Raw genomic sequence first — 72,089 nt, forward strand, 5'->3', positions numbered from 1 at the left:
AACCTGTGATGTGTTTGTTTATTTCTCTTTTAGAACGCGGATAAAATATTGGAGAAGAGTACCCCGTTATGCAATGGTAAAGGAAGTAATGCAGATAAGGTTCAAGATAGTGTGACATCCCTGTTGGTCTCCAAGAAAGCTGATAAAAACTATATTGAAGACACTAAGACAACCCCAAAGTCCTGTCTTGATGTAGTGTTCGAGTTACTGGCTACTACTGCTGGCACCAGCTCTTCAAACTTGTTGCCTGAATCAGTTCGGCTTCTTGAGTCTCAACTTCAAGTTGAAAGACATCGATCAGATGTTATGCGACAGGAAGCCGAAGGACTGAGGAAGTCCCTGCAGAATTCACATGCATACTTTCTGGTGCAACAACAAGTGCTGGAGGACTTAAGCGCCAAACAAGAGAAAGTTAATAAGCTTGCTAAGCATCTTTCCAGCATTATGGGTACCCAGGATATTGTTTCTTGAGCTCTTCTGAAGTGGTTTCAGTTCTGCACTTGTTTTGCTGCAACGTTTATATGCTGCTGCGTTCCCTACATTTGCACTGGTGGCGAACTTTGATGCCCAGTGGATGTAATATGTGTTATATCCGTGATATCCTAGCGTAAGTTGCTTGCTTATTTATTTCCTTATTGTCTTGTTTATTTCTTTGCTTGTAGTCAGTGCAGTTCTTTTTCCGCGGTTTGCTAGTGGCCGCAATAACCTATTTTTTAAAACTAGCCCACAATAACCATGGGCTACATATTTACTGTAGTTACCATTTCCCTCCTATGGGCCGTAGAAACAATGGGCATTCTACGGGTCATAGAAACAATGTGTCTTATACGGGTCATAGACATAATGGGCCTTCTATGGGCCAGATCATCAATGGGCCTTCTATGGGCCGTATGATCGGTTGGCCAAACATGGGCCAATAACAGACCGCATTATGGCCATAAACGGGCTAGAGTTGGAATCGTCTATTCATGGGACGACCATAACGGGCCGTCATTAATCGGCCGTATTTGATGACGCTATGAAAACGGCTCAACGTATTAACGGACCACAAATGGGCTGACTGTAACATTAGGCTGAATTTAGCCCACAAGCAGAAAATGACAGTAACGGGCCGTAAGTAAACCAATGCTAGAAATGAGCCCAAGAATAAATGGGCTTTGAGAAGGCTGAAAGATAACATGGGCTGGAAATGGCCCAACGGAATAATGAGCCGTTGATGGGTATAAAGAGATACACTGTTCATTACGGGCTAGTTTCACCACAGGCCGTTAATGGGTATAAAGTGATACACTGTTCATTACGGGCCAGTTTCACCACGGGCCGTTAATGGGCCAATAGTTACAAAGGGCCTCATATGGGTAGAAAGACGTCATGGGCCATACATGGGCCAGAAGTGAATACGGGCTGGAATCATATTGGATGGCCCAGATGACGCTACTGGTCCTAATTTAGATAGGGCATAACGGGCCTTGGGTTAGTGGGCTGTAAATGGGCTATATGCGAACAAGTCGTTAACAGGCTTTCCATGGGCCGGCCCGCCACCTTTTGACCAAGTCAAATGGCCCGGCCTTCTCACAGGAATGGGCCTCTGTTGGGCCGTGCCACATGTTGACGTATCATAGGCGCCTTCTGTCCAATGAGTGGATGCCAGCTGTCCCAACGGTGAGTCGACACGTGGTTCCTCCAGCCAATGATAATTTTACACGTGGAAAATCCCCATTGGTCAGGGCTGTTAACGGGTTATCGGATCCAAAACCGGACCCGATAGCTTAACGACGTTCTGTTATGGTGGATGCCACGTGTCGGTCACCCTTGACGAAAGCACTTATGTGACGCATGATTTATCGTCATGGAAGTGGACACTTCCGTGATGATAATTTTGGTAATGTCATGGAACACTTCTACGACAGCACATGTACGACTATCTTGATTCTGTCATAAAATCGTCATGGATGTACATGCATGAAAAAAACGCGACCTACTGTGACAAACACGTATCATCATGGAAGTGTATTTTTTGTAGTGAATGTGCAATGCGGAGCACTGATGCTCGAATATGGCTGGGAAAACAGGGAAACCGACATGTGGGGCACACCTGTCGGGACGACGTAGCACAGACTAGTCCAATGGAGGAGCTGGCCCATGACCTCCTCGCCACCAACAACCGTTCATGTGGGTCGTGGGGGCCAACAACGTGGCGCAGCTCCAGCACCGCCTCTGGAGACGGCGACCGCCGTGAGCGACAAGCTCATTGTCGCTAGACACTGTCAGTTTCAGTGTGCCGAGGGTGGCGTTAGTGCTGTGGCAAAACCAACAGTATGTTTGGTTTGTGCCCAAGGTTGCCCCATCAAAGCATTGGGTAGCCAAAGTTTTGGTTGAGGTTTTGGATGCCCATGGTTTGGCTGACATTGGTAAGAAAAATGAACTAAAGTTGGCTAGAGTTCATTGGCATGCGAAAAAATGGCAACCATCCAAACAAAGACCAATCTTTGTGTCATGACGAAAATTTTGGTAAGGTGCACTTTGGCCACAATCCAAACGCACCCCAACACGTGGCTCGTCACGGATGCACGGGGCGCCGCGCCGCATCCGCGGAGTGGTGTAGCGCGGCCAACTGCATCCTCAGGACCTGAGACCATACCGAGTCATCTTGCTTTTTCAATCACATGCGGCGATTGCATGTGAGCAAAGGGCATCTCCGATGTTGCCACGACCGCAGATGACTACCTGGCACACCAAAAACCCTCGTCCCTCGCGCCATCGCGCGGTGCGTTCCCAGCCGGCGCCAGCTGCCCGCATTTATGCGTCCGTCCGTATGCTGTCGTTAAGAGGCTCGGTGCCTGAGGAACCAACTCCGGCGACTTAATGGCGCACCCGGACACTTGGCCTCACCGGAATGCACTACTTAAAGCGGCAACGCCCAGCTAACCTCCACACCATAGTGCATCGTCCTCCTACCTGGCACCACATCCGCCATGACCGCAAGCGCGAATGCTCCGTGGGAGAGCTTGTCTTCGGGGATGAAGCTCGAGGTCGCCGCGCTCACCCAAGTCGCCTCTCGCGACGCAATAGTAGCGTAGCCGAACGCGTACGCGACCGCACAAGCGGTGGCCACACTGGCGGCCGACGATGGCAGCACCGTCAGCCACACGTCCTACTTGCCACCGTCCAACGTTCGACACCACCGAGGTCGGGGACTCCTCCGAGGATGAGTAGGGCATGGGAGGCGGCAGGGCATGGTGTGCCAACTGGCCGGTCCGTATCCCGTGTTCTACTCTTCCTCGCCAGAGACCGCACCTTCACTTCACGGGTCTTGAACCCCGCCCCCATACATAGAGATTGCAGATGGAGGACGTCGGTCGCCACCGTAGAATAGGTTTATGGTCGGGTTTCTTTTATTTTTCTATCCTATAAAAGTTCGAAATGTAATGAAAATCTGCCGTGTTTGCATTAATCTCGGCCGGTGTATATGAACTTTCACAATAATATACAATATATTGTAGGAGTACTAGCAAGATGCCCGTGTGTTGCATGGAAGATAAAGATCTTGTGGGATAAAAGGATGAACGAGGGAATGCCTTATCTAAAAATGTGGAGAGGAGTGCGGGTAAATTGTCATAGTTTCCTTCCTATCCATTAGATATAGATCGGACGACCTATATTGCAGGATGACAGGCACACCATCATCACCAACTCGGCTTTTTATTGAACCGAGACAAATCTAATATCCGAAGTAAAATAAACACATAGGGTATATACATACACAATTTATCTTAGGCACTCCAATAGTACATCCACTACACATTCACGCATTTCACATCTTTCTACATCTACGGGAGCCTATGAAAGGGTTAACGTAAATTGCCTCTCTCTCTCTCTCTCCTCCCCTTATTTTCATGGTTGTGGGTCCCTCCCTCCCCCAATCTACAACCAACAGCTCACACGTTTCAATTACGTTAAATACGTAGCAGGGATTATGTAGGTGTATCATTACTCGTCCTAAAAAACCCAACTAAGCCAACCTCCCAGCATATCGCATGGGAAAAGACCCGGCCGCGCCGTTTTAGTCAGGGTTACCGGATTACTAGTAGTAGTATCGATGGATCGCGCGAAGCAACAAGTTTTTTTGAGGGGGCGAAGCACCTAGTTTAAAAGGAAAAAGGCGATATAATCACATCACCCCTGTCGCGGTCACATTGCACCCCACACCCATTCGGTCCTGCACATGGTTCACGCAAATGGAACACGCTTCGGCTTGCCTCTTCACTGACACATGGGACTGCACTTGGAGAAACCGACCATGCGCCAAACTCCCCCCGCCCACCGCGCGAAAATCCTCCCCCCTCCACCCAAAAATTCCCCCCAAATCCTAGATTCAACCGCCCTTCGGCCAACTAGCCAATAATATTCCCCAAACCCCCTCCCCCCGTCCCCCTCCACTCCATTCGCTCCACCAAAGCCGCCCTTCCCACTGCGCTGATACGTCGGCGCTGTGGTTCGTCGAGGGGACGCACGATCCTCTTGCTCCCACAGTACACTCTCATAGACTGTCGTCCTCTAGCCGTGCCGCCACCACTGGCGACGTTCTCGTGGAGGCGCACGGCGGTCAGCGCCGCCACCGCTGGCGACGTTCGTGTGGAGACGCACGGCGGTCAGCTTCTCCCACGGTACGCGCAATCTAGACTGAGGCCCCGTGTCAGGGCCCCGATTCTATGCCACACCGATCTAGCATGTAACACCTCATATCACTTTGCGGCCTCACGCACGGTATTCCCACGGGTGTCGCCTTACCATGCCCGGGACCGTTTGCGCCTTCTGGCACACGTATATGATAGTGTCGCTAGCATCCATATGACAAAGAACCCAGGCTGACATGGCTAGTCGTGAACCCAAAGTGGCACTAACTTACAGGGACATGCATACCTGACCCAACATCGAACGTGTCGGTCATCAGCGAGTGAATCCGGGCTGTAGCAACTGGGCTAGCAGGACTCCAGTAAACCGGGCTGTAGCAGGCTAACAGGACTCCGGTAGACACCGCGAGACATTTCCCCGAAGGGACAGACACAGGAACGAAGAAGGACACATGCCGGCCAGCCTAAGTGTTCCGGAGCAGTAGCAAGCTACCAGGGCTCAGTGGAAGCACTAGGAGACATTTCCCGGTAAGAGAGGCTACTAAGGATAAACAACTAGATAGTCAGATCCCACACATAGCAATACACATTACACGTACGCATAACATGCAAGTATGTGCTGTACAACATGGCATCACAGCATAAGTCAACAACTCATATAGATAAGGCTCAAAGAGCCATCATAGAATTTATTGCAAACAGTCACAAGACCCATCGTATAGAGCATACAAGCAACAAGCGGAAGCATTACATGTCTGGGTACAGACATCTACAAATGAAAAAGGCTGAAGATGCTGACTAACTACAATATCCGATCAAGATCGTAGCTGAGGTACAAGCTACTTGTTGAAGTCCATGAGAACACTAGTAAGACCGAATCTCCGCTGCAAAAACATAAATAAAGCAACATGAGTACAAAGGTACTCAGCAAGACTTACATCAGATCCTATCATACATGCATTTGTATCAAGAGGGTAATGTGGGGTTTAGTTGCAGCAAGCCAGCTTTGACTCTGTGGCTATCCTGTTCTACGACTACCAGAACTTCTTTGAGGTGATATGGCGCACACGAGTCCACTAATCACCACACAATACACTATTATGGATTCATTACCGTCTCCCTACGAGAAGGCCATCCATAGAACTCACACTTGTCTTGAGCATTTTATAGTATCCACTTCAAGTTGTCTATGTACCATGTAAGCATCCAAGAAGTCCATAACGACGGACCCGACTATTCGAATAGATCATGTTAACCCTGCAGGGGTGTACTTCTTCACACACGCTCTCGCCACTTACCACCATGTACACGTCGTGTATCTCGGCAACCTTCAAGCAGAAACCTGGCGAGGGAGTCGGCCACGACCTGACTAACCACACAAGACTCTAGTCCAGGTTTATCGCCTATTCTGGTTCCATCCGTAAGGAGATCCGGCCGGGGTGTCGCTCACGGCCCCAAACGATGTGAGCAGGGTTCCCAAGCCCACCATCCGGGTGCCACTTGGTACACCGTGCCACTGTGCCTAGTCTATCCCAAGCCCACCTGGCCGGGTGCCACTTGGTAGACTACTAACACTACCTACAAACACCAGAAACTAGTTGCAACTCCTGGACAGAGATCAAGTTGGTAAATAAGCTGAGAGGGGTCGAGTTACCGGAACCCAATGTGTGGTAGTATCGAGTCATTGGACGACATACACAGAACTCAGTGCTTAAGGACGATTCCAGTGAGACAACCCACCATGTACTCCTACATGGCCTCTCACCGCTACCTTTACCAAATCGTGTTCACACACTTCACTCTCAGCACCAGAACATATCATAACACTCCAATTCATTCCCAATGAATCAGACCTGACACAACTCTAAGCAATAGCAGGCATAGCATGGTAGGAACACAACAATGGCTTCAATCAACTCCTACACATGCTAGTGGGTTTCAACTATTTACTATGGCAATGACAGGTCATGCAGAGGAATGGGTTCAACTACCGCAGCACAAAGTAGCAGATGAATCATTGTTGTCCTAATGCAATAACTGAGAGCAGGAGCGAGAGAGTAGGATTTTATCGGAGTGAACAAGGGGGTTTGCTTGCCTAGTAGATCAACAAGGGGGCACTGCTCCTCAGACAGGTACTCTAGAACGGTCTCCGGAGCAGGACTGCGGTTCCGGTGGCGTCTTCAGCGGGCTCGGGGGAGGCCAGACGGCGGCGTGGCGGCGAGGACGATCTCCGGCGGCCGGAGATGAAGACGACGGCGCCGAGGATGAAGCAGAGCTCTCCCAGGTTGCTTGGCTCGGTGAGGAGGGAGAGGGGGTCACGGCGGAGCTATCGAGCGCGTCGGGGAGGTGCGGCAGTGGTCGAGGGCGCGGCAACAGTGGCCGGTGGCGGCGGTGGCGCTCGGCCGTGAGAGAGAGAGAGCGAGGGAGAGGAGAGGAGAGGACTCGGGAGAGTGAGAGGGTCCGGGGGGGCGCGTGGTGACGTGCAGGGCGTCCAGGGCAGCGAGAGGGAGAAGCAGGAGGTGGCGGGAGACTTGGCCGCGGGCGAGCGAGCGCGCGACATGCACAGTGCCAATAGGCACGAGGAAGAAGACAGAGGACGAGGCGGGCTGGGCTGCTGTTGGGCTGCACAATAACGGGCTGCACAGGGAGGTAAGCGCTAGGTAGGTTCCCTTTTCCCATTTCTTTTTCTATTTTCTGACATTTGTTTTGATTTAATAAAAATACTAAATCATTTTATTTACTTATGCCAATTTTTGTAGGAACTAGTGGTATTATTCCAGAGCTCCTCAACAAATGGCATAATTTTTGGACATATATTATATATATAACAAATATATATCCAATGCAAATAATTATGCATTAATTCCAAATGCCCAAAGTAAATACTTATGAGCTCCTAAAAATATTGGTTTGATTTTTATCTCTGTCCAATATTTTCAGAGAGCAACATGAGCATTTTCTTGGACCTTTTTGGAGCAATTTTTATTTGGGTTATTTCCAAAAATGATTCTGAGGGTTTCACAAATCCCCATTTCAAGTTTAAATGGAATTTAAACATGATGCACAAATGACTAGCTAGTCTAGGTCATACCAGAACTAGGGATGTGACAACTCGCCCCCACTTGAAAGAATCTCGTCCCGAGATTCAGGGGTCGACGGAAAGAAAGCGGGGTACTCCAGTCGAAGACGATCTTCTCGCTCCCAGGTAGCTTCTCTCTCGGAATGATGAGACCACTGAACTTTGAGAAACTTGATGTTATGACGTCGAGTAACACGCTCTGCTTGATCAAGAATGCGAACCGGATACTCTCGATACGTGAGGTTATCTTGGAGATCAAGCGTTTCGTGGTCCACTCCGCGGATAGGATCCGAGAAGCAACGCCTGAGTTGAGAGACGTGGAAGACATCATGAACTCTGGAAAGATGTGGGGGTAGTTCCAACTGGTAGGCAACCTCTCCTCGTTTAGCGAGAATGCGAAAAGGACTAATGTAACGAGGAGCCAACTTGCCCTTGATACCGAAACGATGGGTACGCTTCAAAGGAGTAACCCGAAGGTAAGCTTTGTCGCCAACTTCATAAGTCATATCCTTATGATGACGATCATACTGGCTCTTTTGACGAGACTGGGCTGTTTTCAAATTCTCACGAATGATGCGAACTTGCTCTTCTACCTCCTGGATCATGTCTGGTCCAAAGAATTGTCTTTCCCCGGTTTCTGACCAGTTCAAAGGTGTTCGACATCTTCGTCCATAGAGAACCTCAAAAGGAGCTTTCTTGAGACTAGATTGATAGCTATTGTTATATGCAAACTCGGCGAAAGGAAGACATTTCTCCCAATCCATATCGAATGAGATAACGCAAGATCTAAGCATGTCTTCGAGAATTTGGTTGACCCTTTCCACCTGACCACTCGACTGAGGGTGGAAAGCGGTACTGAAGGAAAGATGGGTTCCCATGGCAGTTTGGAAACTCTCCCAGAAATGAGAAGTGAAAAGACTACCATGGTCTGAATTGATCTCTAGTGGAACACCATGAAGTGATACTATTTGAGAAATATATAAGTCAGCGAGCTGACTAGCAGTGATACTCTCTCGAACAAGAAGGAAGTGAGCCACTTTAGAAAGACGGTCAATGACTACGAAGATAGCATTATTCCCTCTCTTGGTCCTGGGAAAGCCGGTGATGAAGTCCATACCAACTTGATCCCATTTCCATTCAGGAATAGCTAAAGGCTGAAGGGTGCCAGCAGGTCTCTGATGCTCTGCCTTAACGCGACGGCAAATGTCACAGTTGGCAATGAACTAAGTGATTTCTCTCTTCATCCTAGTCTACCAGAACCTCTGGCGTAGGTCCTGATACATCTTAGTACTACCGGGATGAATTGTGAGAGGAGATTCATGTGCCTCCTTAAGGATCAGCTGTCGCAGATGTTGATTCTTGGGAATCACCAAGCGATTCTCAAAGAAAACAACACCACGATCATCCATAGAGAAACATCCACCAACTCCCTTCTTAATGTTTCTCTTGATCCGGGAAATTCCTGTGTGCTGCTTTTGAGCTGCGATAATCCGATCCTCAAGATCAGGTTCCGCCACCAAGGTAGAAAGGAATCCGCGAGGAGCTATTTGAAGGTTAAGCTTACAAAATTCCTCATGGAGAAGTGGTTGGCCCTGTTGCAACATAAGATTGTTGCAATAGGATTTACGACTTAGCGCATCAGCCATGACATTGGCTTTGCCTGGAGTGTAAGTAATCCCTAGATCATAATCTGAGATCACTTCCAACCAACGTCTTTGCCTAAGGTTCAGATCTGGTTGTGTGAAGATATACTTGAGACTCTGGTGATCGGTGTAGATCTCGCAACGTTTACCAAGAAGGTAATGTCGCCAGGTCTTGAGTGCATAGACTACGGCTGCAAGCTCTAGATCATGTGTAGGATAATTCTCCTCATGTGGATGCAACTGTTGAGATGCATAGGCAATCACATGACGATCCTGCATAAGAATGCAACCTAGTCCCTGTCGTGAGGCGTCGCAGTAGATAACAAAGTCCTTTGTGAAATCCAGTGGCACAAGTATGGGAGCAGAAGTCAGGCGTCTTTTCAGTTCCTGAAAACTGTACTCACACTTTGGGGACCACTCAAACTTTTTATCTTTCTTGAGAAGTTCCGTGAGGGGTTTAGCTACTTTGGAGAAGTTTTCAACAAAGCGGCGACAGTAACTGGCTAGACCAAGGAAACTCCTAACTTGTTTAACGGTTTCAGGTGGAGTCCAATCAAGAACGGCCTTAACTCTCTTGGGATTGACAGCAATGCCCTTACCAGAGATGACGTGGCCTAGGTAGGTCACTTCTGGCAACCAAAATTCGCACTTGGAGAACTTGGCATAAAGGTGGTGCTCTCTGAGTTTTTCTAACACAAGTCTAAGATGTTCGGCATGCTCTTCCTCGTTCTTCGAGTAAATAAGAATATCATCAAGGTAAACCACGACGAACTTATCTAAGTTCTCCATGAAGATCGAGTTCATCAAGCGGGAGAAAGTGGCTGGGGCATTGGTTAGACCGAAGGACATGACGGTGTACTCGTACTGACCATAACGAGTGACAAAAGCCATTTTGGGAATGTCCCCTTTTCTGATCTTGATTTGGTGGTACCCTAACCTCAAATCCATCTTTGAGAAGACTGAGGATCCAGCGAGCTGATCATACAGGTCGTTGATCCTGGGGAGCGGATACTTGTTCTTTATCGTGACCAAATTAACGGGATGATAATCTACAACCATCCGATCCATAGCATCCTTTTTTTTGACGAAGAGGACGGGGCAAGCCCAAGGAGAAGAACTGGGACGGATGAAACCCTTTTGCAAGGACTCATCAAGTTGTTTCTTAAGCTCAGCTAGTTCTAAGGGTGCCATCTTGTAAGGTCTCCTAAAGATTGGAGCGGTTCCTGGGATAAGATCTATGACGAACTCTACATCTCTGTCAGGTGGAACACCTGGCAGTTCCTCTGGAAAGATATCCGGAAAATCACGGACTACCAGGATATCTTCAAGGTCTGGAAGAGGGCTGGCATTAAGAGAATAGAGCTGACGCTTAGCAACTCTAGTGGAGACAGTGACTATCTTACCAGATGGATGTGTAAGCTGAACAGACCTGGTGAAACAATAAATCTTGGCATGATGAGCTGTCATCCAGTCCATACCCAAGATGATGTTAATATCCGAAGACTGGAGAGATATCAAGGAAGCAAGGAATACAAGTCTGTCAACATGGATTTCATTACCATGGCTTACACTAGAAGTTTGCCATTTGGATCCAGGAGTTTGAATAAGTAGTGGGGAGGGCATATCACAAAATGCCATGTCGTGCAAGCGGGCATAGCTTTCAGAAATGAAGGAATGAGACGCTCCAGTATCGAACAGAACCGATGCTGGATGACAGTTGACGAATGCACCAAGAACGACATCCGGATCATCATGAGCGTCTTTAGCTGAGACGTGATGCACGCGTCCACGTTCAGTGGGAGCTGACTTGACACTAATCATCTAGCGTGATGGCTTAACACAACCAACAGACTTCTTGGGCTGGGGTGGAGGATAACTAGTCTGAGAGCAGTCACGTGCATAGTGTCCTGGCTTCCCGCATGTGAAGCAAGTCCCTGAAGTTGGACGTGGACCCGCACCGACAAGCGGTCTATCAGTAGGCCTGGTTGGAACATACGACTGAGCCGGTGAAGGCACCACATAATATGGTCTCGGTGCATATCCGGAAGGAAGAGCGGAGTTTGGAACCCAAATCCGGCGTTTCTGAGGACCAGAACCGGAAGAAGATCCCAAATCACGGGTTTGCTTACGAGACTCCTCGTAAGTGAGTTGAGCTGTCTCTGCATTAATGGCCTTGTTCACAAGAGCTTGGAATGTATCACAATGATGCAGGTGGAGATCACGACGCAACTTGGGGTTGAGACCCTTCCGGAACCTAGCCTGCTTCTTGGCGTCCGTGGACACCTCTTCTGTGGCATAGCGGGCGAGGTTCTCAAGCTCTCTACTGTAAGCATCAACAACCATCTTGCTCTGGGTGAAACTACATAACTCTTCTCTCTTGCGATCAATGAGAGGCAGAGGAATGTGATGCTCGTGAAAAGCCTCAGTGAAATCTCTCCAGGTAGGTGTCCGGCCAGCTGGAAGCATAGCCTCATAGTTCTGCCACCAAAGACTAGCAGGACCTTCCAGGTGGTATGTGGCATAGGTGACCTTGTCATCTTCAGCTACGTTCGTGGAATGCAGCTTATGAGTGATGCTACGGAGCCAGTCATCTGCATCGAGTTGCTCGATGGAATGATGAAAGGTAGGTGGGTTCAAGCGAATGAAGTCATGAATGGTTACAGACCCTTTGAACTGATGTGCGGTATTCTCCTCGATACGTGCCAACAAGCGGTTAGACTCATGCTTGTTCCTCTCCATTTCTAACATGAACTCTACCAACGAAGGCTGGTCGGGAGGATCCTCATCCCTACCATCTCCGTGGTTCTGGCTACGAGCAACAGAACTTCGCTTATCTGATGACATCCTGAGAAACGAGACCAAGGACGGAATCAACATCAACTATAGGCTATAGAATGTAGTACAAGGAAAAATACTATATCTTGAATTCCTAGGGCAATTACGGTAGCATAACGGCAGTAAAATGCTCAGAATGAGACATCCTGCTAAAATGAGGTAGTAACATACTCAACATCACCAGTCAAGGTTCTGAGATCATACTAAATAGGCTACACCGGAAGTACTTGAAAACTGGGGTATGAATCTGATCAACCAATCCTATGGGACTACGGAGTAGTAACACGTGATCCTGATAGACGGAAGAGAAAGCCTAGTTCCTTAACCCCATCGGAAAGATAGGATGACTCAGATCAGAAGGCCATGAGGTATAAGGAGTAAAAAGAGCCTTACGTTCCTTCCCACAATCAATTCCCTTACATAACTAAAGAATTTCTAGACTCAACTTCGACCAGCTTGGCTTGATAATCCTACAGGCAGTCAGGCTCTGATACCAAAGCTGTCAGGACCCCGATTCTATGCCACACCGATCTAGCATGTAACACAACATATCACTTTGCGGCCTCACGTACGATATTCCCACGGGTGTCGCCTTACCATGCCTGGGACCGTTTGCGCCTTTTGGCACACGTATATGATAGTGTCGCCAGCATCCATATGAAAAAGAACCCGGGCTGACATGGCTAGTCGTGAACCCAAAGTGGCACTAACTTACAGGGACAGGCATACATGAGCCAGCATCGAACGTGTCGGTCATCAGCGAGTGAATCCGGGCTGTAGCAACTGGGCTAGCAGGACTCCGGTAAACCGGGCTGTAGCAGGCTAACAGGACTCCGGTAGACACCGCGAGACATTTCCCTGAAGGGACAGACACAGGAACGAAGAAGGACACATGCCGGCCAGCCTAAGTGTTCCCGAGCAGTAGCAAGCTACCAGGGCTCAGTGGAAGCACTAGGAGACATTTCCCGGTAAGAGAGGCTACTAAGGATAAACAACTAGATAGTCAGATCCCACACATAGCAATACACATTACACGTACGCATAACATGCAAGTATGTGCTGTACAACATGGCATCACAGCATAACTCAACAACTCATATAGATAAGGCTCAAAGAGCCATCATAGCATTTATTGCAAACAGGGGTCACAAGACCCATCATACAGAGCATACAAGCAACAAGCGGAAGCATTACATGTCTGGGTACAGACATCTACAAATGAAAAAGGCTTAAGATGCTGACTAACTACAATATCCGATCAAGATCGTAGCTGAGGTACAAGCTACTTGTCGAAGTCCATGAGAACACTAGTAAGACCGAAGTCTCCGCTGCAAAAACATAAATAAAGCAACATGAGTACAAAGGTACTCAGCAAGACTTACATCAGATCCTATCATACATGCATTTGTATCAAGAGGGTAATGTGGGGTTTAGTTGCAGCAAGCCAGCTTTGACTCTGTGGCTATCCTGTTCTACGACTACCAGAACTTCTTTGAGGTGATATGGCGCACACGAGTCCACTAATCACCACACAATACACTACTATGGATTCATTCCCGTCTCCCTACGAGAAGGCCATCCATAGCACTCACACTTGTCTTGAGCATTTTATAGTATCCACTTCAAGTTGTCTATGTACCATGTAAGAATCCAAGAAGACCATAACCGCGGACCCGGCTATTCAAATAGATCATGTTAACCCTGCAAGGGTGTACTTCTTCACACACGCTCTCGCCACTTACCACCATGTACACATCGTGTATCTCGGCAACCTTCAAGCGGAAGCCTGGCGAGGGAGTCGGCCACGACCTGACTAACCACACAAGACTTTAGTCCAGGTTTATCGCCTATTCGGGTTCCATCCGCAAGGAGATCCGGCCGGGGTATCGCTCACGGCCCCAAACGATGTGAGCAGGGTTCCCAAGCCCACCATTCGGGTGCCACTTGGTACACCGTGCCACTGTGCCTAGTCTATCCCAAGCCCACCTGGCCGGGTGCCACTTGGTAGACTACTAACACTACCTACAAACACCAGAAACTAGTTGCAACTCCTAGACAGAGATCAAGTTGGTTAATAAGCCGAGAGGGGTCGAGTTACCGGAACCCAATGTGTGGTAGTATCAAGTCATTGGACGACATACCAGAACTCAGTGCTTAAGGACGGTTCCAGTGAGACAACCCACCATGTACTCCTACATGGCCTCTCACTGCTACCTTTACCAAATCGTGTTCACACACTTCACTCTCAGCACCAGAACATATCATAACACTCCAATTGATTCCCAATGAATCAGACCTGACACAACTCTAAGCAATAGCAGGCATAGCATGGTAGGAACACAACAATGGCTTTAATCAACTCCTACACATGCTAGTGGGTTTCAACTATTTACTGTGGCAATGACAGGTCATGCAGAGGAATGGGTTCAACTACCGCAGCACAAAGTAGCAGATGAATCGTTGTTGTCCTAATGCAATAACTGAGAGCAGGAGCGAGAGAGTAGGATTTTATCGGAGTGAACAAGGGGGTTTGCTTGCTTGGTAGATCAACAAGGGGGCACTGCTCCTCAGACAGGTACTCTGGAACGGTCTCCGGAGCAGGACTGCGGTTCCGGTGACGTCTTCAGCAGGCTCGGGGGAGGACAGACGGTGGCATGGCGGCGAGGACGAGCTCCGGCGGCCGGAGATGAAGACGACGGCACCGAGGACGAAGCAGAGCTCTCCCGGGTTGGTTGGCTCGGTGAGGAGGGAGAGGGGGTCGCGGCGGAGCTGTCGAGCGCGTCGGGGAGGTGCGGCAGTGGTCGAGGGTGCGACAACAGTGGCCGGTGGCGGCGGTGGCACTCGGCCGTGGGAGAGAGAGAGCGAGGGAGAGGAGAGGAGAGGACTGGGGAGAGTGAGAGGGTCCGGGAGGGCGCGTGGCGACGTGCAGGGCGTCCAGGGCGGCGAGAGGGAGAAGCAGTAGGTGGCGGGAGATGTGGCCGCGGGCGAGCGAGCGCGCTACACGCACGGTGCCAGTAGGAACGAGGAAGAAGACAGAGCAGGAGGCGGGCTGGGCTGCTGCTGGGTTGCACAGTAACGGGCTGCACAGGGAGGTAAGCTCTAGGTAGGTTCCCTTTTCCTATTTCTTTTTCTATTTTCCGACATTTCTTTTGATTTAATAAAAATACTAAATCATTTTATTTACTTATGCCAATTTTTGTAGGAACTAGTGGTATTATTCCAGAGCTCCTCAACAAATGGCATAATTTTTGGACATATATTATATATATAACAAATATATATCCAATGCAAATAATTATGCATTAATTCCATATGACCAAAATAAATACTTATGAGCTCCTAAAAATATTGGTTTGATTTTTATCTCTGTCCAATATTTTCAGAGAGCAACATGAGCATTTTCTTGGTCCTTTTTGGAGCAATTTTTATTTGGGTTATTTCCAAAAATGATTCTGAGGGTTTCACAAATCCCCATTTCAAGTTTAAATGGAATTTAAACATGATGCACAAATGACTAGCTAGTCTAGGTCATACCAGAACTAGGGATGTGACACCCCGTGCATGTCGGTGTAGCGCTGAATGTTAGCTGATAGACGCTGTTAATCTCACTATTTGCCGAAGTAGTTTACAGTTAATATGCTCTGCTTAAGAAGCTTCCTTGCCCTGTTATGCACTCAATATGCTTAGCTGAGATGGCATGCCAAGGCTGATTAGTTGCTAAAATATCTTGCCATATATTTATTGTGACGTAGATTGCCATGGTCTAGTAGCCAATCTGTTAGGTGAAATAGCTCTACACCATTTTATACTCGATCTTTGTTGCTACGATGGCCTTCGATAGTTCGTTGGCTGTGTGCTCGGCCTCATTGACTGCCGAAACAGCCTGCCATAATTTAGCACTCAAATCTGTTTGCTGAATTAGCTTTACATATGTTTCGTTACTTAGATCTGCTCGTCAAAATATCTTGTCATAGCTTTAGATATCGACCTATGTATTTTTTCTGGACTTCATAAAAAAGCATATATGTTTTTCCTGTAATATCTAGTAGAAGAACTAATTTTTATGTCTAACAGACGGACATGGCTTGGGTAACTTCTGCTCGAAGATTCTCCACTGCGTATGTTGAGGGGGTTGAAAACTTCATGAACTTTATCAGAGCTGAGTACGATGGTCCGAAATCATATGTGCTCTGCTCGTGTAGCAGTTGTATGAATTCAGTTACAAGGCCCCAGTCAACTGTGCAAAATTATCTACACTTGTATGGGATGTCGGTCACATATACTATGTGGGTTCATCATGGTGAAGCTGTGAACGTCAATGTTATTGACTACGTGGAAGCAGCAGATCACTGTCTTGATCTGCCCGATGCTCAGGTGGAAGAGGAGGAGGAGGTGGTGGTGGCGGAACCAGTGAGTTTGATCAACATTGAAACAATGCTATGAAATGCTCGTGCATTCCGTGAACTTTCACCTGCAGAAAAAAATAGTGGGCCCGCATGTTGGAACAATGCAACGTGGCTGTCACCGCAGGAAATAAGCTGTCAGTATTCTCAGCTATGGTCAACTTTCTTCAGGTGAAGACATCTGAGCAAATGACCAACAAATCATTCGATGTGATGTTGGCTGCTTTCCACAAATCTTTCCCAGATGCGTCTGAGCTGCCACACACCTACAGTAAAATGAAGAATTTCCTTCGTGCAGTTGGAATTGGATATGATATGATCCATGTTTGTAAGAATAATTGTGTTCTGTTTCAGAAGGACTATGCCAACTTAAGTGAATGCCCGAAATGCAAATCATCAAGATGGAAAGATGGCGATGCTGTGAAGAGGATTCCTCATAATGTTCTGAGACATTTTCCAATTATACCAAGATTGCAGAGGTTGTTTCATGATGCTGAAACAAGAGAGGATGTACTGTGGCATTTTAGGAACCAAGAGTACAGAGATCAAAATGTAATGAGCCATCCATCTCATGGTAGTGAGTGGAAAAGATTCAATCATAAACACAAAAAGTTTGCTGCTGACCCGAGAAACATTAGACTTTGCTTAGCTTCAGATGGATATAACCCATTTGGCCACCAGAGCGCCACATATAGCATATGGCCAGTGCTTGTTATCCCTTACAACATGCCTCCAAATGTCTGCACCAAAGAATCAAACTACATGATGGCCTTGCTCATCCCAGGTCCAAAAAGTCCTGGAAAGGATTTTGATTTGTTCATGGAGCCTCTTGTGGAGGAACTTTAACAGCTATGGAGGGGTGTTCTCACTCGAGACCTATGTAGCATCCCACTAGCTGATTTCTTTCTGCGTGCTGTTATAATTTGCTGCATCCATGATTATTCGGCTTTGGGCACTATGTCAGGGCGAACGACACATGGTTACAATGCATGTGTTCACTGTGACAGGAATCCACTGTCATACGCAATACTTAGCAAGGTCTGTTACATTGGACACCGCCGTTTCCTTGCCAAGGACAAGCCACATTCTAGAAAATACCGAAGACAGGTGTTCAATGCAAAGCATGAAAACCATGATGCGCCAAAGAGGCTCACCACCGATGAGTTGCAAGTGGAATTAGAGAAGGCCAGGCATATTACACCAGGAAACCATCCTGGTAATGGTAGCGGGAAAAGTAAGCGTGGCAGGGCAGAAGAGAGATTATTGTTTACCCGCAGGTCCACTTTGTTGGACTTGGAGTATTGGAAAGATTTGGATCAGCGGCATAATCTTGATGTGATGCACATCAAGAAAAATATATGTGACAACATTGTCGGCACACTTCTTAATATTGAAGGCAAGATGAAAGATACCTTAAAATCTAGGATTGATTTGACACACCTGGGTATCAGACAGGATTTGCAGGTGCAAGATGAAGGTAAACCACGGGATATGACACCAGCTGTGTACGTCTTGGACAAGGTAAAAAGAAAAGAATTCTGTGAGGTCCTTTCACGTGTGAGATTATCACACGGATTTGCTTCCAACCCTGAAAGGAGAGTCAGTGCAGATGGAAACAAGGTACAAGGGTTGAAAACTCATGACTGCCACGTCCTACTTCAAAGGGTTTTACCTGTTATCCTTAGAGGATTGGGCCGCCCTGACTTATACAGAGCAGTTTCAGAGTTGGGACAATTCTTCAGGGAACTCTGAAGTAGAAATATCAGGATATATGTATTGGAGCGTCTTAGAGACAAGATACCAACTATACTATGCGACCTTGAGAAGATATATCCCGCGGCCTTCTTTCATGTGATGGTGCATTTGGTTGTTCATCTACCTGATGAGGCACTAGTTAGAGGTCCAGTACAGTATGGCTGGATGTACCCTATTTAAAGGCGGCTAGGTACTTTCAAGGGCTATGTTAGGAACAGAGCTAGACCAAGGGTTCTATTGCAGATGGCCTACATTGCTACAGAAGCGTCAACATTCTGCTCAAAATACATTGAAACAACTGATCAGCTTAGCAAAGAGGTGGGTGAAGACAATCCCGGGCTCAATGTTTTCAATTATTCTGTTCGAGTTACAGGGAAGAGTCAACAAGAGGACAAACCTAAAGATTTGGACAAAATGGTTTGGTATGTGTTGAATAACTGTCCTGAGATATTACCTTATATCAAGTAAGTGCTAAGTACTATAGCTTATACATTGTAATCTACTAAACTTTTAGCACATTCTTATATATTTAGATGTTTGACTCGATCACTATGTTGTGCAGCATCTACAAAAAGGAGTTACTACCGTAAAATCCAAGAAACATTGACAAACTGGTTATGGCAGGATTTGCGAAATGGTTCAAGAGCCATGTAAGCTTTTGAATTGCACTGTCAGTTTTTTTTAATATATTGAGTACATAAGAAGACCAGCTTGTCTATTTTCTAACCATAGGTTAAGAAGATGCGGGAGGATGGGCAGGCAGTTGATGATGCCCTTTACTCACTAGCAATGGGTCCTGATACTCGGGTAAGACATTATCAATCTTGCGTTGTTGGAGATGTGCGCTACAACACCCTTACACGAGACGAAGGCAGGAAGACACAAAACAGTGCCATCATGAGCACGGATACGTATGACAAAAGAGACAACTGAAATGTATGCTACATAACAGACATTGTTCAGTTGCAGTATATCTCCAGTTTCGAGGATCATTGGTGTGTGGTTCTATTGTGCTGTCGTTGGTATAACCTGTTTTCCAGGATCACAAAACCCAGAGCTGATGATTATTTCAAATCCATCAATGTCAAGGCGGCATACCAAACCAACGAGCCTTTTATTTTGGCAAATCAAGCAACACCGATATTTTTCTTGGAAGACACATTTTACGTAGCGATGACTGGAGAGTATTGCAAAGGTTTGAGCAGAGGAATTCGTTTAATGAAGTTGCACAACAAGATGATGCTTACACTGCTCCTGATGTACAAGATAACACAGATGTTCCTAATATCTTTTAGAACCACCATGTTAATGACGCCGGCGAAAAGATTGTCTGTCGTGCTGTGGACATACAAGAGTTGATCAAGAAGAAGCCAACGTTCGAGGACGTTGAGGACGAAGAAGAAGATGATACCATGGGGAATTATGATTCAGAGTGATACACATGGCGAAGATGTTGACGCTGCTGCTGCAGATGATGATTACATTGCTTTTGTCGTATTTTCCTGTCAGAAGACGTTTTTTATCTACTATGTCAAATTGTGTCTGCTATGACATCTGAAACCTGATGAACATGTTTGTTTAGTATTTTGCTATGAGAACATCACTTGTTATGTATGCTGATTTGTGTTTGGTGATTGTATGATGACTAAAACATGATGACATTGTTGTTTAGTTGTACTCATGTTTGGCTATGAAACTTGAATTTGATGACATAGTTTGCTGTTGGACTGCAATTTGCTCGACATCTTCGAATGAGAACAAAGCTGACCCGACAGGGCCTCTCTTAATTTATTTATTTATTACCAAAAGGGCCTCTGCTATTTATTTATTTATTAGCAAAAGGGGATACCCCCTGATTTTCGTTAATAGAAATCATTAGATGTTCACAACACTACGTCTAGCCTGCTACACATGTTTCATTCATTACTAGTTTCAGCAAAGTGCTCATGTCATAGCCACTGAATACATCACGAGTGATACATAAACTGCAAATAAAGAGATAATCATCCTACAGATCACATCGATTTTGCCCATTATCTTCACAAGCTCTTTCATCTCCTCATTGCTGTCAAGGCCGTTCAGCAGCTGTTTCTCGGCAATGATCAGAGGAACTGCATCTTTAACCTTCTGCTCTGCATCTTCCTCTTCCGCGGTTCCTTCAGTTACTTGTCCAACACCCCAACCTGTTGGTATTAGGATTCCTTGGCTAACCAAATAATCAGTGTAGTTGCATTCCCCTACATCAGCAACTTCCCAGAAATACAAATCACACGAATCTTCCCTTTTCTGCACGAATCAAATTGGAAGATCATCAACCAAACTATTAAAAAAACCAGCAACTGAAAGCAGCAGAACAACACTTAAACATATTACTACCCCATGATTAGGGCATTTGTAGAAGACTCGGCCAGGGTTGAGGATTGTGGTTGAGACGCGACGGATGACTCTGCATGATTTGCAGCAGTGGCACCACACCAACGGTAGCGGGTTGCGATGAGCAACGGGCTGTGTTGCACGTGCCGACGGGGGTGTGATGAGAACCACAGGCGATGGTACGGGTGGCGACTTGGCGCATATCTGGTTGTTGCCTGCTGAAGAGCAGGTGGACGAGCATCTAGTGGACATGGTTGTTGTAGCCAGAGCTTCTGATGCTAGGCAGAGTAAGTAGTGAGGAGGAGAAGCGAATGTTGGATATGTCAGTTTCATTACTTGCAGAGTAGCATAGCACCATATATAGTCATAGTCTAGGTTTGGATTCAAACCAGCTACAGGAGCACGTCTCTCTTTTTTCTAAAACTCAGCAACATCTCTTTACTGGTACACTAGCTTGTTCTATACGCCTTCTCAAGTCTTTGATTTTCTTTCCCTTTTCTTTTGCGAGGAAGGAAGGAGGACACAATTGGGAGTTCTTGGGACTCGAACCCAAGACCTCTCGGTTGAAAACCAAGGGTGCTAGTCACTTATGTGGTGAACGTTCCCTCGGAAGAGGATGGCAGACGAACGCATTTTCCTCGCAGTTTTAGTTGCGACACAAGATCGAACGGTCGCAGTTTCGGGAATGTTATCAGGCGAACGAGCCCAGTTTTTCTTTTCTTCCTATATATAAAAAAATTTGCTACTTGGTGTCGGCTTAGTCAACAAAGGATTGTGCCAACCTTGACCGTTGGATTGACATTGAACGTCTGTCGTGTTTCTTCAGTCTCTTCTTCCTCGAGCCGCCAAAGCCAAACCAGCGCCAGCGGGACCACCTGCTCCCGCCTTCCACGGCTGGTTGTGCTGCCGCACACGCATCATGGCCACATCGCACCCAAAAACTCTACGCATCTTCCCCGGCTCCTGTCCGTTCCCGTCCGAGGGCTCACCATCGTCCTCCTCCTTGGTTCACTCGCCGCGGCACCACCCTTCGGTGTTGTCGACATGGTCAACAACCAAGAGGAATAAGGAGATGACTGTACATGGTGAGGATGATAGTAGGGACCCAGCAGCATGGCAGTAATTTTGTTTTTTCGGGACGGAGAAGGGTATCAACTGGGTTGTGCAGGACCTGTGGCCCGTCTAGCCTAGGCTTTTATTTCATATGTTTAGCACATGACCAACCCAGTTTGTTTTTTTCCTTTCTGAAAATGCCTAGCCAGTTATTTTGTTTTTTGCAGAATAACCAACGTAGGCCTACTTGCTTTTCTGCGCTCTGCTGGGCCTGAAATCTTTCAAGATGAGGAGGGATGCATTTTGCTCAGAAAATGGGCTACAAGTAATAAGAAATGGGCTATAAGTAATAATAAATGGGCTGTAAAATGAAAAAAATACAACAAACAGGCAATTAGTTCCAAAATACTTTTTTCTTTTGGATTTTGATATTTTAAATTTCATTATTTTTGTGCGGGTAAACTTTCATTGAATTTAAATTAAGGTATATTTAGTTTTAAAATTAATTTGAATCTGGCTAGAATTTTCGGGTTGTATGCTGTTTGGGATAGATTTCGAGGCTGACTTGTGGGTCTACTAGGTTGACGTGTACGAAAGGCTTTGTCAACTTAGTCCACAAATGATTCTATTAGCATTGACCGTTGGATGTTAATGCAACGGCCGTGCTGCTTCTTCAATATCTGATCTCCTTGCTCTAGCCGCCCAAACCAGCACCGATGGGACTGCATGCTCCCGCTTCCCATGGCCGGCTGTGTTTCCGCATAGGCCGCACTGCCCCAACCTACTCCATTGCTGGCCAGGCCATTCCTCTACTCACCCACACCTCCTGTTATTTTCCGGCGATGGCAGCCGGACCAGTAAACCCTCATACTGCCCACCGCGTGGGCAACCATTGTCGAGTCTTCCCCAGCTCTGTGTCGTTCTCTTCCTAGGCCTCACCGTCGTCCACCGCCATGGTGCTCTCGGTGCGGCCTGGTCAACGTGGTCAATGAACGACATCCATCGTACGTGGACTATATGTGGAGAGGCTGACAGCTGGGTCCACTGCCGCACACAAGGAAATGCATCCTTATTACACGCAAAATAATGATTCCTCCACCAGACATCTAGGACCCACCGGAAGGGCCTTTGTATTTTGCGAAAAAATGTGCCCCCCGCTGACAGGTCGGACCCACCAGCTATCTTCGCATGCAAGGAAGTTCCTCCTTATTACGCACAAAAAAATGAATACTCCCCCTGCCAACTAGAACCGAGCATAGTGGGAGGCTAACTTGTGGGCCTACCAAGTCGACGGGGATGGAGGGCTTTGTCAACTTAGTCAATATGAATGATTCTAGCTCTAGTTACCATACAATGTTCATCCAACGACCGTAGTGCTTCTTCAACCTCTGGTCTTCTTGCTCCAGCCGCCCAAACCAGCGCCGGTGTGCCACGTCTCCTACCTCCCGTGTCCGTCTGTGATGCCGCGGAGGCCTCACCGCCCCCTACTACTCCCACCACTGGCCAGGCCATCCCTCCACTCACCCACACCCCCTATTATTCTACGGCGACGACAACCTCACATTGCAGCCGAACCAGTGAACCCTCATAATCGTCTACGCGTTGATATGTATCCAATGTATCTATAATTTTTTATTGTTCCATGCTATTATATTACCTATCTTGGATGCTTATGGGCTTTACTATACACTTTTATATCATTTTTGGGACTAACCTACTAACCAGAGGCCCAACCCGAATTGCTGTATTTTTTTGCCTATTTTAGTGTTTCGCAGAAAAGGAATATCAAACGGAGTCCAAACGGAATGAAACTTTCGGGAGTGATCTTTTTGGAACAAACGGAATCCAGGAAACTTGGAGTGGACATCAAGCAGCAGACGAGGCGGCCACGAGGGTGGCCGGCACGCCCTAGGGGGGGAGGCGCCCCTGCCTCGTGGCCCCCTCGTTGCTCCACCAACCTACTTCTTCCTCCTATATATATCTACTTACCCCGAGAACATCCAGGAGCACCACGAAAAACTATTTCCACCACCGCAACCTTCTGTATCCGCGGGATCCCATCTTGGAGCCTTCGCCGGCGCTTCGCCGGAGGGGGAATCGACCACGGAGGGCCTCTACATCACCACCAAGGCCTCTCCGATGAGTTGTGAGTAGTTTACCACAGACCTTCTGGTCCATAGTTATTATCTAGATGGCTTCTTCTCTCTCTTTGAATCTCAATACAAAGTTCTCCTCGATCTTCTTGGAGATCTATCCGATGTAACTCTTTTTGTGGTGTGTTTGTCGAGATTCGATGAATTGTGGGTTTATGATCAAGTTTATCTATGAGAAATATTTGAATCTCCTCTGAATTCTTTTATGTATGATTGGTTATCTTTGCAAGTCTCTTTGAATTATCAATTTGGTTTGGCCTACTAGATTGATCTTTCTTGCAATGGGAGAAGTGCTTAGCTTTGGGTTCAATCTTGTGGTGTCCTTTCCCAGTGACAGCAGGGGCAGAAGGCACGTATTGTATTGTTGCCATCAAGGATAAAATGATGGGGTTTATATCATATTGCTTGAGTTTATCCCTCTACATCATGTCATCATGCTTAATGCGTTACTCCGTTCTTATGAACTTAATACTCTAGATGCAGGCAGGAGTTGGTCAATGTGTTGAGTAATAGTAGTATATGCAGACTTGTTTCGATCTAATTGTTGTGGACGTGATGCCTATATACATGATCATGCCTAGATATTCTCATAACTATGCACTTTTCTATCAATTGCTCGACAGTAATTTGTTCACCCACTGATTCCAAAAACTTTATGTTATATGCTAGGTTTTCACGAATTTGATGATTGCTCTTTAAACTTGCACCTTGTTGATTCCACCATTAAGAAACCTATGGGAAGGATTAATGATGTTCTTATTGTTGCAAATAAGACTTATGTGCCCATAGATTTTATCGTTCTTGATATAGATTGCAATCTTTCATGTCCTATTATTCTTGGTAGACCTTTCCTTAGAACGATTGGTGCGATTATTGATATGAGGAAAGGAAATATTAGATTCCCATTTCCATTAAGGAAAGGCATGGAATACTTTCCTAGAAAGAAAATTAAATTACCTTATGAATCTATTATGAGAGACACTTATGAATTGAATGCCAAAGATGGCAATACTTAGATCTATTCTCGCTTTTATGCCTAGCTAGGTGCATTAAACGATAGCGCTTGTTGGGAGGCAACCCAATTTTATTTTTGTTCCTTTCTTTTTTCTTACGTTTAGTAATAAATAATTCATCTAGCCTCTGTTTAGATGTGGTTTTATGTTTTAATTAGTGTTTGTGCCAAGTAGAACCTATAGGATAACCTACGGTGATAGTTAATTTGATTCTGCTGAAAAACAGAAACTTTTGCACTCACGAGAAACAATCTAATAAATCACAGACACGTGATTTTGAGTTGATTCTTTTTGCAGTAGATCAATAGAAAAATTTCCTAGGACGCCCTATTTTTGTAGGATTTTTAGGGGTCCAGAAGTATTCGGAAGTTACAGATTGCTACAGACTATTCTGTTTTTGACAGATTCTGTTTTTTGTGTGTTGTTTGCTTATTTTGATGCACCTATGACTAGTATCGGGGCGTATGAACCATAGAGAAGTTGGAATACAGTAGGTTTAACACCAATATAAATAAAGAATGAGTTCATTACAGTACCTTATGTGGTGGTTTTTCTTTCTTGCACTAACGGAGCTTATGAGATTTCCTGTTGAGTTTTGTGTTGTGAAGTTTTTAAGTTTTAGGTAAAGATTTGATGGACTATTGAATAAGGAGTGGCAAGAGCTTAAGCTTGGGGATGCCCATGGCACTCCAAGATATTCAAGGACAACCAAAAGCCTAAGCTTGGGGATGCCCCATAAGGCATCCCCTCTTTCGTCTTCGTCTATCGGTAACTTTACTTGGAGCTATATTTGTATTTACCACTTGATATGTGTATTGCTTGGACCGTCTTGTATGATATGAGTCTTTGCTTATTAGTTTACCACAATCATCCTTGCTGTACACACCTTTTGGGAGAGACACACATGATTCGGAATTTATTAGAATACTCTATGTGCTTCACTTATATCTTTTGAGCTAGACAATTTGGCTCTAGTGTTTCACTTATATCTTTTTAGAGCATGGTGGTGGTTTTATTTTGAAGAAATTATTGATCTCTCATGATTCACTTATATTATTTTGAGAGTATTTTAGAACAACATGGTATTTTCTATGGTCATAAAATTGGTCCTAGAATGATTGGCATCCAAGTTGGGTATAATAAAAACTATCATAGGAAGTTAATTGAATACTACGATCAACTTGATGCTTGACAATTGTTTTGAGATATAAAGGTGGTAATATTAGAGTCATGCTAGTTGGGTAATTGTGAATTTGTTGAATACTTGTGTTAAAGTCTGTGATTCCCGTAGCATGCACGTATGGTGAACCGTTATGTGATGAAGTTGGAGCATGATTTATTTATTGATTGTCTTCCTTATGTGTGGAGTCGGGATCGCGCGATGGTTAACTCCTACCAACCCTTCCCCTAGGAGCATGAGTGTAGTACTTTGTTTTGATTACTTGTAGATTTTTGCAATAAGTATATGAGTTCTTCATGACTAATGTTGAGTCCATGGATTATACGCACTCTCATCCTTGCACCATTGCTAGCCTATCTTGTGCCGTGCAACTTTCGCCGATACCATACACCCACCATATACCTTCCTCAAAACAGCCACCATACCTACCTATTATGGCATTTCCATAGCCATTCCGAGATATATTGTCATGCAACTTTCCACTGTTCCGCTTATTATGACACGCCCCATCATTGTCATATTGCTTTTGCATGATCATGTAGTTGGCATCGTATTTGTGGCAAAGCCACCTTGATAATTCTTTCATACATGTCACTCTTGATTCATTTCATATCCCGGTACACCGCCGAAGGCATTCACATAGAGTCATATTTTGTTCTAAGTATTGAGTTGTAAGTAAATAAAAGTGTGATGATATTGATATTAGAGCATTGTCCCGAGTGAGGAAAGGATGATGAAGACTATGATTCCCCCACAAGTCGGGATGAGACTTCGGACTTTATAAAAAATAAAAGAGGACAAAGAATCCCAAATAAAAAGAGAGGCCAAAGAAGCCCACCAAAAAATGAGAGAAAATGAGAGAAGGGACAATGTTACTATCCTTTTCCACCCTTGTGCTTCAAAGCAGCACCATGATCTTCATGATAGAGAGTCTCCTATGTTGTCGCTTTCATATACTAGTGGGAATTTTTCATTATAGAACTTGGCTTGTATATTCCAATGATGGGTTTCCTCAAAATTCCCTAAGTCTTCGTGAGCAAGCAAGTTGGATGCACACCCACTTAGTTTCTTTTTGAGCTTTCATATACTTATAGATCTAGTGCATCCATTGCATGGCAATCCCTATCCACTCACATTGATATCTATTAGTGGGCATCTCCATAGCCCGTTGATACGCCTAGTTGATGTGAGACTATCTTCTCTTTTTTGTCTTCTCCACAACCACCATTCTATTCCACATATAGTGCTATGTCCACGGCTCACGCTCATGTATTGCGTGAAAATGGAAAAAGTTTGAAAATACTAAAGTATGAAACAATTGCTTGGCTAAAACCGGGGTTGTGCATGATCTAAATATTTTGTGTGATGAAGATAGAGCATAGCCAGACTATATGACTTTGGAGGGATAGCCTTCTTTTTCCATGTTATTTTGAGAAGACAGGATTACTTTCTTAGTATGCTTGATGTATTATTACTCTTATGTCAATTTGAAATTTTATCTTGAATCATTTGGATCTGAACATTCATGCCAGAATAAAGAAAATTACACTGAGAAATATGCTAGGTAGAATTCCACATCAAAAATTCTGTTTTTATCATTTACCTACTCGAGGACGAGTATGAATTAAGCTTGGGGATGCTTGATACGTCTCCAACGTACCTATAATTTTTGATTGTTCCATACTATTATATTACCTATCTTGGATGTTTATGGGCTTTACTATACACTTTTATATCATTTTTGGGACTAACCTACTAATCGGAGGCCCAGCCCGAGTTGCCGTTTTTTTGCCTATTTCAGTGTTCCGCAGAAAAGGAATATCAAACAGAGTCCAAATGAAATGAAACCTTCGGGAGCGATCTTTTTGGAACGAACGGAATCCAGGAAACTTGGAGTGCACGTCAAGCAGCAGACGAGGCAGTCACGAGGGTGGCCGGCGCGCCCTACGGGGGGGTGCCCCCTGCCTCGTGGCCCCCTCGTTGCTCCACCGACCTACTTCTTCCTCATATATATATATATCTACTTACCCCGAGAACAACCAGGAGCACCACGAAAAACTATTTCCACCACCGCAGCCTTCTGTATCCGTGAGATCCCATCTTGGAGCCTTCGAGGGCGCTTCATCGGAGGGGGAATCGACCACGAAGGGCCTCTAAATCACCACCAAGGCCTCTCCGATGAGTTGTGAGTAGTTTACCACAGACCTTCGGGTCCATAGTTATTTGCTAGATGACTTCTTCTCTCTCTTTGAATCTCAATACAAAGTTCTCCTCGATCTTCTTGGAGATCTATTCGATGTAACTCTTTTTGCGGTGTGTTTGTCGAGATCCGATGAATTGTGGGTTTATGATCAAGTTTATCTATGAGAAATATTTGAATCTTCTCTAAATTCTTTTATGTATGATTGGTTATCTTTGCAAGTCTCTTCGAATTATCAGTTTGGTTTGGCCTACTAGATTGATCTTTCTTGCAATGGGAGAGGTGCTTAGCTTTGGGTTCAATCTTGCGGTGTCCTTTCCCAGTGACAGTAGGGGCAGCAAGGCACGTATTGTATTGTTGCCATCGAGGATAAAAAGATGGGGTTTATATCATATGGCTTGAGTTTATCCCTCTACATCATGTCATCTTGCTTAATGCGTTACTCCGTTCTTATGAGCTTAATACTCTAGATGCAGGCAGGAGTCGGTCAATGTGTGGAGTAATAGTAGTATATGCAGAATCATTTTGATCTATTTGTTGTGGACGTGATGCCTATATACATGATCATGCCTAGATATTCTCATAACTATGCACTTTTCTATCAATTGCTCGACAGTAATTTGTTCACCCACCGTAATAATTATGCTATCTCGAGAGAAGCCACTAGTGAAACCTATGGCCCCCGGGTCTATTCTCTATCATATAAGTTTCCGATCTACTTTATTTTGCAATATATACTTTTCAATTTATATCATAAAAATACCGAAAATATTTATCTTATCATATTATCTCTATCAGATCTCACTTTCGCAAGTTGCCGTGAAGGGATTAATAACCCATTTATCGTGTTGGTTGCGAATTTCTTGTTTCTTTGTGTAGGCGCGTGGGACTTGGGAGGAGTCTCCTACTAGATTGATACCTTGGTTCTCAAAAACTGAGGGAAATACTGACGCTACTTTGCTACATCACCCTTTCCTCTTCAAGGGAAAAACCAACGCATGCTCAAGAGGTAGCAAGAAGGATTTCTGGCGCCATTGCCGGGGAGATCTTTGCTCAAGTCATGACATACCAAGTACCCATCACAAACTCATCTCCCTCGCATTACATTATTTTCCATTTGCCTCTCGTTTTCCTCTCCCCCACTTCACCCTTGTCGTTTTATTCGCCCTCTCTTTCCTATTCGCCTCTTTATTGCTTGCCTCTCGTGTGCCTGTTTGCCCTTATGGCTTAGCCTAAGAACCTTGATCTCCATCTTAAAAGTTGGAAGAGATTGAATTAAATATTAGAAGCTTTATGACTTTAAAATTTGAGCATAATATTTTTTAGAAAAGAGCTTAAAGAACAAAAAATCTTTATGGAGTACATGAATAAAGAGCTTGATGATATGTCTAAGGAATTTTATGGTTTGAATTCTCAGATTCCTCGTCTTGAAAAATCAATAGCCCAAATCTCTGATAAGCAAGCCACCTTAGTTAATAAGATGGCTGCCAAACAAGAAGAGTTAGGGGATAACAATGATGAAGATCTAAAAGTTATTGATGTGTCTCCTATTAAATCCCTGTTTTGCAATATGAATCTTAATAATGATGCGACTGGAGATGAGTCAACTTTAGTTAAAAGGCATCCTAATAATTTGGAGTATTTTGATCTTGATGCTAAAATTGGTAAAAGTGGGATTGGAGAGATTAAAACTTTACATAGCAATGACCCTACTACTTTGGATTTCAAGGAATTTAATTATGATATTTGTTCTTTAATAGATTGTATTTCCTTGTTGCAATCCGTGTTGAATTCTCCTCATGCTTATAGTCAAAATAAAGCTTTTACTAAACATATCGTTGATGCTTTGATGCAATCTTATGAAGAAAAACTTGAGTTAGAAGTTTCTATCCCTAGAAAACTTTATGATGAGTGGGAACCTACTATAAAAATTAAAATAAAAGATCATGAATGCTATGTTTTGTGTGATTTGGGTGCTAGTGTTTCCACGATTCCAAAAACTTTATGTAATATGCTAGGGTTTCACGAATTTGATGATTGCTATTTAAACTTGCACCTTGCTGATTCCACCATTAAGAAACCTATGGGGAGGATTAATGATGTTCTTATTGTTTCAAATAGGAATTATGTGCCCGTAGATTTTATCGTTCTTGATATAGATTGCAATCTTTCATGTCCTATTATTCTTGGTAGAACTTTCCTTAGAACGATTGGTGCGATTATTGATATGAGGGAAGGAAATATTTATCTTATCATATTATCTCTATCAGATCTCACTTTTGCAAGTTGCCGTGAAGGGATTGACAACCCCTTAATCGCGTTGGTTGCGAGGTTCTTGTTTGTTTGTGTAGGTGCGTTGGACTTGGGAGGAGTCTCCTACTGGATTGATACCTTGGTTCTCAAAAACTGAGGGAAATACTTACGCTACTTTGCTGCATCACCCTTTCCACTTGAAGGGAAAAACCAACGCATGCTCAAGAGGTAGCACGCATGGGCATCCACTGCCACGTCTTCCTCGGCTCCGCACCGTCCCCTTCCTAGGCCTCGCTGTTGTCCACCGCCCTGGTGCTCTCGGCGCGGCGTGGTCAATGTGGCCAAGGAACGACTTCCATCGGAAGAGTACTATACGTTGATAGGCTGACAGCTGGGTCCATGGTAGCCGCAAGGAATTGGCTCCTTATTACGCACAAAATAATTATTCCTCCACCCGACAGCAGGGACTCACTGAACGTGCAACCATATTTCGCGAGAAAACGTTTCCCCCTGACTACTGGGACCCACCAGCTACATCTTCGCACACAAGGAAGTGTGTCCATGCAAAAAAACAAACAAACAAAACGATTCGCCCCCCTGACTGCTGGGACCCAGCAGCTACATGTTCGCACGCAAGGAAGTGCCTAAAAGTTGGGACCCACCTGGTCGAAGCGTACGTAGTGTTGTCAATCTAGTCGCGAACGTGTACGTACATACTGGTCATAGTAGAGGCGTGCACGTGTCTACTTAGAGGCGCGCACGTAGCATGTACACGTACGTACAGCGACCAGGGTGCAAGAAAGAAAATATGGCCACGTATGTACATACGGGCGGGGTCTCGAATGCCTACTCGCGCATACATACGGCCAGGGCTCGTGTACATTACTGGGTCGGAACGGAGAAACAACATCGTTGTCGTGTTCATGGGGAGCCAACCGGCTGGGTCGAAACGGAATGCATCGTCGTGTTCGTCGGGAGGGCTTGGACGGAACAGCCGATGGAAACGAGGCCTGGCGTACCGCAGAACGGAGGAAACGACCTTGTGTTCGGCCGGCCACGGTCGAAACGGGATCCTGTTCATCGGGAGGGGTCTGTCATACCGCAAAACGGAGGAAACAGACTTCTGTTGGACCTTCTACGGTCAAAACGGGGTCCTGTTGATCGGGAGGGGTGTGGCGTACCGCAAAACGGAGGAAAAAGACTTGTGTTGGCGTGTTACGGTCGGAATGGGGGTCCTGTTCATCGGGAGGGTGTGGCATACCGCAAAATGGGAGTCCACGGGTTACTGTTCATCACCACCATCGACCTCCTCCAGCCTCCACGGGCTACTGTTCATCCACCGTCGACCTCCTCCAGCCTCCAGCTACGACTGTTCATCCACGGGCTCCTGTTCATGCAGCCTCCACCGCGCGCTACTCCACCAGCTACTGTTCAACCAGCCCTCTCCATGGTCTCCTGTTCAACCACCCCTCCACAGGCTACTGTTCATCTACCCCTCCATCGTGTACTGTTCATCCAGCCCTCCACGGGATCGGCCTGTTCATACAGCCCTCCACGGGGTCCTATTCATCCATCCCCAACCGGCTCGATCGATCAGGGTCCTGTTCATCCAGAGGCAACACCACGGGGTCCTGTTCATCAACACCCACCGGGAAATGTTCATCCAAAACCCCCCGCAACACTCACTGTTCATCCAGAGGTAGCATCGATCGGCTTCAGTTAGCAGCAGTAGCGAAGGAATCGCTCCATCGGGTTCAGTTAACAGCCATCGATCGATCGCTTGGGTTTAGTAACGCGTAGCCTGCAGTGCAATCGCTCGGGTATAGTAGGCGAACGCCTTGCTCGGGTTCAGTTAGAGCCCAACACCTCGCACCCACACGCGTGCATGTACGAGAGAAATGTGCAAACCTCTGTGCATCGCTCAGCCCCGACCACCCACCGTAACCGGGAACACCCCGATATTTTCCTCGCCCTCGCTTCTACCACGATTTTTTCCCGTCATGGACAGCCCAAAGAATGTCATGCAGCTGCGTCTCCAGCCCGCCCAGGATGAAAAGCCCATTTTTTGCATGATTTTTTGTCATATAAGTAGGAGCCCACCACATCTATGATGATACCGGGTTTTGTCACAATTATCATCATAGAAGTGTCATAAGTATGACAAAAAAATATTGTTCGGCCCAAAATGTCACGAATGTGTCTTTTTTTTGTAGTGTTAACACCCAAAGAGTACTAAGCTGTGATCATGCTTTTCTTGTGAGAGAAGTTTAGTCAACGGGCCTGTCACATTCAGATCCGTATGTATATTTGCAAATTTCTATGTCTACAATGCTCTGAACGGTGCTACTCTAGCTAATTGCTCCCACTATCAATAAGTTTCCAGATTGAGACTCTGAGTCATCCGAATTGGTGTCAAAGCTTGCATCGGTGTAACCCTTTACGACGAACTCTTTATCACCTCCATAACCGAGAAATATTTCCTTAGTCTCCTTAGGTAACTGAGGATAAATTTTGACCGCTATCCAGTGATCTACTCCTGGATCACTATTGTGCCCCCTTTCCAAACTGATGGCAAGGTACACAATAGGTCTGGTACACAACATGGCATACTTTATAGAACCTATGGCTGAGGCATAGGGAATGACTTTCACTAGTAGAAAACATGGCTTTGGTTTAGGCCAGGCCAGCCCATTAGTCCCAATTCAGTCAAGAACCAGGACCCATGGGGGCATAGGTCGCGGTTCGTGAGGCCAGTGGGCTGGCCGGGCCATCATTGGGCATTAGTCCCGGTTCGTATGGCCCCTTTTGTCCCGGTTCCAGGCACGAACCGGGACCAATGTGCCTCCACCACCATTGGTCCCGTTTGGTGGCATGAACTGGGACCAAAGGGTTTCCTTTAGTCCTAGTTCCAGCCATGAACCGGGACCAATGAGTTGCCTATATATACCCCCTTGCCCGCGAGCAGAACACTCCACTACTCTGTTTTTCTGGCTGGCCGTTGGAGAGCTTTGTGGTGCTCTAGCTCATGTCCTATGCACATGAGGTGTTTGATGAAATACCCGAGCCACACTTAAGCTTTCTCCTCTCGAAGCTCCTTGTCCAAGCTCCATTTTCCTCGAGATTTGTCTAGGTTTGGTGGTCCATCCTGTCCCGTCCCCGTCCTCACCGCCGTTGGTCGCCCGCGCTGATCTCGTCGCCTGCACCATCGTGGTGAGTCTCTTGATCTTATCTTCTTTCTAAAAGAAAAAAGTTCTTACTTGTATGATTTGGATAGATATTTGTGTAGTTTTCTTACTTATTATTGTTTGTTATTATATAGTGTGATGGTTTTGGTATCCGCCTCCGTCGGCCCTCATCCTTTCTATGATTCAGATGTGGTACATATATTTTCTTTTATAACTATTAGTTTCATTTAGTGTTTATGACAATTATGCCGAGCAACGTGACATAGATTTCTTTTATGTAGGAGGTATGTTAACCGGAAATCCCAACCGACCCTATTGTTGAGAGGTTAAATTTACTTGAAGAAGAAAACAATTACTTGAAGGAAAAATTGAAAAAAATTGAGGAGGAGAAGATGATATTGGAGTTGCATGTTGTGGATGTCGTCGATGATCACAAGATCAAGATGGATGCAATGCGCTTGAAGATTAGAAAGATTAGAAAATATGCCATTCATACTGAGGCTTGGTATCATTATGCCGTTGGATCAATTGTTACCTTGGTTGCGGTTATGATCGCATTTCTTGTTGGAATGAAATATTTTACATAGTTTCAATGTATGGTTTGATTAGATGCTCTGGAGAGCTATATGTTGTTCTATGAGAACTATGTATGTACTTTGGTTTTAATGTGATGATAAACTTCTATTAATTTTGTCACTTATCTATTCATCATGTACGCAGAGATGAACCGACAATGGATGTACGGTAACATACGCACCTCTTAGTACATTAAGGGCGTGGATAATTTTCTCGAAGTGGCTGAGGCAAATAGGCAAAATGGTTTTATGTGTTGTCCATGCCCTATATGTGGGAATACGGGGTCTTACTCTGACTCGAAAACCCTTCACACCCACCTTCTTTATAAGGGTTCATGCCACACTATAATGTTTGGACCAAGCACGGAGAAAGAGGGGTTATGATGGAAGAGAGCAAAGAAGAAGAAGATGATGACAACTATGTGCCCCATGAATACGGTAATGCTGCAATGGGGGAAGCTAGAGATGCTTCAACAGGGGAAGCTGAAGATCAAGAGGAACCCAATGATGTGCTCGATGATGATCTTCGCCGGGTCATTGTTGATGCAAATAGACAGTGCGAAAGTGAAAAGGAGAAGCTGAAGTTCGATCGCATGTTAGAGGATCACAAAAAAGGTTGTACCCCAATTGCGAAGATGGCAACACAAAGCTCGGTACCATACTGGAATTGCCGCAGTGGAAGGCAGAGAATGGTGTGCCTGACAAAGGATTTGAGAAGCTACTAAAAAAATATTGAAGAAGAAGCTTCCAAAGGATAACGAATTGCCTGATAGTACGTACGCAACAAAGAAGGTCGTATGCCCTCTAGGATTGGAGGTGCATAAGATACATGCATGCCCTAATGAATGCATCCTCTACCGTAGTGCATACAAGGATTTGAACGCATGCCCGGTACGCGGTGCATTCCGGTATAATATCAGACGAGATGACCCTGGTGATGTTGACGGCAAGCGCCCCAGGAAGAGGGTTCCTTCCAAGGTGATGTGGTATGCTCCTATAATACCACGGTTGAAACACCTGTTCAGAAACAAATAGCATGCCATGTTGATGTGATGGCACAGAGAGGACCGTAAGAAAGACATGAAGTTGAGAGGACCCGCTGACTGGTCGCAGTGGAGAAAAATCGAGATAAAGTACTGGGAGGAGTTTGCAGGTGACGCAAGGAATGTATGGTTTGGTTTAAGCGCGGATGGCATTAATACTTTTGGGGAGCAGAGCAACAATCACAACACTTGGCCCATGACTCTATATATCTATAACCTTCCTCCTTGGCTGTGCATGAAGCGGAAGTTCATTATGATGACAGTTCTCATCCAAGGCCCTAAGCAACCCAGAAACTACATTGATGTTTACATAAGGCCATTAGTTGAAGAACTTTTATAGCCGTGGATTGGAAACTGTGTCGGTGTGTCGGATGAGCACAAACAGGAGGAATTTGACCTGCATGTGTTTCTGTTTGTAACCATCAATGATTGGCCTGCTCTGAGTAACCTTTCAGGATAGACAAACAAGGGATACCACGTATGCATGCACTGTTTAGATGACACCGAAAGTATATACCTGGACAAATGCAGGAAGAATGTGTACCTGGGACATCATCTAGTTCTTCCGACCAACCATCAATGTCGAAAGAAAGGCAAGCATTTCAAAGGAGAGGCAGATCACCGAAAGAAGCCCGCCATGCGTACCCGTGATCACGTACTTGCTATGGTTAATGATTTAAAATTAATCTTCGGAAAGGGTCTCGGCGGACTATCTATTCTGAATGACGCTGAGGGACGCGCACCCATGTGGAAGAACAAATCTATGTTTTGGGACCTACCCTATTGGAAAGACCTAGAGGTCCGCTCTTCAATCGATGTGATGCACGTGACGAAGAATCTTGGTGTGAACCCGCTAGGATTCTTGGGCGTGTATGGGAAGACAAAAGATACAGCGGAGGCACGGGAGGAACTGCAACGTTTGCACGAAAAAGACGACATGCCTGCAAAGCAGTATGGAGGTCCTGCCAGCTATGCTCTTACCAAAGAAGAGAAGGGAATGTTCTTTGAATGCATGCTTAGTATGAAGGTCCCGTCTGGCTACTCGTCAAATATAAAGGGAATAATAAATATGGCAGAGAAAAAGTTCCAGAACCTAAAGTCTCATGTCTGCCACGTGATTATGACGCAACTGCTTCCGGTTGCATTGAGGGGGCTTCTACCGAAAAATGTTCGATTAGCCATTGTGAAGCTATGTTCATTCCTCAATGCAACCTCTCAAAAGCTGATTGATCCAGAAATCCTACCAAGGTTAAGGAGTGATGTGGTGCAATGTCTTGTCAGTTTCGAGCTGGTGTTCCCACCATCCTTCTTTAATATCACGACACACATCCTAGTTCATCTAGTCGATGAGATTGTCATTCTGGGCCCTGTATTTCTACACAATATGTTCCCCTTTGAGAGGTTCATGGGAGTCCTAAAGAAATATGTCTGTAACCGCGCTAGGCCAGAAGGAAGCATCTCCATGGGCCATCAAACAGAGGGTGTCATTAGGTTTTGTGTTGACTTCATTCCTGACCATAAGAAGATAGGTCTCCCTCAATCGCGGTAGGAGGAAGACTGAGTGGAAAAGGAACGCTAGGAGGGGACTCAATAATATGTAGGGATGGGCATTCTTGGTCGCAACCACACTACATAGTTTTACAGAATTCTACCTTGGTGACCCCGTATGTCGATGAACACAAGAACATTCTGCGCTCCAAATACCCGAACCAGTGTGATGGCTGGATTACATGTGAACACATTAGGACTTTCGGCAGTTGGTTGCAAACACGTCTCAGGGGTGACAACACTGTTTCTGATGAGCTATACTCGTTGGCGAGGGAACCATCTTCGACTGTAATGACTTACAAAGGGTATGAGATAAATGGGAATACATTTTACACGATCGCCCAAGATCAAAAGAGCACCAACCAAAATAGTGGTGTCCGCTTTGATGCAGCAATCAAGAGGGGAAAGGACACATATTATGGTTACATAGTGGACATATGGGAACTTGACTATGGACATGATTGTAAGGTCCTTTTGTTTAAGTGCAAATGGGTCAATCTGTCAGGAGGCGGGGTATAGGTAGACCCACAATATGGAATGACAACAGTGGATCTGAAAAATCTTGGGTACACAGATGAACCATTTTTCCTAGCCAATGACGTGGCCCAGGTTTTCTATGTGAAGGACATGTCTACCAAACCAAGAAAAAGAAAAGATAAGGAAGCGGATACATCATACGATGAGCCAAAGCGCCACATAGTTCTTTTAGGAAAAAGAGACATCATGGGATTGGAGGGCAAGACAGACATGTCTGAAGATTATCAAAAGTTTCATGAAATTCCTCCCTTCAAAGTCAATGCTGACTCAAGCACCTTATTAAACGATGAAGATTATCCATGGTTACGGTGCAATAAGCAAAGGAGACAAGCGAAGAAAAAGTGAAGACTTTCTATCCACAACTATTATGATGATTCCTTTGATCTAGAATATTACTGCAGTTACATGTGAAGAAATGAAATGCCTTTTGTAACAGATGAGTTTCCGTCCGAAACCCTGATCATTCGAAAGAGATTGTCTGTTTTGTACACGAAGTGCATCCAGTTTTGGCCGTAATCCTCTCGACTTTTTAGCACATGCTATGTGGGTGAAATGATGATACCATGCCAACATTCAACCTTTTCAGAGTTCATTTGTAGTGCTTTTCAATTTCAGGGTCATTTAGCTCAAAGAATGAACTAATAGCAAAAAGAATGAACTAAAAATAATCAATTAAAATATTCTTTTATGATCAACTAAAACAAAACTATAATATCCTTCAATAGCAAAAAGAATCAACTAAAAAGCTTTTGTAAAACTCCAATAGCAAAAGGAATAAACTAAATTTTTTATAAACCTCTAGTATTATTGAAAGTAAAATTATATAAAATTTATGCAACGAAAATTATCAAAGTATTTTCTATTCAAAATATTAAAAGCAAAAGGAATTTTCATAAATAATTTTTTGTTAGAAACTTTAATACCAAAAAGAATTATCGTAAAGAATTTTTTTGTTAGAAACTAAAATAACAAAATCTATTTTTGAATATAATGATAAAACACAGTAATATTAAATAGCAGGAAAAAGAATCACTCAAAAATCTATTTTTGTAGTAAAGTTATTCAAAAACTAGTGATTCCACAAATTTCAAAAAAAATCAAATTTAAACTATTCAAATTGGAAAACAAATGGCACTAACAGAAAGTTTATAATTTTTATTACCAAAAAGCAAAATGAATTACATGACAAGCTAGTAAGTATTTTGCTGTAAGTAGAAACAAAATAAAATAAATAAAGCAAAAAAACAAAAAGAATAATAAAAGTAACACCTACTGGGCCACCACAGCCTGAATACGACTTGAAATCCAACCATGGGCCAGGATTCAGGCCCACAGCAGGCCCAGTAGGCCCATAGGCACATAGTGACAGAGATTAGGCCTGAAAGCCTGCAGTTGTGAGGAGCTCGAGAGGGTGGCTGCAATAGCGCTTATAAACCACTCTCGAGCTCTCTCAACTAGCAAGGTGGGACTAAACTTTCGGCCGCGACGCGTGCAGAAAAAGCCTTTGGTCCCGGTTGGTGCACCAACCGGGACTAAAGAGGTGCATGGGTACCGGTTCGTGGTACCAACCGGGACCAATGCTCCCCCTTTAGTCCCGGTTGGTGCCACCAACCGGGACGAAAGGTCCCTACTTCCCGCCCTTTGGGCTGACAAAAACTGACCTTTAGTCCCGGTTGGTGGAACCAACCGGGACTAAAGGGTGGCATTGGTCCTGGTTGGTACCACAAACAGGGACAGATGATCTGGGTATATAAGAACCACTCATAAAAAATTTCAGTTTTCATCTCGCATTAGCCCCCGATGACGCCGACGACAACGACGCCGCCAGGCTGCCCCGACGCCGCCTGCCGCCCCTGCCGTCGCCGTTGCCATCGCCCCTGCCCGTTGTCGCCGAGGCTTGATCCCGCCATCGTGCTCATCGCCGAAGATCACCCCCTGATAACCCATAAGTATATGGGATCGCAACAGTTTTCGAGGGTAGAGTATTCGACCCAAATTTATTGATTCGACACAAGGGGAGACAAATAATATTCTCAAGTGTTAGCAGCTGAGTTGTCAATTCAACCACACCCGAAAGACTTATTATCTGCATCAAAATATTTAGTAGCAAAGTAGTATGGAAGTAACGGTAACGGTAAAAAAAGTAATAGTAGCAGTTTCGTAGCAATCATAACAGTGGTAATGAAGATGTAACTAAGCAAAGAACAATATGTGAAAAGCTCGTAGGCAATGGATCAATGATGGATAATTACATCGGATGAGATTCCACATGCAACAGTTATAACATACGGTGACACAGAACTAGCTCCAGTTCATCAATGTAATGTAGGCATGTATTCCGAATATAGTCATATGTGCTTATGGAAAAGAACTTGCATGACATCTTTTGTCCTACCCTCCCGTGGTAGCGGGGTCTTATTGGAAACTAAGGGATATTAAGGCCTCCTATTAATAGAGTACCGGACCAAAGCATTAACACTTAGTGAATACATGAACTCCTCAAACTATGATCATCACCGGGAATGGTCCCAATTATTGTCACTTTAGGGTTGCCGGATCATAACACACAGTAGGTGACTACTGACTTGCAAGATAGGATGAAGAACTCACATATATTCATGAAAACATAATAGGTTCAGATCTGAAATCATGGCACTCGGGCCCTACTGACAAGCATTAAGCATGGCAAAGTCATAGCAATATCAATCTTAGAACATAATGTATACTAGGGATCAAATCCTAACCAAACTAACTTGATTACATGGTAAATCTCATCCAACCCATCACCGCCCAGCAAGCCTACGATGGGATTACTCACGCACGACGGTGAGCATCATGAAATTGGTGATGGAGGATGGTTGATGATGACGATGGCGACGGATTCCCCTCTCCGGAGCCCCGAACGGACTCCAGATCAGCCCTCCTGAGGAAGATTAGTGCTTGGCAGCGGCTCCATATCGTAAAACGCGATGAATCCATCTCTCTGATTTCTCTCTCCCCGAAAGTGAATATATGGAGTTGGGTTTGATGTCGGTGGAGTCCCAAGGGGCCCATGAGGCAATGGGCACACCCTAGGGGGGGGGGCGCCCTGCACCCTCATGGACAGGGTGTGGGCCCCCTGATGCTGATTCTTTCACCAATATTTTTTATTAATTCCAAAAAGTTGTTCCATGGATTTTTAGGTCATTCCGAGAACTACTATTTCTGCACAAAAATAACACCATGGCAGTTCTGCTAAAAACAGCGTCAATCCGGGTTAGTTCCATTCAAACCATGCAAGTTAGAGTCCAAAACAAGGGCAAAAGTGTTTGGAAAAGTAGATACGTTGGAGACGTATCAACTCCCACAAGCTCAAACCTTTTCTTGTCCTTAAGCAATTCAGTTGACAAACTGAAAGTGATAAAGAAAAACTTTTACAAACTTTGTTTGATCTTGTTGTTGCAAATATGTAAAGCCAGCATTGAAGTTTTCATCAAAGATTATGAACTAACCATATTCACAATAACGTTTAGGTCTCACGTTTACTCATATCAATGGCATAACCAACTAGCGAGCAATAATAATAAATCTCGGATGACAACACTTTCTCAAAAGAATCATAATATGATATAACAAGATGGTATCTCGCTAGCCCCTTTCTGAGATTAAGGACTGACTAGATATTGTAATTCGTGGTAAAAGAGATCCAATCACAGTCATACTCAATGTAAATTAATAGCAATGCATGCAAATAACAGCGGTGCTCTCCAACTGGTGCTTTTTAGTAGGGATTTTTACATCTATGCCCCTGGTTCCTTAGGTCTACTCATTCATCCCCGTGCTCTTAACTTTTGCTCATTTTCCCCACTCCCTTGCGAGAAACCCTCATAACCGGGCACAACGGACGTTGCCGTTGGGTCAAAGGCTTGACCGTTAACTCTGACTAGTGGGGCCATGCTGGACTTTGTCGTCCGTTCGACCTGACAAATGGGGCCGCATTGGGTGGTGTCTGTGTTCGACCGTTGGGCCGTGGTTTCGTTGGGCCGTCCCTTGCATTAAACGTCTGCGCGCGCCGCCAGGACAGAAGCCTGCTATGCATGCACCCAGCAAACCCTGCCTGCATGCGTCGATCAAGCCTGCATGCGCTGATGCCATGATCCCACGATGCACCGACCGAGCCTGCATGCGCTGACAGAGCCTGCATGCACCGATGTGTCCGGCATAATGCACTGACCGAGCAGCTTTCTTGCATGCCAGCTGCCACGGATGCAGCGACGGTCACTGCCACTGGTTCCTGTCTTGTAGCTAGGTAACTACATATTTGTGGCTTGTGTAAAAAAAGAGCCACTCCCTTACTTAGTTGTACTCATTCATCCCTACTAACAAAGCTTTCTTGCATGCACTAGGTGGTTACTAATAAGGGAACCCTACTAACAAGCCAAGCTCTCTAAGAAAATAATCAACAAATATGTAGTCCCAATATGTAGATAGGGCCAACAAGCCCATAACACGATCACATAGCTCAAACTAGGAAGAACTTAATAATAGAATATATAGAAAACTTAATAATAGAATTTAAGAAAAGGGCCAACAAGCCCATAGCAACTCCAACATAGTTCATTTACAACTTAACATAACATAGACTAAAAAAAGATAGAGGGTTTAGAACCCTAGCCGCCGCCTTCTCCACCTTGCTCCTCCTCCGGGCGCCCTTTTCACTGCTCCTTCGGGTGTTGTCGATGGGGTACGAAAGAGTGTGCATGCGCGCCGCGGTGGGGAAGATGTTGTTGTACTCCGTGAACCTGTTGTGGGCGGTGAAAGCGATGAACTCGGAGCCACACCAAAGCACCCAACCGAGGAGGTAGAAGGCGTCGAATGTGTTGGTGAAGTGGGAAAGGAGAGCAACCACCACCCGGTTTTGGATGACCTCCTCAACGTGGAACATCGTTAGAGATCCCCTCAGGAGGTGGTGGTAGCTGGACGGGAGGAAGAACTCAGTGAAGTTCCTTGCGGTCCTCAACCTTGATATCGCCCACACACGTAGTGTGCGATCAACCTACACGCCGGTAGGTAGAGCCTCTCTGGAACGGTGGGCGGGAAGCGGTAGGTTGGTCCAGTGTACTGCATGGCTGAGCGATGTGCAGAAGACGGATAAGGGGTCGAAGAGCAAGAAGGGCAGATGGATGAGGGATGGCAGAGGTAGAGGGTGGCTTAAATAGCCATTGTTATACGTGTTATTTGGCCATGGCAATAACAGGATCAAATGTGAAGTTAGTAGCCCGTTTTCAAATCCACTGCCGCATCGGGAGTGTACACGCGTGGGAAATGGTGGTTTGAAAAGAAGAAGAAAAAGAAGCTAATTGCACGTGTGGGAATCCGTGGTCAAACCCTATATTATATGAAAAAAGAGACAATTTTTGAAGAGCTTGTGGCCATTTTGCATGATCAAAATAATTTTGCCCATAAAAATTTGGTCATTCTGCATGATAAAAAGAGATAGAGGGCTTGTGGCCATTATACAAATGCAAAATGACCCATTTTTTAATAGTTTGTGGCGATTTTGCATGATAAAAATAAATTAGCCCTTATAAATTTGGCCATTTTACATTTGTATAGATTAAAAAGAACTAAATTTTCTATGCAATGTCAATTGTTGTGTAATTTCAAACGATGCAAAAAAAACTGAGCCAACATGTTCACAAAAAACAGAGCCCCAACACGTTAAAAAAAAACGACGCGATTCAACGACCCAACTAGAGCTTGGTTTCCTTTTGGGCCCAACACCACCGTTTTTTTGCGGAGTCAGTGGTGGACGAGCAGCCGAGCACAACCAACAGGATCGCCTCTCGCGGATCGCCCCACGACCCAACGATGTGGAGACGTCCTTGTGATCCAACGGCCCGGAGCCTGCACGCAGCCTGCCCACTGAATTCCTTCTAGAAGACCACATCTGAGGGCTGTCGCTTGGCTCTAGGGTATGACCGGACGGCTGACATTGGGAGCTAGGGTTAGGTAAAACCCTGCGGGGTTTAGAGGGGTTTTGAGCTGGTCAACGGGGTTACGAAAGCTTTGACTGAGCATAACTAATTTAAAAAAAATTGAAATATGAAACCTTCGCCGTTCATTGTTTTATAAGACACACTAACAAGGAAAAATACTAAACTTGGTCTATGGTCATTTTCATGAAAAAAACCCTAGCTGGCAGGATCGAGGTCAAATGAGCACCATTAATTTAAACAAAAGTATGTAACCTGCGGACAATGTTGTCTTATGTGACATGTTACCAACCAAAAATCATAAACTTGGTCTATGGTCATTTTCATGAGAAAACCTTCACACATATGAGCTATCACCTACAAGATTTCATAGAGTTCAAGGAGGTGAGGTAGGGTTACCTTCTGTTTTTGATTTTTTTTTAAAAATCAAAAAAAATCACCAAAGCTTTATTTCAAAGTGAATAAGAAGGATCTGAACTTCGTTTTACATTTTCATATTTTATATGTGTTTTTAATAGTTTTTATATTAAAGTATATTTTTCAAAATAAAATGTAAAAATATGAGATTAATTCAAAAAATAGTGAGACTTCGAATCTACACTATATAGATTGAATATGTGTTAATACAAAACATTTGGCTCATTTAGAGTAGTTCCAAAAAAACTGGATTACAAATGGGTTGTTTACCCTAGCCTGGGAGCTCATTTGGAGCATATTTATCAAATTCAAATTTTTGTGACCTCCACTAAATCACCTCAAATTTTGCACACATGATCTCCTACACAAACATAGATAGTTTGCCAAGGTTTTTTTTTGCATTTTCTTGAATTTACACAAACATACATAGATAATTTGCTGGTGGGAAAAAGCATGCATTTGATTTCATTAATAAACATGAGACCAATAACATGTGTTATCAGTGAAGCAACACTGAAACAACATGTGTGATCAGTGAAGCAACACTAAAGTGATCAGTGAAGCAACACTAAAACAACATGTCTGATCAGTGAAGGAACATTGAAACAACATGTTTGATCATTGCAGCACCTAAACTCTAGTTCACAACATCTAAACAGAACTAACCATACACCACAGGCAAATATAAGGACAGACAAATATAGATAGAATAATACGTTACTAGCATCACCATAGATTAAGTTCACACCATAAACTGCCACATTAAGTTTACCATAAGTAACCGGACCCTAACTACCCTAAAGGTTAAGATTTAGTTCATATCATCACACCATCACAGCATCATCACATCACTTCACACCGGAGTCGGGGCCTTCACGAGCGCAGCATGCTGCCCCCCTGATCTTGTAGTCCTCCCCGCGGATCGCTACATCCTCTGCATGAGACAGAAGGTGATCGAAGCGGTCATTCTTGGGATTTGCCTTGGTGGTGCAGTAGGTGCGGTGCCACTTCTTGAACTTGCGATTGTAGAAGGAAGAAACTCCCTTCGCCTTGATCTTTTGCACCTCCTTGGCTGTGAAGGACGCGACGTTTCCCTTGTACACATCATCTCCAGAATCATACTGCACACATGAATGAATTGCATTAATACATTATACATTCATATACACCATGTCAAAGGAACTAAATGAACAAGGGATAGGCTTACCTCATATTCAGAATCGTCACTAAACGCCCCCTCGTACGGGTCGTAGTCGGCCAACTTCCTCTTTCTCCCTCCCAAGCATCATCCTCTTGAATATACAATTACATCCATCACTAGTAGCCAATTGAAAATTTAGATATGCACACATGACACTTTGATCATAGGGCTAATATACTCCCAATATCAGAAATGTTTTCGAAGTGGTTTTTATTTATTTATGTGCCCCTTAGCTCTATGCATTCAAAAACCACATCCATCACTAGTATATCAATGTATTAGATTTGTACACACATTGATCAAAAACCCCAATATGATATTCAAATAACACATTGATCATTCGTCATGCACACAAATTGAAGAACAGAGCTAATATAACTACATATTGTGGACAAATTTATACACTAATGAATAATATACTAATGAATAAAAAACCCCAGTATGACAAATTTACACACATTGAATCAAATTTATAACTTCTTAATCAATGGATTCCATTTGGGCATATGACATTAATGTCGGGGAAACTGATCCACAAACACCTATGGGACCGGCGGACCGAGCCCCTTTCGGTTCGGCGGGGGGCGGAGATCGCACGAAGAGCAGATCGAGGCGAAGCACACGAGCAGTTTACCCAGCTTCGGAGCTCTCCGGAGAGATAATACTCCTACTGCTGCTTGTCTGATTGTATTGTGTTCTTGCTCAATAGCGTTGAGTGCTATAGTACGCTCTAGCTGCTAATGAGACCGAGCGTGTGTGATTTTCTGGGTCCGAACCTCCTCTACGTTGCGCATGGGCCTCCTTTTATACGCTCAAGGGGTCACCGACAGGTGGCAACGTAGACGAGGGTAAAAATGGAAAACGAGTTGTGGTTGGTACAGCTACCTGCACAGTGCATCCTACCTAACCCTGACGGCAGGGGACAAAGGCATTAAATGCCCGTCTGTGTCACCCAAATAGTGCAGAAAAGGACCATCAGGGACGCCACCATTCGCCACGATGGTAATCTTGTCAGCGTCGCTTGCCACCTCGCACCGCTGGCTGCTCAGCCTCCTGCCACGCGCGCCTGGGAAGGCCCCAGGGCGACATGTTGGTGGATGCGCTGGAGCGTGGGTGCAGAGTGATAACTTGCCGCGGCAAGCGCCTTGCTGCGGGCGTTGTCTTGTCGCGTCCGGAAGCTTGTTGCTCACCGGGTCTTGCCGGGACGCGTGGCGCGTCACGGCAAGTTCCTCGAAATGCCTTGGTTGGCCTTCCCGGCAAGCTCCTCTTGCGGGGGCCTTGTCTCCTTGGCTTGAATACTTTGTTCTTGAATGGCTCCAAGGGAACCACGGAGGACCTTGGCAGTCGCCCGGCAAGCCTTGCCGCGGGGTGCTGTAACTGCCCATGCACAAGTTCGGGATACTAGGGTACCCCTACTCTAGTACACCGACAGGAGCCCCCGGGCGTGGGCCACACATGGTGCCGAGTGCTGTTGGGCCAGGCCCAAAGCAGGGCACGGGCACGTGCGGCCTGAGTCACGCCGTATCTTACTTCGTATCCACCGCGCCCTCCCCGAACGGCACGCGTTGAATGCGGCGTCGTGGGAGAGATCATGGGTGGTTTCTTTATTCGGAAGGGCGAAACGTCCGCCCCTCCCTCTTTATAAGCAGGGGAAATAGGGGCAGTTTGCCCACTTCGCCGGTTGTTACTCCATTCTCGAAAATCTCCGCCATTCCCCCTTCTTCTCAAAGCTGAAAGAGAGCAGTGCTCCGCCCCCCATCGCCACCGGCGCCACCAACGCCGTCGATCTCCCCCGCCACCTCCGCCATGGCTCCGAAAGCCGACAAGGGGAAGGGCGTGAAGTCGGCCGAGGCGCAGCGGCTCGCGGCGCTGCGAAAGGAGCGGGCCATCTTCCCCCCTCAGCTTGACGCAAAGGAACTGAGGGAGTACTACTACCTTTTCTGGTCGATGGAGACGCGAGCCCATCCGCGCACGAAGGTACTCCCGGCCACCGCTTCGAGACTGGCTCCGAACGGGTATCCCTTCTTCGCGCTGTTCTTCTACTGCGGGCTCTGCCCGCCCTACTCTGAATTTTTCTGTGACATCATGGACACCTACGGGTTCCGCCTCCTTGACTTCACCCCCAATGCTGTCCTGACCATGGCAGTTTTCGCACATCTGTGCGAAAACGTTGTCGGAGTCCATCCAAACGTAGCCCTCTTCCGCCACTTCTTTATGCCTCGAGTCGAGAGAGGAGAGCCCCTTGCCGGCGGGGTCGCTTGGATCTCGAGAACTGGCAAGAAGGATGCTTATCTGGAGGGAGAGCTCCGCAGCAAATGGGAAGAATGGAGAGCAGAGTGGTGCTGGATTGTCGAGGAGAACCCGCAGCCATTTACCGCCCTGCGCCAAGCCCCAGTAGTGCGCGGCAACGATTGGAGCAACGTGGCCCCGGAAGACAATAGGCTAAAGATTGCCGTCACCCGTATCCTTCGCCTTTGGCTTGCCGGGCTCACTGTAGGCGCAGTTGGCACAGATTTTCTTCGCCGCCGCATCGCCCCCCTGCAGGAGAGGAGGAGACCAGCCTGGGAGTTCCAGAACTCGGCGGATATCATGAGGCTGCGCCCGGGCCTCAACTTCAACTTCACTGTCTTGGAGTTGGATGCGATGCTCCTGGAGCTGTTCAAGCGCGATCCCCAACTTCCATTCATGCTGCCGAGGGGTGTCGTTCCGTTGTGCAACAACTCCTCGCTCGACCACATCCGCGCAATGATGCCGTTGTGCGATTCGCATGGGATTGTCCCAACCTGGCAAGAGCCTGCCGACGACGTTGTGCGGGCGTTCTTCGACGGCCTGGAGGAAGTGCCGGTCCACGCCGATGAGCAGAAGAGCCTCACCCGCGACACCATCGATGATGAGATGCAGCGCATCGCCACCAGGCTGGAAGAGGCGGCAGCAGCCGCTGCTGCGGGCGTGTTTGGATTCACCGTGGAGGAGGCAGAGGCAGCAGAGGCGGCAAGCCTTGCCGAGCGAGAGGAGTTCTTCGGCGAGGAAGAGCTTGCCGGGCCTGAAGCTAAACCGAGCGAGCCCAGCGAGGGAGAGCCTGTCGGACCCGAACCTTCGGACAGCTTGCCGCAGGCGGAGCCCCCGGCCCCGCCAAGAAGGCATCTCCGCAAGGCCTCGGACATAGCAGGGCGGCAGACGGGTCAACAGCCGCCGAGCCGCGCGACACGCTCTACCGTGGCAAGCATTGTTGCCGCGGGAGCGCCTCACGCCACTGCGGCAACCGGAGCGGGGTCTTCCCGGTCCACCACTACTGCTCCTGCCAAGCGGACAAGGGAGCCTACTCCTCCGCCTCGTAGCACCGGAGGCGAGCCGGACTTCGATCTCTCCGCGCTCAGCTCCGACGTGGAAGAAGAAGAGTAAGATTCCTTGCTGTACTTGTAGTTCTTCAATTTTTGTTGTTTCGTCTTGTATCTGATTTGCTTTACTCTGAACTCATTCCTTTTCAGGACTCTGGCCCAGAGAGCGGCAAAGAGAGCCAAGGCCCCGGTGATTGTCATCGAGGACGACCCCACCACGACGGCAGAGGACATGTCCGAGACCACCTTGTCGGACCTGGCAACCATTCCTCAAAGCAGCCCCCAGCGCAGCCCTCCACGTAAGTACATAGTTTACTTCCTGCTTTCAGGCGCGCGTGGGTGCTCTTCCTTTGCTGATATCTGAGTGTTGGTTCGTGCAGGAGCAGAGCAGCCTCACCAGGAGAGCCCGGAAGCCACTCCCGAAGTGCCATCTGCCTCGACTACACCGCCAAGGGAGGATTCCCTGGGAAGGGAGCGTTCTCCGGCAAGGGAGAATTCTCCGGTAAGGGACAGTTCTCCGGCAAGGGGCAGCACCAGCGATCCTCCGGTGGTTGAGACCACGACTGCAGATACAGGTAATCCTCTTGCTTGAAAAACTTCCCTTGGATTCTTCTTCTTCTGATTTTCTTTTTGAATATTCCCTTGACTTTTCCCCCCTCTTCGGTCGTCAGATCCACCTGCCACGGAGCCGATGGAAACCGAGGCCGCCGGTGAGGAGAACGCGCGCGGCAACAACGACGACGCCTCGGCCACCGAAGAAGAGGCCGGTGCTGATGACCCCGCCGGCGAAGAGGCCGCCAAGGCTGCCTCCGCAGAAGCGGGCGAGGGATCCGGCGATCGCACTGACGGCCCCGAGGCCGCAGGAGCGCCAGGCGCTACGCCGACCGCTGATCCCTCTGCCGATGCTGCAGCGCCAGGCTCCGAAGAGCCCCAGCCCGGCGCCTATTTGAAGGCCGACGATGGCGTCTTCATCAAGCTCCCCTGGGCGTCGAGCTCCAGGGCGCCAGTCGAAGGAGAAACTTTTGACGAAGAGGTGCTCGCCTCCGCTGGGCTGGCGCTGGTCAACGCGCCAAGCAGCAACAGCAACGAGCCTGAGGAGGAGCGGCTGTTGCGGAAGCTGCTGTCGCTCTACCGCGCCCGACAAGCCAAGCTGGCATCCCGAGAGGCACTTGTCGCGAAAGTGGGAGTGGATATCGAGAAGCGCGCGGAGGAGCTCCGGGGCCTCAGGCAGGAAGCTCTCCGGTCCCTGGCGGAGGAGCGGGAGCAACTTCTCGAGGAGCGGAAAGCCTTCCTCCTCGCGAAGGCTGAGGTTGAAGAGCAACAATGACTTGTCGCCGAAATTCTATTTCAGCAGGAAGGAGAGCTGGCGCAGCGCAAGGTCAACCTTGACAGCCACGAGGAGGAGCTTGCCGCGTGGGAGCAAGCAATTGGCGGGGCTCTCAAGGAAGCAAAGGATGCTGCCGCAGCTGCCGAGGCCGCCAAGAAGGAGCTGGAGATGAAGGTGGCGCAGCTGGAAGCCGATCTCAGGGCGAGCGGCGAGGAGCTTGCCGCGCTCAAGCGTGAGCGCGAGAAGGATGCTGCCACTCATGGTGAGCTGCAGGGTCTTCTTGGTGAGAGGAGCAAGGAGCTCAGCGCCGCCAAGGATTCCAACGCAGATCTCGAGTTGAAGTTGGCTTCTTTGACTCAGACGCTGGACGGCGCCAGGGAGCGGGAGGTGGCCTTGTTGGAGAAGATCAAGGCCGACGAGGCGCTGCTTGCGAATGCTGCTGCCGCCCACGACGCCTTCAGGGAGACCGTGGAGCACTGGACTGAGGGTCTTGTGGATCTTGCCGCCGCCATCGACGGGGAGCTGGCGCAGCTGGGGATGGAGGATCTTGGGTACTCCTCCGACGAGCACCTCCAACCCAGCGCCAAGCTCAGCTTGTTCTTCAAAGGCGTGGCGACGGCCCTCCAGCGACTCCGGGAGAAGATCCCAAAGCTGCTGGCCGACGAATCGCGCAAGATCTACGCAGGAGCTCTCCAGAAGGTGTTGATGAAGGTGGCCTTCCGCAACCCAGGCCTCAACTTCACCAACGTCCTCAAGTCCTTGCCGCCGGATGCTGATCTGGAAGCGCTCAAGGCCCTTGTCGCACCCATTGTGGACAAAGTGAGCGGAATCAAGAGGGTTGAGGGCAATCGCGTAGATTAAGCCGCCCGTTTTCTCTTTTTCTTGTCGCTGCTGGTCATGTTATGAAAACAATCTATTAGAGCTGCGACAAGCTATCTTGTAATATAACTCTGTTTTGGGTAGAGATTTGCTATTTTATTTCCTTTACTTGATTCCTTCCTTTGTATGTTTTTGCCCTACGCTTTTAGGGAACTTGCCGGTGCAGGCACCTTAGCCGCGAGCGCTGAGTGCGGGACATCAGCAGCCTGCTGACGGTGCTGCTACCGACAAGAAACCTTGTCGAAACTAGTCGCAGCTCACTTAAATTGTTGAGCGGACTCGAAACAAAGTAAGGGCGCAACTAGCTACGAGTTCGTTCCTCCGCGCACAGGTTTTCCATACAAAGCACGGTCGTGCAAGGAAGATAACTTAAAAATTTAAAACTGATCACTCAAACTTTGGCAACTTAGCTTTTCTGTCGTTTGCTTTCCGGTAAGGCGAAACTTCCTTGAACGATGCCTGGCCCGGCCCACACCATTATCTTCTCCATTCCCCCCGGCAAACTTGTGTGCGGGGGAACCTTGCTTTCCTTTTTGAGAAAAAGAAAGAAGAGAAAATAAAGATATGGAGCCTTACGGCTCGTTATTGCTTACCGGGGGTAGGTGCTGCACAAAGTGTCAGATAATGCATGCAAATACAAAGTAGAAAGCATGAAATTGACAAGATGTGCGGAGCACATGAGCTTTACTTATGCACGGGTTCTGCGCCCGGCTTTGTATAAAGGATTACATGCAATGTCGGCAAGACTTGTACAAAAGGTGGTTGCCGGAACAGGTTCCGGCAACCGCGCCTTACGGGTAAAACTTACGAACATGCTCAATGTTCCAAGAGTTGCTCACCGGAGTGCCATCTTCGGTCTCAAGGCGGACAGCGCCAGGCCTAGTGACTCGTTTCACCCGGTAAGGGCCTTCCCACTTCAGCGTCAACTTGTTGGAATTCTTGGCGGACTGAATGTGCCGAAGAACAAGGTCGCCTTCCTCAAAACTTCTGGTATTAACTTTGCGGCTATGATAGCGGCGCAAAGCTTGCTGGTATCGAGCAGCTCGCACAGCAGCCTGAAGATGGTCCTCCTCAAGGATCAGCGTGTCATCTTGTCGCAGCTGCTCTTGCTCAAGCTCATCATAGGCGAGCACTCGAGGTGATCCGTATACAAGTTACGTGGGGAGAATTGCCTCTGCTCCATAGACTAGAGCGAAAGGTGTCTGGCCAGTGGCTCGATTTGGCGTCGTCCTGATCGACCAAAGAACCACCGGCAGCTCCTCGATCCAGTTCTTCCCGCACTTGTGCAGCCTGTCGAAAGTTCTGGTCTTGAGCCTGCGCAACACTTCAGCATTTGCCCTCTCTACTTGACCGTTGCTTCTCGGATGAGCAACAGAAGCGAAGCAGACCTTGGTGCCAAGGTCTTGGACGTACTGCATGAAGGTGCGGCTCGTGAATTGCGTGCCGTTGTTGGTGATGATCCTGATAGGGATCCCGAAACGGCAAACAATCGACCTGAAGAACTTGACTGCTGACTGTGCTGTCACCTTCCTCACTGCTACCACTTCTGGCCACTTTGTGAACTTGTCGATTGCAACGTACAAGTACTCAAAGCCTCCGACAGCTCGGGGAAAGGGGCCGAGGATGTCGAGGCCCCAGACCGAAAATGGCCAGGATAAAGGGATCGTCTGGAGAGCTTGAGCTGGCTGGTGTATCTGCTTGGAATGGAACTGGCACGCTTCACACTTGGTTACTTGTGCAGTTGCATCCTGGAGGGCTGTCGGCCAAAAGAAACCTTGCCGGAATGCTTTGCCGGCAAGCGCTCTTGCGTCAATGTGGTGACCACATATGCCTCCATGTATCTCTGCCAACAGCTTTTGTCCGTCTTCCCGGTGGATACACTTCAATTTCACGCCGTTGAGTCTTCTTCTGTACAGTGTGTTGTCAACAAACTGGTACATACTTGACTGCCGGGCTACTCTCTCCGCTTCTTCTTGCTCTTCGGGAAGTTCTCCTGTCTGAAGGAAACGGACAATTTGTTGTGCCCATGCTGGAGCTTGCGGCTCGACAACAAGGACTAAAGGCATATCTGCTGCTGCGGGAACATCCGCTTCTACGGCAAGAACCTGCGGCTCAGCCGGAGCTTGATGTTCCCCGGCAAGCTTGCCGGAGCAAAACTTGTCGGGAGCATCTGCTTCAAGGCAACAAACCCTAAGGCTTGTCGGAGCAGACTGCTCCTCAACATCCTTCGTGTTGATTTTGGGGACCTTCTTGGCGGCGGCTGCGGGGAGCTCTGCCGGAAAATAGTCACCAGAAATCAACTTCCTCTTCTTGCTCTGTCCAGTTGATAATGTTACGGATGGTTGAGTCAGCTTGAGCACAAATATCCCTGGTTCCACAAGTAACTTAAGTGCGGCGCACTTTGACAGCCATCAGCAATGTCGTTCTGAGCTCTTGGAACATGTTCCATCCGTAGGCCGTCAAAGTGCTCTTGTAGCTTTCTCACTTCATCAACGTAAGCTTCCATCAACGGACTCTGATAATTCTTGTTCACTTGGCGGATGACAAGCTGTGAGTCACCCCTGACAATGAGCTTCTTGATCCCAAGGTCTACTGCGATCCTGAGACCGGCAAGCAAACCTTCATACTCTGCGGTATTGTTTGTTGCTTGCTCCTTGGGAAAGTGCATCTGGACTACGTACTTGAGGTGCTCTCCGGTGGGTGCTACTAGTAGCACGCCCGCACCGGCGCCTTGCAGCGAGAAGGCACCGTCAAAGTACATCAGCCACTCTTTGCTTGCTTCCTTGACGGGGATGCTCGTTTCTGGAATTTCTTCATCTGGTGTTGGCGTCCATTCTGCTATGAACTCTGCTAATGCTCTGCTTTGGATAGTTGAAGTGCTTTCAAACTTGAGGCCAAAGCTTGACAGTTCCAGCGCCCACTCGACAATCCTGCCTGTTGCTTCTGGATTTTGCAGTATCCTCTTCAGTTGAAAACGAGCGACGACTGTGATCTCATGTGCTTGGAAGTAATGGCGCAGCTTTCTCGAGGCCATGAGGAGGCCGAAAAGCAATTTCTGCACACCAGAGTACCTTGACCTAGCCCCCTGCAGAAGGGAACTGACAAAGTAAACTGGCGCTGCACCATTCTCTTCTGCATCTTCTCATGCTCCTGCGGAGATCCATCCTTGTCGGGACCAGAGCTTGCCGGTGAAGTCCTCTGTTTGTCGCTGGATGCATCTCCCGGGGTTGCTGGCTCATCATCCGCCTCCCTCTCTACTACTAACGCAGCACTAATCACTTGATTGGTCGCCGCTATATACAGCAGCAACTTCTCTTGTGGTTTAGGTGCAACAAGTGTTGGAGTGGAGGACAGGTATCTCTTTAAGTCCTGCAGCGCAGCCTCCGCTTCCGGAGTCCATTTCATTGGACCCGCCTTTTTCAATATTTTGAAAAATGGCAGGGCACGCTCAGCAGACCTAGAGATAAACCTGCTGAGAGCAGCTACGCAACCGGCAAGTCTTCATACATCCTTGACGCGCTTCGGTGCTTCAATCTGCTCAATGGCCTTGATCTTGTCGGGATTGGCTTCAATTCCCCGCTGAGACACGAAGAACCCGAGAAGCTTGCCGGAGGGGACTCCAAACACACACTTCTCGGGGTTAAGCTTGAGGTTGATCTTGCGCAGATGTGCAAAGGTTTCGTCTAAATCTTGAATCAGAGTCGCCTTGTCCTTGCTCTTGACCACTATGTCATCCATGTAGGCTTCCACATTTCTGTGCATTTGCGGTTCAAAAGCGTCATGGACTACCCTTGCAAATGTTGAACAAGCATTCTTTAAACCGAAAGGCATCCGTACGAAACAGTATGTGCCACACGGGGTGATGAATGCGGTCTTCTCCTCATCCTCTTCTGCCATGAAGATCTGATGGTATCCTGAGTATGCATCAAGAAATGAAAGCAAATCACATCCGGCCGTGGAGTCAACAATCTGGTCGATGCGCGGCAAGGGAAATGGGTCTTTGGGACAAGCTTTATTAACATCGGTAGAGTCGATACAAAGCCTCCATTTCCCGTTTGCCTTGCGCACGACTACAGGATTGGCCAACCACGTAGGATGGAGCACTCCTCTGACAAGGCCTGCTGCTTCCAATTTCTTGATCTCTTCTGCAATGAATTCTTGGCGCTCCAATGCCTGTTTCCTGACTTTCTGCTTAACGGGCCGCGCATGAGGGCAGACGGCAAGATGGTGCTCGATTACTTTCCTGGGAACACCAGGGATGTCAGACGGTTGCCATGCAAACACGTCGACATTCGCCCGCAGGAAAGCAATGAGCGCGCTTTCCTATTTAGGGTCGAGAGTGGCACTGATGGTGAAGGTACCACCAGTGCCATCCTCCTTGGCAGACACTTTCTTGGTCTCTGGTGGAGTTGCCATTGTCTTCTTACACTTGCCGGTGTAGCTCGATGGTGCGTCCTCGACGGTAGTGCAGCACTCCGAAGAGGTGCGCTTGCCGGAGTGGGCATCAGAGCTCTTGCCGGACTTGGTCTTCTTCTTCCCCCCGGGAGCTTCAACGGCAAGTGACCTGCGATCTGTTGCGGCTGCTGCTTCCCGGTAGATCTTGTCGGCGCAGATAAGGGCATCCTTCTTGTCGCCAGGGACAGAGATGACACTTATCGGGCCTGGCATCTTTAGCACGTTGTATGCATAGTGAGAGGCTGCCATGAACTTGGCAAGTGCTGGATGGCCGAGTATCCCATTGTAAGGTAATGGAAAATCAGCAACGTCAAAAGTGACCCTCTCAGTTCTGAAGTTCAACTCGCTGCCAAATGTTACCGGCAACGTGATCTTTCCCTTCGGCTTGCTCCTTCCCGGATTGATTCCTTGAAATGTGCCGGTCTCTTCGAGCTCGCCATCAGGGATCTGAAGATTCTGGAGTACCGCGGAGGAGATCAGGTTCAAGCCGGCCCCGCCGTCAACTAGCATCTTAGTGACCTTGAGGTTGCGGATAGTTGGTGAAACCAACATCGGCAAGCATCCGACCGCAGTTATGCGATCTGGGTGGTCCTCAATGTCAAAGATGATAGGCGTGCTGGACCATTTCAGAGGCTTGCGTGACTCGACGGGTGGTTCTACTGCATTGACTTCCCGCACCCACTACTTGAGCTGGCGGTGTGAAGTATGCAGAGAAGCACCATCGTCAACGCACAGGACCTCTGTGGCTTTCTGGAACTCCTACTCATCGGCCTCGTCATCATCCATATCTTCGTCGTCGTCGTCATCTTCATCCTTATCGCGGCCGCGGGGAGGTCTGTCTCCTTGCCGCTGCTTGGCCTTGCCGCGGCGTCCTCCTCGGCCGGGACGTTTCTTGCCGAATCCTCCAGCACCTTCCTGGGCCTTCTCCTTGTCGCGTCGCTCGTATTCAGCCTTTTGCTATTCAACAAGCTGCTCGACCTTCTTGCACCTCTGGAGATCATGGCCCTTCGTGCGGTGGATCTTGCAGTACTGCTTGTTGGTGCCGTCCTGCTTGTCGTCGACCTCCACAGCTGCGGCAACCTCCTTGCCGGAGCTACCAGCATTTGTTTCTTGCCGAACTGCTCAACGACTAGCACCTCTTTGCCTTTCTTCTTCCTGTTGCTCCGCCGCCGGTTCTTCCTTGCCGGGGCAGTCTCCTCACTATCAGATCCCCCTGCTCCTGTATTCTCTCCGGGGAGTTTCCTCCCTTCCTCAGCACGTGCACACTTGTCGGCCAGGGCATATAGCTCACTGACGTCTCTGATCTTGCACATCGCCATCTCCTCCCGCATCCTGCGGTTTTGCACGTTCTGATGGAATGCGCTGATCACCGCGGCGGGGTGGACATCTGGGATGTTATGTTGTACACGGCTGAATCTCTAAATGTACTTGCGCATGGGCTCTCCTTCCTTCTGGGCGAGCAGATGAAGGTCGCTCTCTTGGCCATGAGGCTTGTGGCCGCCTGTAAAGGCGCCGACAAACTGATGGCATAGGTCAGCCCAGGAGGATATGGAGTTGTCCGGCAAGTGCATGAGCCAGCATCTGACATTGGGCTTGAGCACCAGCGGGAAGTAGTTGGCAAGGATCTTGTCGTCCTGCCCCCCAGCAGCTTGCACCGTGATGGTGTAGATGCTGAGGAACTCTGACGGATGCGACTTGCCGTCGTACTTCTCTGGTACATCTGGCTTGAAATTCTTCGTGCTGGGCCACTGGACTTGCCGCAGCTCACGAGTGAACGCAGTGCAACCTACCGCGTACGGCAAGTCGCCTGGTTCCCCTGGCGCATGCATGTCAACAGAGGGCCTAGTGCGCTTGTCGGATTGACGTCGGGCTTCTCTTCGGCGCTCGATGTGAGTACGAGCATCTTCTTGCTGTCGTTCATGAAGAACTTGGCGCTGCTCGCGACGAGCTCGTGGATCTGAGGATGCGGTGGAGTCGCTGTCGAGGTGGATCCGACGAGTCGGCGGTCTTGGCCTTCGGGGTGGAGAGTGCATGGTGGTTGCACCCCCACCGGTTTCGTCGCCACCGGCTCGTGCCTGGCAGTCCTGCCGCGGCCGGGATGCACTTGGCTGCCGCGGAGTGTCGCCGTTGGCAAAGCCGATGAGACTCTGAATGGTGGCCCTCCATTGGTCGATCTTGTCTTCCGCTGGAGGGTAATCCAGGAGCAGTTGAGCTCGCGCCAAAGCTTCTGCTGGAGTAGTGGGTGGCAGTGGCGAACGGTGCGAGGAGCGGGATATGCTCGGACTCCTAACTATGTTAGAAGGAGCAGTATCCTATCCAGGCGACCATGCCTCGCTCGTGCCAGCATGTTGGCGTGCATGCTGGTCTTGAGCACCCCGAGATCCACCAGCTTGATCTTGGCCCAACATATGTATGGTACTGCGAGTACCATGACGCTGTCGGTCCTGCGCCACCTGAGATGGGCGCGGTACATGTACGGACGCCGAGGTCTGTGCAGCCTTGTCCTTGGACCTGACAGCATCGTGAGCTTCCTCGTCGACGTCCGTTCTTCCGCCGGCGTCTACTCCACCACCCGCTTGCTCCGGTGGTGGTGGGATCGACGTGGACGGAGCAGCTGCCGCCGAAGTCTTCTTCTTCGGTGGCATGTCGATGAAGAAGAAGATCTGGCTTGTGCGAACGCCGGATCAGGTTCACACAACCTCGACGCCCCCTACCTGGCGCGCCAAAGATGTCAGGGAAACTGATCCACGAACACCTATGGGACCGGCGGACCGAGCCCCTTTCGGTTCGGCGGGGGGCGGAGATCGCACGAAGAGCAGATCGAGGCGAAGCACACGAGTAGTTTACCCAGCTTCAGAGCTCTCCGGAGAGATAATACTCCTACTGCTGCTTGTCTGATTGTATTGTGTTCTTGCTCAAGAGCGCTGAGTGCTACAGTACGCTCTAGCTCCTAATGAGACCGAGCGTGTGTGATTTTCTGGGTCCGAACCTCCTCTACGTTGCGCATGGGCCTCCTTTTATACGCTCAAGGGGTCACTGACAGGTGGCAACGCAGACGAGGGTAAAAATGGAAAAGGAGTTGTGGTTGGTATAGCTACCTGCACAGTGCATCCTACCTAACCCTGACGGCAGGGGACAAAGGCATTAAATGCCCGTCTGTGTCGCCCAAACTGTGCAGAAAAGGACCGTCAGGGACGCCACCGTTCGCCATGATGGTAATCTTGTCAGCGTCGCTTGCCACCTCGCACCGCTGGCTGCTCAGCCTCCTGCCACGCGCGCCTGGGAAGGCCCCAGGGCGACACGTTGGTGGATGCGCTGGAGCGTGGGTGTAGAGTGATAACTTGCCGCGGCAAGCGCCTTGCCGCGGCCGTTGTCTTGTCGCGTCCGGAAGCTTGTTGCTCACTGGGTCTTGCCAGGACGCGTGGCGCGTCGCGGCAAGTTCCTCGAAATGCCTTGGTTGTCCTTCCCGACAAGCTCCTCTTGCCGGGGCCTTGTCTCCTTGGCTTGAATACTTTGTTCTTGAATGGCTCCAAGGGAACCACGGAGGACCTTGGCGGTCGCCCAGCAAGCCTTGCCGCGGGGTGCTGTAACTGCCCATGCACAAGTTCGGGATACTATGGTACCCCTACTCTAGCACACCGACAATTAAAAACCCCAATCTGAGTAGCATTCATAAACAAATCTAATAGGGACCCAATCTAAGGCAACGAATCTGAGTAGCATTAAAAACCCCAATCTGTGAGCATTAAAAACAAACTAATAAGCATCATAGCATTCAAACCCCCAATTTGTTCACAACATCTAGCATTTTTGCAACGAATTTATCCAAATCCAAAAACAAATCTAAAACCCCCAATCATTGGAGCACCTCAGATCATAGTTCATAACATAGCATTTTTGCAATGCATTCATCCAACAAACCCTAGTCCAAAAACACCTGTCCCCCCAACCCATACCCTACAGAAAACCCCGGCCCATACGACAAACCAACTACTCTAACCATCTGATCTACCATATGAATCACAATCTAACCAATGCAACAATGGATCCATTAACTCTACAAGCTAAGCAAGTGCAAATACCTGCTCCTCCACGGCAGGCGGCAGAACGGGGGCATCTAGATTGACTCTGCCGCTCGACGCCTTCACCTTCTGGAGCAATGAGGCGGAGCCCTCCACATCTGTAGTGTTTGCGAGTTTCCCCGCACCGCCGTGGACGCCACCAACATCTGCGGTCACCGCGCCTGGACCTTGCAGCCCCACCACATCTCCGGCCGCTGCGCCGGCGTCACCACGAGCATCGGCCATCTAACAGATGGAGGTGATAAAGGTGACGAAGAGGATGCGGTGGGGGAGAGCGAGACGGTGCGGTGGAGGCAGTGGAGGAGAGCGAGACGACACCGGTGGGGGAGAGGAAGATGATTCGACAGGGATGGGGTTTGGGGGAAAATGGTAGGGGCGATGGATGTGGTTGCCCTCTTTATATGATGGGACGTTTCGGGCATGTCCATGGACACGTGCTACCCCACGACTACGGTCTGGCATGCGCCCACGTATACACGGCCCGACTCGTCAGCTAATGGTCAAAGGAATTAACCCGATGGCAACGTGCATTATAACCTATTCTGATGGTTTCGGGAAAGGGAGTGCGGAAAAGTGAGCTAAAGTTAATAGAGTGGGGATGAATGAGTAGAGCTAAGGAACCGGGGGCACAGAAATAAAATCCCTTTTTAATAAGAGGGTGATGACTCAACATAAAAGTAAATAGATAGACCCTTCGCAGAGGGAAGCAAGGATTTGCAGAGGTGCTAGAGCTTGAGTATTGAAACAGAGATAAATAATATTTTGACCGGCATACTTTCATTGTTAAATAACAACCGAGAGATCTCGATATCTTTCATGCTACACACATCATAGGTGGTTCCCAACCAGAATGGTAAAGTTTATACCCCCCCCACCACCAACAAACATCAATCCATGGCTTGTCCGAAAAACCGGGTGTCATCCAACTAACAACAATCTTGGGGGAGTTTTGTTTGCATTTATTTTGATTTGATTTGAGCATGGGACTGGGCATCCCGGTTACCGGCCATTTTCTCATGAATGATGAGCGGAGTCCACTCATCATGAGAATAATCCGCCAAGCATGGAAGATATAGACAACGCTAGTTGATACATGAGCTATTTGAGCATACAAAACATAATTTCATTTAAAGGTTTAGAGTTTGGCACATACAAATTTACTTGGAACGGCAGGTAGATACCGCATATAGGAAGTTATTGTGGACTGATATGGAATAACTTTGGGTTTTATGGAAGTGGATGCACAAGCAGTATTCCCTCTTAGTACAGGTGAAGGCTAGAAAGAGACTGGGAAGCGACCAACTAAAGAGCGACAACAGTCATGAACATGCATTAAGATTAATCAACAATGAGTGCAAGCATGAGTAGGATATAAATCACCATGAACATAAATATCGTAGAGGCTATGTTGATTTTGTTTCAACTACATGCATGAACATGTGCCAAGTCAAGCCACTCTAATCATTCAAAGGAGGATACCACCCTATCATACTACATCACAACCATTTTAATAGCATGTTGGCATGCAAGGTAAACCATTATAAACTCCTAGCTAATTAAGCATGGCATGAGCAACTATAATCTCTAGTTGTCTTTGCAAACATGTTTCATCCATAATAGGCTCAATCAGGAACGGTGGACGAATCATATTTACAAAAACAAGATAGGTCAAGTTCATACCAGATTCTCTCATCGCAATCAGTCCATCATATATCGTCATTATTGCCTTTCACTCGCACGATCGAACAGTGTGGATAATAATAATAGTGCACGTGCATTGGACTAAGCTGGAATCTGCAAGCATTTAATACAAAGGAGAAGACAAGGTAATATGGGATCTTGGTTAGATCAACAATAATGCAAATGAGAGCCACTCAACATTTTCATCATGGTCTTCTCCTCTCGACCCCCAAAGAAAAGAAATAAAACTATTTACACGGGAAAACTCCCAACAAGCAATAGAAGAACGAGAAATCTTTTTGGGTTTTCTTTGAATATTACTACTACAAGCGGAAAGTAAACAAGCTAAAAGCTACAACTAATTTTTTTAGTTTTTCTTAAGGTTTTTCAAACACACAAGAAGAAGGCAAGAAAATAAAATAAACTAGCATGGATAGTACTATGAAAAAGTATGAACACCTACAACTAGAATCAATGTGTGAACATGAATGTAATGTCGGTGAGAAATACGTACTCCCCCAAGCTTAGGCATTTGGCCTAAGTTGGTCTTATGGCCACTGGTCGAAGCTACTCTCTTCGGTGTACTGAGGAGGGTCCTCAGGGTGCCAATGGTTAGGATCTCCTTTGGATCCCATTGATAAACATATTGTTGATATGGGTCAAGTGGTGGCTCAGGCTGAGGTTATGGGACTTGTGTCAGCCTCCAGTATGCATAAATGGCCTCGGGAAAAATGAGGTACATTCCTGAAAGTACGTTAAACAAAGAGGGCACTGGCAAGGTAATAGTCTCACAGTGAGTTTTATCAAATATCAAATTATACTTAAGCATCCGCTTCTTATTTTTAACAATAAAATCATGTGCTACCATAATCTTATAATCTAGAAAAATAGTGTGCAACAACTTTTCCTCTTTCTCATGATGCCTAATAGGTATATCAAAGTGTTTAGCAAGGCGTGAAGCAAAGATGCCTCCAAATATGGGGCCCTTTGTACGGTTTAGACTTAACCGTTTAGCGACAATAGCGCCTAAACTGAAAGTTGTATCATGAAACAAAGCATGGCCGCAAAATAACAAGATCAGGAGAACTAAGATTTCCACTATTCCCGTGACAAATTAAGCATCTACTAGCTAATATCGCAAAGTAACGTAGAACAGAAAAATGTATACTAGTAATTCTTGTATCTGAAACTTTCCTCATTTCCCCTACTGCAATTCTATCAATAAATTCATCCACATCACTATGATGTGGTTCCTCGTTGCTGCCTACAATGGGTATGTTGCAGACCCAACAAAAATCACGGAGTGACATCTCCTTAACCTCATCATACAAGTGAAATTCCACTAAAGGTGGTGATTTCTTAGCATGGAAATAAAAAATTTGCACAAAAATACTAGTGAATAGGAGATACTATTTGTGCTGGTCGTGGAGGAAGCCGGTAAGGCCTGGATTCTCAGCCAAATAATAAAAGTCGTCGTGAATTCCGGCGGCCCTCAAGAAAGCATCACATGGCCAGACTTCGGTGGTGCGAGGAAGATTGTACTTGGCCTTTTTATTCTCCTCATTCTGCTTATCCTTCGAGCTTCGGCTCGAGGAGCCCCCTCAACAATCTCTTCATCATTTTCTTTCTTTGAAAAATTTCTAAAATTTTTAGTGACTCAAAATAAAAGTGAAACAAACTCAACAAGATTGATAGCAACTACTCCCACAAGTGCCTAGAGGCTATATCATGCATTAAAACTACTTTGGACCATATAAATTTGACTTGCAAGCTCAAGAACAGGGTCACCTTAGCAACAAAAATTTGCAACAAATAAAGCACTAGAACAAAAACTAATTGGACCATTGGAGGAGTCACATACCGAAGAACAATCTCCCGAAACAGTTTTGTGGATAGAGCTTTGAGCAAGGAGATCGAAAATGGCAGTAAGATGAGCTAGAACACGGGTTTGAGCTATGGAAGGATTTTTTCTGGAGGAAGATGAAGTGAGTGGGTGCTGGAATAAGTGGAGGGGGTCCCCCTGGTGTGTTCTCAGTGCCAGAAATTCTTAATTCTTCTCTAAAAAATCATACTTAATTTTCAGGACATTTGGACACTTTTATTTTTGGGGTATTTTTTTATTGCATGGATAATTCAGAAAACAGACAGAAAATACTATTTTTTTGCTTATTTAATCTAAATAATCAGAAAGTAAAAAGAGGGACAGAGAGTTGTGCTTTCTAACTTCATCCATCTCATGCTCATCAAATGGAATCCACTAACAAGGTTGAGCAAGTCTTGTTAACAAACTTCTTCTGAATAACATAAAACCGGAGAATTTTCGAATAATACTAGGTTACCTCAACGGGGATATGCATGTCCCCAACAATAAGAATATCATATTTCATCTTGACAATAGGAAGACGGAATTCAAAACCTCCAATAGTAATTGCTGAATTTTTTCCAATATAATTTATACTATGAACTTGAGGTTGTTTCCTCGGAAAGTGTATCGTATTCTCATTACCATTAACATGAAAAGTGACATTGCCTTTGTTGCAATCAATAACAGCCCCTGTAGTATTCAAAAAGGGTCTACCGAGGATAACCGACATACTATCGTCCTCAGGAATATCAAGAATAACAAAGTCCACTAAAATAGTAATGTTTGCAACCACAACAGGCATATCCTCACAAATACCGACAGGTATAGTAGTGGATTTACCGACCATTTGCAAAGAGATTTCAGTAGGTGTCAACTTATACAAATTAAGTCTATGATATAAAGAGAGAGGCATAACACTAACACCAGCTCCAAGATCACATAAAGTAGTTTTAACATAGTTTCTTTATGGAGCATGGTATGGTTGGTACTCCTGGATCTCCTAGTTTCTTTGGTATTCCACCCTTAAAAGTATAATTGGCAAGCATGGTGGAAATTTCAGCTTCCGGTATCTTTATTTTATTTGTTAGAATATCTTTCATATACCTAGCATAAGGATTCATTTTAAGCATATCAGTCAAACGCATACGCAAAAATATAGGTCTAATCATTTCAGGAAAGCGCTCAAAATCCTCCTCATCCGTTTTCTTGGATGGCTTAGGAAGAAAAGGCATGGGCTTTTGAACCCATGGTTCTCTTTGTTTACCATGCTTCCTAGCAACGAAGTATCTCTTATCATAACGTTGATTCTTTGATTGTGGGTTATCAAGATCAATAGCAGGTTCAATTTCTACATCATTGTTATTACTAGGTTGAGCATCAACATGAACAACATCATTAACATTATCACTAGGTTCATGTTCATGACCAGATTGGGTTTCAGCATCAGAAATAGAAATATCATTGAGATTCTCAGGTGTGTCTATAATAGATTCACTAGAAGCATGCAAAGTCCTATCATTTTTCTTTTTCTTTTTCTTAGAAGGACTAGGTGCATCAACATTAGTTCTCTGAGAATCTTGCTCAGCTCTCTTAGGATGGCCCTCAGGATAGAAAGGTTCCTGAGTCATTGTACCATCTTTAGTCATAACTCCAACAACATTATAATTATTCATACTATTTAACTCATTGAGCAAATCATCTTGTGCTTTAAGCACTTGTTCTACCTGAGTGGTCAACATGGAAGCATGTTTGCTAATAAGCTTAAGGTCACCTTTAACTCTAGACATATAATCACTCAAGTGTTCTAGCATATAAGCATTACGTCTCAATTGTCTACCAACATAAGAATTGAAGTTTTCTTGTTTAACAATAAAATTATCGAACTAATCCAAGCATTGGCTAGCAGACTTATAACGAGGGATATCACCTTCATCAAATCTATAGAGAGAATTTACCTTTACTACCTGTTTCGGGTTATAAAGACCATGTATAGGTTCGATAGGTGGTAAATTCTTAACATCTTCTGCTTTAATACTTTTTTCTTTCATAGATTTCTTTGCCTCTTGCATATCTTCAGGATTGAGAAATAAAATACCCCTTTTCTTTAGAGTTATATTAGGAGTTGGTTCAGGAATTGTCCAATCATTATCATTACTCAATATATTATTCAATAGCAATTCAGCTTTCTCAACAGTTCTTTCCCTGAAAACACAACCATCACAACTATCCAAGTGGTCTCTGGAAGCATCATTAGTCCATTATAAAAGATATCAAGTATTTCATTTTTCTTGAGAGGATGATCAGGAAAAGCATTAAGTAATTGGATAATCTTCCCCCAAGCTTGTGGGAGACTCTCTTCTTCAATTTGCACAAAACTATATATTTCCCTTAAGGCAGCTTGTTTCTTATGAGCAGGGAATATTTAGGAGAGAAGTAATAAATCATATCCTAGGGACTACGCACACAACTAGGAGCAAGAGAATTAAACCATATCTTAGCATCACCCTTTAATGAGAAAGGAAACAATTTAAGGATATAATAATAGTGATTTTTTTCCTCATGAGTAAATAGGGTGGCTATATCATTAAATTTAGTAAGATCTACCACAATAGTTTTAGATTCACAGCCATAAAAAGGATCAAATTCAACCAAAGTAATGAACTCAGGATCGACGGAGAAATCATAATCCTTATCAGTAACACAGATAGGTGAAGTAGCAAAAGCAGGGTCATATTTCATTCCAGCATTCAAAGACTTTTCTTTTAGCTTAGCTAACAGTTTCTTAAGATTATATTTATCATTGCAAGCAAGAAAGTCTCTAGTAGTTTTTGCATCCATAACATATCCCTCGGGTACAATAGGCAATTCATATCTAGGGGAGAATCTTCATCATCACTTTCATCAATATTATCCGTTTCAATAATTTCATTCTCTCTAACCCTAGCAAGTTGTTCATCTAGAAATTCACCTAATGGCACAGTATTATCAAGCAAAGAAGTAATATCATCATAGCAGGTGCAGGTGCAGGTGTCACAAATTTACTCTTAACAGAAGGTGAATCAAGTGCAGAGCTAGATGGCAGTTCCTTACCTCCCCTCGTAGTTGAGGGGAAAATCTTGGTTCTTTCATCTTTCAAGTTCCTCATAGTAATTAGCAGATATAAATCCCAAGTGACTCAAAGAATAGAGCTATGCTCCCTGGCACCAGCGCCAGAAAGTAGTCTTGATAACCCACAAGTATAGGGGATCAAAACAGTTGTCGAGGGTAGAGTATTCAACCCAAATTTATTGATTCGACACAAGGGGAGCCAAAGAATATTCTCAAGTATTAGCAGCTGAGTTGTCAATTCAACCACACCTGAAAGACTTAATATCTGCAGCAAAATATTTAGTATCAAAGTAGTATGGAAGTAATGGTAATGGTGACAAAAGTAATAGTTGCAGTTTCATAGCAATCGCAACAGTAGTAACAGAGAAGTAACTAAGCAAAGAACAATCTGTGAAAAGCTCGTAGGCAATGGATCAATGATGGATAATTATGTCGGATGCGATTCCTCATGCAACAGTTATAACATAGGGTGGCATAGAACTAGCTCCAATTCATCAATGTAATGTAGGCATGTATTCTTAATATAGTCATACATGCTTATGGAAAAGAACTTGCATGATATCTTTTGTCCTACCCTCCCGTGGCAGCGGGGTCCTATTGGAAACTAAGGGATATTAAGGCCTCCTTTTAATAGAGTACCAGACCAAAGCATTAACACTTAGTGAATACATGAACTCCTCAAACTATGATCATCACCAGGAGTGGTCCCAATTATTGTCTCTTATGGGTTACCGGATCATAACACATATTAGGTGAGTATTGACTTGCAAGATAGGATCAAGAACTCACATATATTCATGAAAACATAATAGGTTCAGATCTGGAATCATGGCACTTGGGCCCTAGTGACAAGCATAAGCATGGCAAAGTCATAACAACATCAATCTTAGAACATAATGGATACTAGGGATCAAACCCTAACCAAACTAACTCGATTACATGGTAAATCTCATCCAACCCAATACTAGGGATCAAATCATAAGCATGTATTTTTGTATGTATTTATGTATTTTTTAGATGTATTTTGTGTATGTATGTATGTATTTTTTCAATTGTAATATGCATGATGTTTTAAATTTTTAAATGTGCTCTATTTTTTAGATGTGATAGATAGATGTCTCGCGGAGGTGATGTCTTGTTGTTTCTCAACGACAGTGATGGTCTAGAAGGAGAGGATGAAGCAGGCTACGGTGATCGAAAAATGGAGGAGGAAAGTCATGATCATGATGGTAGCTCTGGCGACCATGATGACGGCTCCGGTGATCGACCGAAGTCGGGATCAGCTGTTGCAAAGTCCGGTGAGGTACATATATAAATATATTAATTAAGGTTGTGCTGACTAGCTAATTGATGCATTAATTGTTTTGGTATGTACATATATTAACTCTTCTTTCTTCTTTTATAGCCCTCCGAATCGAGCCAAACTTCAATAACAAGACGAGACCCGAAGAAAAGGTTGCACTAGGATGAATGGTTCACGATCATAGCAATCACGGGCGATGGCCAACCGATTGAACCCATCCGGACCAAGGAAGCATTTTCTGCTCAGTTCGTGGTTCTCGTTAGGGACATGATCCTGATCAGCATCCAGCAATGGTATAAGCCTAAGAACGAAGACCCTCAAGTTTCTTATGTCGAAGATAGACAGAAAGATGATCTTTGGATCGCGCTGAAGGAAAACTTCACCCTACGACTAGAGGAGGATCCGGATAAGCCAGTTATAGAGCCATTGGACAAGGCTCATGCTCTCAAGAAGATGGCAGATCTATTCAGGAGGTGGAAGAATGAGTTGAAGTCAATGTATGTCGACAAGACAAGACTCCAGAATTCACCGGCCGGTTTGAGAAGATAAGAGATCACTGGGCCGCATTTGTGGCCCACAAGACATCGGAGAAGAGTAAGAAGATGTCAGTGACACACAAGATAAATGCTGCAAAGAAGGAGCATTACCATCGCACAGGGTCAGGTGGCTACCTCAAAGCCTGGCCGTTGTGGGACAAGGCTGAGAATGACTTGATTGCTAAAGGGGTCAAACCAGAGACATTGAACTAGCCAGACCGTTCAAGGACTTGGTTCTTCGTGGTTGGGGGAACCTTGGACCCTGAAACAGGGAAGTGCATTTGGACAGACGAGCAACTTGAAATACCCGTCAAGAAGCTTCAGAAGTATATCGCCACACCACAGCAAGGGACGTTCGTTCCCGACAGAGAGAACGACGAGCTCACACAGGCCCTCGGGAATCCTGAGCACCTTGGACGAACACGAGGCACGCCATGCTCCGTTGCGTGGAAGGTTGGGTTTCCCGGCGCATGTAGTTACAAAACCCAAGAGAGGAGGAGGAGAGTGGAGCAGAGAGAACTGCAGAAGCTGAATGCAAGTGTACGAAAGCTAGAGGAACAATTTGAGAGCCAACGACTTGCCCAAGCTACCCCAGAAGCTACCCCGCCATCTCAATGGAAAAGGAGCGTGGCTTCCACCGAGCTCGTTCAGCAGCCTGACTTCACGGCTCCTAGCTACCCCATGGATGCTATCATGGAGGCTCAACAGTGCCAGCTTATGATGCAATGGCAGAGCCTCCAAGGCGACTGTCGGCTCTGTTGCACCTCCTGAACCCGACGCAATGTTTCACTTCCTTCCGATTCCATAAGGCTATGCTGTTGTGATGGTGGATGAAATAACGGAGCGATTTGAGGAGCTCCAGCTTGACCACCCTACAGGTGAATGGGACACTCAGCTAGGTCTTGCTCTGAAGACTACATGTCTATGGCGGAAGGAGCACATCAAGCTTCTAAACTTCACGCCTCCGCCTCTGCCTCCTCCTCCGGCGAGTCAGGGCACTCCGCCTCCTCCTCCTCCTCCTCCTCCTCCCCCACGGGCGAGTGACCACGGCACTCCGCCTCCTTCTCCAGCGCGTGAGGGCGGCACTGCACCTCCTTCTCCGCCTACTCTGACGCGTCCGAGCAGCCCGCCTCCTCCTCCGCCTCGTCGGCAACGGCGAAACACAACCGCCGCCGCTCCGGCTGCTCCGACGAGTCGGACCACTCCGCCTCCTTCTACTACTCATCAGCAGCAACGGAAGAGAGCCACCGCCGCTCCGCTGAGAGAGTCCTGGATTAAGGGGTCCTCGGACAACCGGACTATATGCATTGGTCGGACTATTGGGCTATGAAGAAACAAGATAGAAGACTTCGTCCCGTGTTCGGATGGGACTCTCCTTTGCATGGAAGGCAATCTTGGCGATTCGGATATGTAGATTCCTTAATTTGTAACCGACCTTGTGTAACCCTAGCTCCCTCCGGTGTCTATATAAACCGGAGAGTTTAGTCCGTAGGACAAGAACAATCATAATCATAGGCTAGCTTCTAGGGTTTAGACATTATGATCTTGTGGTAGATCAACTCTTGCAATACTCATATTCATCAAGATCAATCAAGAAGGAAGTAGGGTATTACCTCCATAGAGAGGGCCCGAACCTGGGTAAACATTATGTCCCCCGCCTCTTGTTACCATTAGCCTTAGATGCACAGTTCGGGACCCCCTACCCGAGATCTGCCGGTTTTGACACCGACATTGGTGCTTTCATTGAGAGTTCCACTGGGTCATCATCAAAAGGCTTGATGGCTCCATCCATCATCTACAACAATGCAGTCCAGGGGGAGATCTTTCTCCTCGGACAGATCGTCGTATTCAGTGGCTTTGCACTGCGGGCCAACTCGCTTGGCCATCTAGAGCAGATCGATAGCTATGCCCCTGGCCATCGGGTCAGATTTGGAAGCCTGAATTTAGTGGCCGATATCTGTGGAGGCTTGATCTTCGATGGATTCGATCCCCTGACAGATGCCCCTCAACACCACGATGAACATGACCTAAATCTATCATCTAGCCCCGCTCAGGAGATAGCGCCTGTAACCGCTCTGGCTTCAGATCTGGAGCAGATCGCGTTATCCAAAGACGGGAAGCTCAACCCCGCCACGGAAGCCGCAGACCCAAGGGCGTTGGAGCTGAACACAGATCCAACCTCGAACGAGGCCTGTGTTGCAAGAACATCGGACTCGTCTCCGGTTATAGGTTCCGGACCGCGTGTACCCGCGCCCATCGAATCTGACTGGGCACCGATCTTGGAGTTGAGCTCCGCGGACACCTTCCAACACTCACCCTAGGTGACGTGTTAAACTCATTGAAATCCCTCTCCTTGTCAGGAGATTCTCGACTGAAATATGTCCGACTGGAGTGGGAAGCGGATGACGAAGAACTTTGTCTCCCACCCACCACCCACTCGATAGCCACTGTCGACGACTTGCCGACATACGTGATTTCGACTCCGAAGACATCGAAAGTATGGACGATGATGCCGGAGAAGAACAAGAACCACCGCCTACAGGGCGCTGGACAACCACCTCCTCATACGACATATACATGGTGGATACACCCCAAGCAAACCAATGGCAATGACAAAAAAGATCCAGTTGGGGATAAGCCTCCTGAGAACAGCCAAAGCGCCGACGTCAGCGGCGCCGGTCTAAACCACGCCATGGGAAAAACAGCGATGCCGGCACAAGAGAAAATAACACTCCAGATGATGCTGAAGACAATGAAGACCCCGCAGATCCAGCAATGGAGCAGGATGAGCAAGTAGACAGCAACCACAGTCCGGGGCCGCTGTCCGATCATAGCGACGCCAAAGATACCAATTATCAACTTGTCTCATAAGAGGAGATCAATCTGGGTGACGATACATTCATCGTCTCGGAAAAACCCTTGGAACAAGAGCGCCTCCAACAGAGACTTATTGCCACCGCGAAGAGCTTGAAGAAGCAGAAGCAACGGCTTAAAGCCGCACAAGATACGCTCAATGATAGATGGAACGAAGTGCTCGGCACTGAGGAAAAATACGGTGGTAATCGCCAAACAAAGAGCTACCCTAAGCATAAACTGCTGCCTGAATTGGACGACGAGGCCATTGCACCCATACCTCCGAAAAATTATACGACCGACAAACTGGACCGACCACCTCGTGGTCGAGATATAGCAGCTAGCAACACTGCACACAAGCCCGCACCCCCTCCCCGCAAAGGAAGGGAGGTTGCGACCCAGGACCAGAAACACGACCTACGTGAAGACCTGGACAAAAAGGCTAGCAGAACCAGGTCCATCTATGGATCCAGGGAACGTGCTCCTACACTAGATCATGACTATCAAGCAAAAAACGACGCGATTCGACGACCCAACTAGAGCTTGGTTTCCTTTTGGGCCCAACACCACCGTTTTTTTGCGGAGTCAGTGGTGGACGAGCAGCCGAGCACAACGAATAGGATCGCCTCTCGTGGATCGCCACACGACCCAACGATGTGGACCCATCCTTGTGATCCAACGGCCTGGAGCCTGCACGCAGCCTGCCCACCGAATTCCTTCTAGAAGACCACATCCGAGGGCTGTCGCTTGGCTCTAGGGTATGATCAGACGGCTGACGTTGGGAGCTAGGGTTAGGCAAAACCCCGCGGGGTTTAGAGGGGTTTTGAGCTGGTTAACAGGGTTACGAAAGCTTTGACTGAGCATAACTAATTTTAAATTTTTTTGAAATATGAAACCTTCACCGTTCATTGTTTTATAAGACACACTAACAAGGAAAAATACTAAACTTGGTCTATGGTCATTTTCATGAAAAAAAACCTAGCTGGCACGATCGAGGTCAAATGAGCACCATTAATTTAAACAAAAGTATGAAACCTGTGCACAATGTTGTCTTATGTGACATGTTACCAACCAAAAATCATAAACTTGGTCTATGGTCATTTTCATGAGAAAACCTTCACACATATGAGCTATCTCCTACAAGATTTCATAGAGTTCAAGGAGGTGAGGTAGGGTTACCTTCTGTTTTTGAAATTTTTTGAAAAATCAAAAAAATCACCAAAGCTTTATTTCAAAGTGAATAAGAAGGATCTGAACTTAGTTTTACATTTTCATATTTTATATGTGTTTTTAATAGTTTTTACATTAAAGTATATTTTTCAAAATAAAATGTAAAAATATGAGATTAATTCAAAAAATAGTGAGACTTCGAATCTACACTATATAGATTGAATATGTGTTAATACAAAACATTTGGCTCATTTAGAGTAGGTCCAAAAAAACTTGATTACAAATGGGCTGTTTACCCTAACCTGGGAGCTCATTTGGAGCATATTTCGCAAATTCAAATTTTTGTGACCTCCACTAAATCACCTCAAATTTTGCACACATGATCTCCTACACAAACATAGATAGTTTGCCAAGGTTTTTTTTTTGCATTTTCTTGAAT

This window comes from Triticum dicoccoides, chromosome 2B (assembly GCF_002162155.2).
Source record: "Triticum dicoccoides isolate Atlit2015 ecotype Zavitan chromosome 2B, WEW_v2.0, whole genome shotgun sequence".
NCBI classification, from domain to species: domain Eukaryota; kingdom Viridiplantae; phylum Streptophyta; class Magnoliopsida; order Poales; family Poaceae; genus Triticum; species Triticum dicoccoides.